Raw genomic sequence first — 60,948 nt, forward strand, 5'->3', positions numbered from 1 at the left:
TTCCCACTTGGCCAGATTAAGAAGGATTTATTCTTGTCTATAGATAATCTTTCACTTTCTAATCCTCAAATCAATGCTGATACTAAGACAATGTCAGAACAATTGAGTTCGTACAGAATAAGTGACAAGGTATATATTATACCTTCATAGTCATTAGCACAGCCAAGAGGCATCGACCATAGAGCGCTAGCTGGATGCAATGTCTTTAAATTAGCATTTAAAACATGCTTTATCGTCAGATCATGTTACATGCTCACCCTGGCTGCTAACCTTCAATTGAATAAGTCTGGAAAATTACATTCCAATCCACAGCCAATCAGCTGTCTTCTCAGAGAAAGCGTTGAGAAATAACTGTTTCAAAATGGCCAGAAAAAGAAGAATTTACTGCCAGTTGTAAACAAGGATTACCACTAAAGATATTTGCGGGTATGTTATTTTCATCTTCGTAAAGAAAGACTGAAGACATTCTTTTATTGGACAACGTTGCTTTCCATTTGTTGCCTGTTGGCTTTGGCAATAGTTCCACTAAACACTGCTAGTATATATATATATAGCATGTATTGCCACAGAGCAGTGATGTGTTGCTAATGTCGCGCCTTATACCAATAAAAAGCCTGAAAGCCTCTTTACCCTTTGGTTGACCTGGTGGTAACAAATCTGATTTGCCTGCATGACTGTAGCAGACAAAAGATTTTTTTCCACCTCGAGCCAAATGCTTTCTATGGGCTCTTTGCCACGTGGATGCATCCGACAGATGCTAGGGACTGAGGAAACATTCCATCTGGCAATCCAAGAACGTATCCTTTTTTTTTTTTTTAAAAAGCAGCATGAATGTCGTGAGTGATTTATCAAATTGTCGCTCCTTCACACTGATGTGGGAAGAGAAAAATGAGGACGGGGAGGATGTTGTCACACATTTCCTGCGCTGTTCATTTATTTTCGGTCCATCCCTGTGTTACTGCTGTGCAGCGATCTCACTGGGAACGCTAATAGATGGGTGACAATAACTGCCGAGCGTGCGCGCTCAGATTTTGTCTTTGAAATGCATCATGGCTTGCTGAGTCCACCAAGGAAAATGCGAGCAGCTGCTGCCACTGCAACGGGCAAAATAAGTGTGACACAGTGGGAGAACGGGGGGGGACGGGGGAGAATTAAGCTCAGAATCTCATCAGCGTCTCCGCCTTAATGTCGTGTTGTGCACTTCAAAAGCAAACACACACAAAACGTAGGGGACGCGGAAATGGCCAATTTATAAGCGGCGCATGATTGTGAAACAAACACGAGCACGCACTCCAAGGCAGAGGGGCCAGACTACACTAACTTTCCAAAGCAGCTTTTTTTTTTTTTTTTTTTTCTTTCCCAAATGTGGACACGGAAGAGAGCAGAAATAGAAATAGAAATAACACAAATGAATAATAAACACTCCTGATTAGCATCATCTGACCTTTAGCAGCCGAGGCTGCATCGAAGCGGAATTTGATATCAGGCTGAACTCCGAAATGGACATTTTCGGCACTGTTTTGGCCCAGGAGGCGCGCTTGTGTTCGGGGATGTGTGTGCGGCTGTGATACCGGTGTGAAGAAGAAGAAGCGGCGCGCTGGAAGGCAAAGGGCTTGTTGCTATTCCAACCACCATCCCTGTAATGGAAAGGGAAGGTCAGTGACAAGGAGGAGGGCGTGAGATGGTGAAGAAGACGGTGGAGAGGGTCCGGCCTCTTGGATTAGACCTCCCTGGGGAGAACACACTCCGTGGCCCCTCTGCATGACAGGCTGTCACATTATTGGATTGGGGAGGCTGCGTGCAACGACCCCCCCCGAGGCATTTGGCCGATGCTTTATGTGCGACCTGAGCAGGAGCTGGAAGACCACGGGCATGAGCTGGGCTGCTAATAAAGTCTCTTCAATCGATCGAGGGTTGAACATGGCTACATGTTTAGCCCAGAGGTTGATGGGAAATAATAGATTGGCCCACTGGGATTCAGTGTCATCCATGGTTTCTGTTGCTGGTTGCTGTTTTTCATGTTATTGTCATTCGTGGACGGCAGGCTAAAGCATTTGACGGAGGGCGGAAATTCATATCATGTAAATGAGTTGATCAGGACCAACAACTGGAATATTTCAATATTTTTTGCATTTGAGTGAATCCCTAACACCTCGGAATAACAATGAAATACTAAAACATACCTTAAAACAAAGTCTGGAGTTCCAGCTTTTGGATAACTGACAGCAACAAGTCTGATTGGTCCGTTTGAATGTGAGAGACAGTAGAGCTTGTTTTTCTTATGTGAGTGGCAGCTGTTCCACCCCTCCATCAATACACATGTGGACAGATATAAATGGTCCGTCCAATGTTGTAGATGTGAGAAATAAATTAATAATGTTGAGGAAAGAAATAAAGAAATGCAATAAAAAAAACAAAAAAAAAAACACTGAATATCCTATAGACTGATGTAATCCACTGGCCTTCTTACACAAACTAAACCATGGGAAAAGAGCTACATAGAAAAAAAACATACGCTTCTTGATTATGAGTGTAATAACAGAAAAAATATATATAGTTAACAACCAGCAGTTTAAATGGAATGGAAGGAAAGAACAAAAGCAGAGCAAGCGCATCCCCAGAACAATAAGCAAATCTTTACCTTGGGGAAGCCGGCTTGGCACTGTTATTGGAAACAAGCAACACATTACACACTCGCTGCACACTTGCACTTTTCATCACTGATGTTTTCCGAGGCGGCACTCTATTATTCCTGATCCGGCTCTCACCTCCGTGCAGTAGCCAGTGCGGGTGGCGTCTTTGAAGTGTGAACCACAGTTTGTCAGGAGCAGATGGGCTGACTAATGTAAGTAGTGAGTGGTGCTGCGCCTGTGTCTCGCTGCCAAATCGCGGCGAGAGGCGGCGGCAGCACGGCTCATTTGGGAGAGCTGCGGGGCCGCGGCAGGAAGCGGCGGCGGAGAGCCGCGGGAACGGAATTAAAAAATGTTTATCGCGGCAAACGAGGGCGGCACGCGTGGTTGTTTCCATCTTCTCGAATTGAATCAAATTAAAGTGTTATTACTAACTTATCTCTGGGCACTTTATATGTAGAGCAGGTCTAGACGGCGCCTCTTGCAAAACCAATTGTTTTTTGCTCCCCCCCGCCAGGAACACTAGCGTGACAGTTGCAGGGAAAACCTTGCGTACAGAAGGCAGAAACCTTGAGCGGATCCTATTGACTGGCAACCGTTCACTGGAACCAGAGACACATTTATGCTGACAAAAGCAGACTAGCTGTCAATAACATGACTGGGCAAAGCCATTGCCAATCAACATTCCATCCAATCAGGATGTTGATGTGAAGTTGCATGGATGCCACACCAACTAAATTAAACACTTCCCAGATTAGCCTAGATAAATTACAAGAGAATAGAACAGCCCTTTTCTGTTAGCTTGTGCTGAAAACACTGGGACGCATATGAAACCTATGCTGCCTAAAGTTATTTCATGGGTAGCTAGCTTGCAATTAGCCATCGGCTAGCAATCTTGTTGACGACAAGCTGGCTCAGGCAGACTATCGCATCGAATAATACACATTTTTAAGGTATTCTCCACGACCCTTACTGGAGAACGAACGTGCGTATTTGGAAATATCAAGTGAAGGACCGCAAGCATCTGTGCTTTTTGCTTATCTGCAATAACAGTTTCTGACCCCATGCTGCGCGCACACTATCGCTAGGCTTGGAATGTCAGGATACAATGAGGCCTACAGGACTCCCTTTCCAACAGCATTGGAGTGAGTTTTGTCTACCAAAAAAAAACAAAACAACAACCCCAGAAATGAAACAAAATCAACAAGCGTTGCAAAAAAAGTCTGCAATTTGTGGCACATTTTTGAAGCTGAAATTTGCAATTTCGTGCGACCGCCGGTCTCAGTGAAGGATAATCCGTTGGAGGGCGAGGAAGAGGGAACCAATCGATAGGCAGCGAGGTTATCAGTTCTGTCCAGCCGCCTCGACGAACTGCACTGTAAATACTACCAGGAGAAAACGGAGGCAGACAAAGAGTGGCAGCATTTCGATGGTATTTTGTCATGCCGCTGGTAACCATGGCAACAGCGGAGAGGGGGGATCCCACCGCCGTGGTGATGCAATGGGAATTTTCCTCTCGACTATTCCAGGCTGTGAAATTAACACCGAGATTAAATTTCACAGCCCGCTGCCCGCCGCGCAGCACTCTCCCGGCAGCCCAACCGCCGCGTGTAAACAAACACAGACGCGCACGGGAGGGGCGTGCAGGGCCGAATTCGAGGAACTCTACTTCTTTTTTTTTTTTTTTTTTTGTCGCCGAGGGAAAATGGAACCGGGAGAACACATGCACGCTCACGTGCGCGCAATGCAAATCGACTTCACCCACATTCTTCCCGCGCAAAACTGGCACGGCCACACGTGCGAAGGGAGGAAACCGGTAATCACGAGCACGCAGCCGCAGTTTGCCGCTGGGATGGGGTTGCGTGTGTGTGTGTGTGGGACGCTGCCATCCAATCAGCATGTCTGCAGGTAATTTCTTTTTCTGTGAGCGTGAGCACAATGGCAGGCGTGTCATCGGTGCTCCCGTTATTTCTCCCTAGCACCACTTCAGACATCAACTAGGTTGAGTGAAGGCTCCCTCAAGTTCCCAGAAAGGATCGCTCTGGTAGAACGAAGTCTGGACACGTCAGCCAATCACTTTTAGGCAGGACCATTTATTCAGCTGTTATGGTAGCAGGCAGGTGTGGCAAGGCGCAGAGGGCCATGTGCGCTTAACCATTCGGCCAAAAGGGATATCCCTTTGGCCATGCGCCCCTTTGGCCAAGTAGCCAGGGCGCATGATCAATTGGAGGCATAGTGACAGGACTGCCACTGTCACGCAGGGATGGAAGCAGCTCTGGAAAGTAAGTCTGAGGAACACGCAAAGGCTTCCCGTCACGCTGGAAACCTCGGTAAATACTCGAGACAAACCTTATTATTAATGCCATGTGCCATGCAAGTCTGTGGGGTCAAAAGTCAACTTTGTCCTGGAGACATGGGGCCACTTGCAGGTTCATCGGGACCCCTCAAGACACAGCCACGTCAAATTTGGGGCTTCTAAGCCCATGAGGAACCCCGAAACCCTAACCCTAATTCCAGCAGTAACCCTAACCCTAATTCCAGCCTTATCGCTAACCCTAATGCCACGCAAATCTATGGGGTCAAAGGTCAACTTTGTCCTAGAGACATGGGACCACTTGCAGGTTCATCGGGATCCCTCAAGACACAGCCACGTCAAATTTGGGGCTTCTAAGCCCATGAGGAACCCCGAAACCCTAACCCTAATTCCAGCCTTATCGCTAACCCTAATGCCATGCAAATCTATGGGGTCAAAGGTCAACTTTGTCCTAGAGACATGGGACCACTTGCAGGTTCATCGGGATCCCTCAAGACACAGCCACGTCAAATTTGGGTCTTCTAGCCCATGAGGAACCCCGAAACCCAAACCCTAATTCCAGCAGTAACCCTAACCCTAATGTCATGCAAGTCTATGGGGTCAAAAGTCAACTTTGTCCTGGAGACATGGGGCCACTTGCAGGTTCATCGGGATCCCTCAAGACACAGCCACGTCAAATTAGGGGTTTTTAGCCCCAAATTTGGGGGGCATGACAAATTTTCTTCCTCCAATGTGGGGCGTGACAGAGAAAGTTTAAGAACCACTGTATTTAGAGGGACATTTTTATACTTTTAGTTTAAAATATAAGATTTCAGCCACTGGAGAGTTACCACCATTCTAGTTGTCTGCATTTTGATTGACCGACTGGATAAAATAGCTTGGAAAGCAAATTTGAAAAGCAAGCCGACGAGTGTCCGTGTTTGCAGGAGTCATTTTTGAAGGCTGAGAGACAAAGGAAGGAAATTGGCCGCGGTTACCGTGTAAACGTGTTCTCATTGTTAGAGTGCAGTGGTGCTGTGCTGATAAACACTGTCAGAGTAAACTTTTCCATCCATCCACCCATCATTAATCCTTCCACCCATCCATCATGCTCTTGCACTGAGGGTCATGGGTCCTGTGGAGCCTATTCAATCTGTTGGCAGAGGATACACAACCAAGTGCCAGAGTAAAGTGACTTCATAATGAGCGAAATATTTATTTTGTTTGGAAGTAACTTTTGAAACAATTCAATGGTGTTTTCCATTACACTTTTGCGGTATACCTCTATATCGACACGTCTAAAAAAAAAAAAAAAAAACATGCCTTTTAGCGATATTTGAAAGGTTTTTCAAAGTTTAGCCGTATTAGTTACCAGTTTTTTATTGCGATATTTAGGTTTTGCGCAATTCTAGGGGTAATGGAAATGCAACTACTGAATCATTTAAGTCCTTTCTAAATAGATGAACTTAGTATTTGTATTGTCAAGTGGCAACACAAATTCTGTGCTATTACTGTACACAGTCATGATGATAAAAAAGTTAGACTGCATTTATACAATTTTTGACACATCATCCAATTGTTTAAAACATTCAATTAAAACATGTTTTCCCTTGTGAAATCAGATAAATGAATACAGAGATGCTACAAATGGGACTTTATAACATCAGCAGCTGGAGAAGCACACCTTATTGTTGTGTCTACAATCTTAATCCCAAGGAATGGAAATTACCAAAGTGATTGGGAAGAACAATATTGTGGATGAATGCACTCTCCTGACAGTCTCCTCATTTGCCATAAATGAACTGTCAATGGCTTTGCATACAGCACAACAACATGCGTTTTGGAGGAAACCAACAGAGAAAAAAAAAAAAGGTCAAGATTGCTCCAGGTTATAAATCACTGCGATGACATTACAGAGGCCTTTTTAATGAGCTGCAGCCACAGATGTCAGGCATGGGTGGAGCCCTCGCGCGGCAATCATTTAACCTGCGGTCGTAAAATCAGTGGCTCCTTGAAAACTTGCATCAGTCATTGCAAACAATATTTCACAACAATAAGGACGCTAAAATATTTACGATTGTCGCATCGACCGGAACCTTTGCCACTGTGTTGCCGCGCTTTAATTTATCACTTTCATTATTTCCAAGTGTATTCCCAGCCAGTCTTTTCCTTTTTTTTAATACCCGGAGTCAAATTGATGTCTTGTGTTGAGGGGAGGGGAGGGGTTGGCTGATGTTTGCCGGTGAAGACGCAAAACCAAACACGGACCGGGCGAGGACATGTTCACAGATTGATGGTCCGACGTGCTCTGCTGTTGCCGTGCAAGGTGGAAAAGCACGCAACAGCTCTTTGCAGCTGGTGCACTTGCAAGCTCGGCGAACGACGATCCTGTTCCACTAAGTGACAGACGGAACCGGGGGGAAATTGCTGTAATGTGCGATATTCCTGCAAAAAGAAATTGTCTCAGTCAAACAAAAAAACTTATTTTATTTTCCCCTCCAGAGGTGCCAAACCAGGCCCGCTGACGCCACACGCTGGCCCAGGCGCAAATATCGGCGTTTGCATTGAAATATTTACCGATAGCGGCGTGCGGCCCCGGACAGAGGTAATGATCCAGGTCAGTGGAGATGATGACAGCGCCTGGGAGCAGCTGCGGGACGACCAAGTTGACAAAAACACACAGTCGCAGACACGCTACGTGGCGTTGAGGCAAACAAAGCGTCAGAATGACAATTAGTTTGAGTTTCTATCTATAGAAAATAGGTGATGGCGTTTGAGAGAAGATTGAGAGAACCAAGCTGAAAGGGGAGCACGATCTGATTGGCGCTTGCCAGCGATGTTGCATAACGAGATCAACTGGGGGAAGCGTGTTGACGTCCTCCATTAACTCTCCGCTCTGCATTCTGAAGCGTTTTTTTTTGTTTGTTTTTTTTTTCAACCAGAACCCAGCCGTGACAATTTAATCCACAGCCCGTGACAATATTGACCTGCTTTAATTCTTTTTTTTTTTTACATTATTTATATGTTAATAGCAGCGGGAAACATCCACACACAAAGCGTCGGGAGGAAGAACTTCAAAGCGGCGAGTCCTCAATAGACGCACGGCGCCTCTGAAGCAGCGTCAGCGGCCCTCCGCGCTGAATCAAACGCGGATCTCTCTGGAAGCACTTGTTCTCTGGGGCGAGAGGTAATGACATGCACAACATGTGAATGCTTCCCCCCATTTTTTTTTCTAACTGTGTGATATATATAAGCGGCAACGTGGTATTGTGTCATTGTGTTTCAGACTACAGAGCAAAAAAAAATGCACAAATCCGGGGAGAGCTGGTCTGACGCCTGAACACCGGGGGGGGGCGATTCTCAGATGCGAGCAAAACCACTCAGAAATAATGGAACTTGCCTCAGGTTTTACACCTCACAGGAAGGAGAGCCTTAAAAGCTGCTTTCATACGTTAAAGCCCGGTTTAGGTTTCAGACTTTCTCCAATTGCAACTTGAGCTAAGGAGGCAATATCCGACATTTTCCAAAGCAGAAGGTTGGGAATAAAAGTGATATTTTTCAAGGTCCGTTTTAAATGATGTATTGTAAAATCTCACACTTTTTTATGTTGTTTTTGGACAGCAACATGTCGTTTGTTGATGAGGAACGCTGAACCAAAGCCACATTAGAAGAAGGGGACAACAATAGCATTAAAATACATCAAAATAGTATTTAAAAGACATATGGCAGCATAAAAATAAATCAAATCCCAAACGATTGTGATGACATTTTCTGTCATTAATGTGTAACTGCGACGCTGTGGTTGAGCTGCGCTATTAAAAGTTGTGAAATGAAATTTCAGTAGATGAATCTTTCACCTCAAACAGTAACTGTGGTATAAAAACAATTTCAGGTGAGTGCTAGCCTGCAGCCAAGTAGGAAATTCTTAAAACACACACACACACACAAACACACACACACACACGACTCTTATTAAACTAAACATCTGCTCCGAGACTTAAGCAAAGAAAAGTCCAGCGTCATTTGAATTTATTAGATCCAGTGAGCAAACAGTTGTAAACAGGATAAGAGACGATCGAGGTGTGCAGGACTAATTTGGAGAAAGCGTCGCTTGCAGAGCCGAGCGGTGAAATATCCGGTGCACACAAGGACGGCGCCGCAAAATGACACATGTTCACTAAACATCTGCTCCGGCTCTCGGCGTGTCACCTTTGATACGACTCACATTCGTTCTCTCGCCACCGCGTCTCTCTTAACACGTGAGTAAGAGGTATTGGACACAGTGGCTGCTCCTGCCACAGGAAGGGGGCTTCTCAGTCCTTGCTGCCTGCCTGTGCAATTGCCTTAGCTCAATGATTTATAAAAAAAAAAAAAAGAGAGAGAGACAGAGAGAGAGAGAGAGAGAGAGAGACAGAGAGAGAGAGAGAGAGAGCGAGAGAGAACAATCCAGGCGCAAATGGCACATACATAAAAATATAGTGACCTGTCACAAGGAGGCTAAACTGCCTCTGCTATCGTCTTCCTGTGATGGACAATGAGGTGCAGCGGAGGAGCTGCGGCGGAACGAGGTTCCCAAGATGAATCGGCTGAAAGGCCGGCAAATGGAAAAATGCTTGCAGGGCAAATGGAATCATGACTGTGTCGTGAAATGTGTTGTTGTTTTTTTTGTTTTGTTTGTTTTCTCCTGAGCTTTAATGCATGAAGCAGCTTCAAACGGAGCTCCGATATAAAGGAGGACAGCCATATGTTGACTTGATTTATGGCTCGGCTTTGTGTGCGATTTAATGGCTGGTCGGTCGAGACACCTGAACCAGCGCTCAAAGGCCACAAATCACAAACGTGTAGTTTTTACTGTGCAGTGTGTCCGTGTGACGCGACTATCGACTTGGCATGTCAGGCTGAATCTTTTTTTTTTTTGTTTTAATTTAAATTTCACATTCCGCCAGAGAGCCCACGGAAAGAAGAGGGAAAATTAAAAATAAGTGATCCGTCAGTCACATCTGTCAGTCACGTTCAAATAGACCCCAACGAGTTGTCAGTGAGCGATAGCTGGCTGAGGGAAAAAAGGATATCAAGCAAGTTAGTAAAAACATCCATCATGAAAAACTCCTCATATTCCTTTTTATAATATCCTGTTCTTGTGAAAATACCGTCCAGCACTGATACAGCGCCCTCGACTGCAGCAGTCGCACTAACCGTCAGCTATGTTCTCAGTCACTTCCTTCATTCCATCCTTGTCTTCTTCAGTGGTGTTTCAGGGCGTCTCAGTCTCTCTGGCTGTGCCTGAAATCACCCACTCGTTCCCTCCACCCATAGATGGCGTCATGTGTAGCCAACTATATAGAGCATTCATTAGCCAAATTTAAAAAAAGCAAAAAAAAAATGAATTAATAATCAAACATATAAATTGACTTACACACATATATGCATCTTCTTGAATAATACATATTAAACAAGCATCTTCCTACATTAATGAATAACGCTCGCCTTCTCTCCCAATAAGTCAGCTTGAGCGCGGTGCATTATGGGAAATATTGCCGGGTTAGTGACCATCAGCTGTACGCTACTTTTAGCGATGCATTGTGGGATATATTGAGTGCACTATATAGTGAGTGGTGGGCAGTTTCAGACACAGCCTCAGTCTGGCCCTGCTCTCATTACAGCTGAGAGAGTGTTGAACTTGAGCAAAACACAGTTCAACAGGGGCCGAAGCTTGAATGTGCTGTTTGATTGGACAGATCACAATGACAGAGTAAATGCAACTCCGTCTGGGATGGTGAAGTCAGCAAGAGGAGCACAAAGTCATCAGAGATGTGTTATGACAAGTAGGTCAGACAGACACAGATGACGGATAAAGAAACTAACAGACACTGAAAATGTTCTGCTGCCTGCTCTTCAACCTCCGTTAGCGTTAGGCTATAGCGTTAGGTCACAGTCATAAAGTAAGCAAATCAAAAATAAGAGACGCTCGCTTCATATGAGTGGATTCTGAGCCAGGCATGATTGTGTAACTGTTATATGACAAAGTCGGAATTTGCATCTTTTAAATTCACACCTATGTTGTGAGATCTTGAGGTTTCCCCTCAGCACGCTAAAGAAAAAGCACAGAAAACTTCCTGCACTATGTCTTTTGATTGCCATGATGGCTACTGGAGGAGCTGCAGAAGCTCCTTGCGAGACTAAACCGCCGCTTGCAGGCCAAGCGGAGTTTCTTTCTGTTGATTCTTCCGCTCATTCAAGATGTGAGCTCTTGGAGTAGACAGCAGCAGCGGCAGCAGCTCTGCTTTCATCAACTGCACTGGAACAGGATGATTGAACAGCAGAACAAACTGCACGTCTTTGTGAAACAAACTCACGTCAGAAACAACAAAAGCCGCCCTCCTCCTCCCCCCCCCCCCACACCGACAGCAGTTTGAGCGCCGCCACAACAATATTTTGATCAGCGGGGGGAGAGAGAGGGAGAGAGAGAGAGAGAGAGAGAGAGAGAGAGAGAGAGGGGGGCGGGGGGGAGGCCCGCGCGGCTGCTGGGAGACAATAAACACAAACTGACGGAGGAGGCGCGCGATCCATCAGCGTTTACATTCACAAGGCCTCCTACACACTCCATCCTACACTACATTACACTCTTCCGAGCCCCCCCCCCCCGCCCCCCCGCCCCGCGCTGCACGGGAGGCATGTTTCTGTCTATATATAGCCGCCATTACTATGCAACAAACACCTTGTGAGTGAGCATGAATAAAGCATTCATCCTAAAGTAGTTTAGTTTTCAATGCCACCGCCTTTTGACCGACCCTCAACAATCAGCGGCCGTGTGTCTGCATCAGTCATGTTGTTGTTGCTGCTGCTGCTGCTTTCCAGGCTTGGACTTGTCATGCTGATGAAGTCACTCATCGTGCACTCGCTCCGCGCCTTGGGAATTGTATTCCGGATGCGCCTCCTGCTCCTCCTCCTCCTCCTCCTCTTCCCCCTCCTCCTCCTCCCCCTGCTCCTGATGTCTGCTCTCCTTCCAGGGGTCTGAGCTTCCCCTACTGAAGAAAGCTTAATTAACCGATAGTTCAGTTTGGTTGCTGCTGCTGCTGCTGTTGCTGTTGTTGTTGTTGTTTTTGTCCCCCCCCCCCCCCCCCTCTTTCTTTCCAGCAGCCCTCTGCACATCTGTTCTTGTCGGTCGCGCCGAGTGAATTAAAAAAGAAAAAACAAACACACACGCGCACACATGCACACACCCCTGAGAGGATTAATCTGCTTGTTCTTCTAATGAGCAGTTGGACGGGCAGACCTGCCCTGTTGCTGCTCCTTTGGGGATACAGGCGTTAAGGCGGGGTGTGTTCCGCAGTGCACCTACACAGCCGAGGTGGTGCGATGCATGGAAAAAACGAAAACAAACAAAAAAACAACAACACACACATTTTCACACTCCATCTTAATTCTGCGCCTCAAGAAGCAGTCGCCTTAAATTGCTTTTTACTGTTTGACTTAATTATTTTTCATAAATCAAAACGTTCAGTTTGATAAATGGATCTAATCTGTAAAATTACAGTGATGCATCGTGGAAGTCAATAGATTACTGAGCTGCTCGAGCGCAGACGGAGAGATTTTTTTATGTCGTGACAATGCATCATAATGACAGCCAGTTTAATCCCTGGATGATGTATCACCAGCAGTTCACCGATGCTCCAGAAGAGGGCAGCAGACATAAGAGTAGAAAGCACCTTTAGGGTGATTCAAGTAAGATGTATTTGTTAATGGTTTTATAAACGGAGTCACAAGCCGGTGTTTGGGTTTAATTATGTGGAGGAGAACTATCTTGAGTAAATAACGAAGGATTTTTTTTTTCTTAAATGAGGCATTCAAAAAAATGTTGGAATAGAAAATAGTGAGGATAAGACAACACACCAAGCATCAAGAAGAAGAAGAAGAAGAAGAAGAAGAAGAAGAAGAAGAAGAAGAAGAAGAAGAAGAAGAAGAAAGAACTTTATTGATCACACGTGGGGGAAATTGCATAATTACAGCGGCAAACTGTGTGGTGCAAAAAGATTGAGAATTATATGAATTAAAGAAATAAGGAAATAAAAAAATAATAAAAATTGAATATTTGTATTCAGCGTCTTACGGACTTATCAACCACATGTTCAACTCCAGGTGGAATATCTTAAAGGGCTAGTTCACCCAAATTTGAAACTTTGTACCTTCTCTATCCTCTGCTACAGCAATGGAGGCTGTGTGTCTAAAACACTTTGTTGGCAAAATTAACTGCTGATAGAATTAATTTATATCAGATCATCACAGCAGCAGAATGGAGGCAGCGTATGGCATTAGAACATGGCCCTCACAGACTCCCACTGCACGAAACTGAAATATAATAATGTACTTTGCGTGTGAACTGTCCCTTTAAAAGGTGGCGCCGTGCTGTTGTGTGGCAATGATAATTTCTGCGTCTGGCAGTGACCACAAACGCAACATGCAGTCTGTCTCCTCTGCGTTATTCATGCTTGCAGATTACACCGTCAATGAACATACATGGATTCATGACGAGCGGGACGCCATCAATTCCACGCAGGGGGCTACAGAAAACGATTCCCCATAAATCAGTGCATCGACCTTTCAGATACATATTAGAATTCCAGCGGTGTTTGAGCACACACATACACAGACGCGTACACTTCGGGGAATATGTACGTGTAGATTGGACACACGTGGCGTCCAAACTGCCAGAAATTTGGGAGCAGTCTTGCAAATTAATTTTTATGGTAGAAAAAAAGGAGCCTGGTGGCGTTTAGCTGTGTGAGATCTGGGGCAGGTGATGACTGAAGAATGGCAGACACAAAGACAAGATTTAGACTGAATTTTGGTGTCTTGTCATCAGCGGATAAATGGATACCACAAGGGCAGATTTTGTTTAACCGGCTGCACATAAATATTACAGTTGAACAACAGTTATTAAATCTGACTGATATATATTTGGCGCAAGAAAACAAAAGAACGGTAATTTTTTACTTTAGGAAAGGAGCCATTTTGGGTTATGATTGGTCTGGTCTACTTCAGAGTGAAGTGCTCAGTGGACCAACAGACGGTTTCTGCAAGCTTAGCGTGATAGAACCCCAACAGAGCAGTGAAATATTGATGGTGGATATTAAAAATCAGCGCTTGAGACTCGTTATTAAAACCAGAACCAGGTTGAGCAATACAACAAAACACTATCAGGCTTTCGATGACATATTATTATGTTAATACTTAGAGTGGGTGAAGTTTAAAACTTGAACTTTGAACAATTCCGATAAAATTGAAGTAACGTGCTGCGAATGATTAAATTGAAGATTGAAAAACACAGTGAACCTACAGTGTTCTACACTTGCATTTGTGTTTCCTTCAGTGTAGCTTTGATGGGTAGAGGCAGCGTCAAAGGTTGGGGTTTGGGGGCGGAGGGTCACCTGATCCTTTGGGTGAGGGGCGGGGGCACAAAGTGCTTGGGGCTAATGGTATAATAGGCACCGACTCCGCCCGGGGGGGTCAGATCACCAAAACCCTTTGACAAAGAGCGCCGTCTCAGAAATATTTGGTTTCAAGTGCCGTCTTTGGTTGGAAATGACGACTCCTCGACAGGTCGTGCAGAGACAGACGGAGATTGTAGTTTCACGAGGGGCACAAACGTCATCCAGTGAGTGACGCTGAATGAGGCGGAGGATTTCCAACAACATGCTGGTTCAGACAAGCGTTCCATCTGGGTGACAGGCCAGAGCTCCCGGAGCAGTCTCGCGTGTGCGCGACAGCGGGCTCCTCTGTCAGACTGCGTTAGCCGCTGATTTAGTACCATCAGCTGCCTGTATTAAAATGTCCCGCAGTGGATACGGATGGAAGCAGAAGGCCGTCAGCACCCGAGGATCCGGGAACCTGGAGTCTGAAAGCTGACGGTTATCACAAAGTGACAAAAGCCATCGGGCACTCGGGTCACTGACCTCGGGAATGGCTACAAAGATGGAAAAAGAGTTCCTGGAGAGCCCGTGTATTTGTAATATATTGCATTATGAATCAAACTTAAGTCTCCCAGTGAGATATATTTGCAATAACAACCCACACGTTCCTTTCTGCACACGTGCGCTGTCCTGGTGAGGTCACAACTGGATGTTTCAGCAAGATAATTTCCCTCGTTAGACATCCAATGTTTCCAGAAATTCTGTAGCTGTGTTTCCATTAAACCCTAGAATTGTGCAAAACCTAAATATCGCAATAAAAAACTGCATGGAAACGGCTAAACTTCAACAAACCTATCAAATATCGCTACAAGGTTTTTACGCTCTCTTGAGGTGATTTTTCAGATGTGTTGATATAGAGGCAAATCGCAAAAGTGTATTGGAAACACTTTTTTCGCATTTACACGTTAATGGACGTGACGTACGAGAATTACGTCCCATCTCGTAATTTGAACAGAACTACGGTTTATGTGCCTTACACTATTCAATGGAAACACATGCAAATTGCAATTGTACGTTGTCGAAATTTTAGAAATATCGCTTTTATTTTTGCGAAAAACTATAATGGAAACTCAGCTAGTGTCTCTAGCCTGTCAACGAACTGCCCATCAATGAGGAAAGTCCAATCATTGCCTGCTTTTGCTTGCTTTGCTTTTTCTCAACTTACAGTTCTTGCAACGCACAGTTCTTTGTGACATCACAAAGGGCGCAGATGCCTGTCCCAAAGAAGTGTCAGCGCACTCAGGCAGCTGCTTTGTTTTTCTCCTTTCTAAACAAGAGTAAAGTACGATTAAGCGACAGTTTTAACAAGAGACTAAAACTTGGTGTTTTTGTGGGAGGCTGCTGTCCAACAAGCTGATGGAGGCTTAAATGTATTACAGCAGAATCAATTAATAGTATTAACACTGAATCAGTAACATTTCTGTTTTAAAATCATATTTTACACCAGTAAACATCAAAGTAGGACAGAACAAGTGGACTTCTCCTAAAACTGAAAACTCCTTTCTTAATATTGATGAATGGAATAACACATTCAAGAAATGAGAGCTTAACTGAGTTGCAATGTGCAGCGATTGGTTTGACCACAAAACAATGCAAAGAGCCTGGACTCAATACGAGGCCTGTTCAGAAAAGTCAATAAAATGAAAATGCCAAACGGCATAAACAAAGGCAAAATTCAACAACATCCATTCAGCAAAGTCTTAGTAGTTCAACCCTTTGTAATGGTTGTGGGTGTGTGTCTCACATTCTTCTTTCTTTTTCCTTTTTCTTTTTTTTTCTTTTGGACACATGGGCTAAAGGACTGCGGGGCGGGATGTTTGAGGAAGTCCTTTCTGACACTTCCGAGAAAAGAAAAGGGCAAATTCTTTGACAGGTGACGCATCTGACTTCATTTGTTTTCGCAAAATGCAGTTGGAGCAAATCGGCACAGCTAGTGAGACACTCCTACTGCGCGGCGAAAGATTAGCTCTGAGCAGACGGAGGCGTAATGCTCTGGGGGGAAAAAAAAAGACAAAAGAAAAAGAAAAAAAAATCCGACATCGTCCATCCTTCACAGGTTGAAACCAAATCCACGGGGGAAAACCGTTTTCTCTTAAATCACCGGCTCATTCCTACGACAACCGGTGGGCTCATCTGTCAGCGGCCGGTCCCACTGTGCGCTCACGCAAGCGCGCATGCACACGCTCGCCATGCGTAAACAAACACTAAACCAGAGAGAGAGGATCCCTCCATCATCAGCATCACAGCTGTAAACACAGATGTGGCGAGCAGGAAGTACAATACAGTAGGAACTCACCAAAACCATTTACAGGTTTACACGGCTGCTGCGGCCACAGGGGGAAAAAAAAACAAAAAACCATTAGAGTTGAAACTTTTTTGTGATGTTTGACCTACAAAACAATTAACCTGCCTCCTTTCCAGCCACAACACAGTCATTGTCCTGCAGAAGAGAGGGAGAGTTTCTTTCTTCTTTTTCTTCATGAAAAGCCATCTGGTTGGAGGCCTCGGGCGACTCTCAGGTCACAGGTCACAGGGCGCACGCTCAGTCGGTGGTCCCGTCTCAGATTCTGATCACTTTGTTCACGATGACACTTTTAGCATTTCAGTTGGAGAGGAGTGAAGGTCGACGGCCGTGGGCTGAGATCAGGATTATCTTAATTCAAATTAGATGCAACCATCTGAGGTGACACATCTGAACTAAAAGGGGTGAGTGGGGGAGGGGGTGGTGAGGCGAGGTGACTGTACTCAAATGAAATGACTTTTTTAAATTTTTACTTTATTACTGGAGTTTTGGGAGACAAAATAAAATGGGGGGGGCGGGACTACTGGAACTACAGAGCAAAGCTCCATCTAATCGGCTGTGATGCAGGCCGGGCTCTGCAGGGGCGTTTGCAACCTCCGCCATCTTGCGTAACGCGCGTCACAGACGTCGCCGCGGGGGGAAAACGCAGAAGTCGGACGCTCGGCGGCGTCGCTGCGATAATCGGATCTGCATGTCTGGTGGAAGGAAGACTAAGCCCCCCAACTTCCTGCTCGTTTCCATGAAGTCAGCTGTCTTTTCAAAACGCCGGGGCCAGGGCTGATGTGGCTGATGAAGGCCAGATGTGGATCAACGCGGTGCAAGAGAAGAAAAAGAAAAAAAAAGAAAAAGGAGCTTTCCTCACACAAAAGGAGAGTTCCAGCGCTGCTTCGCTCGAGAGTCAGACTCATCTGTGGTGGGTGAAATATATGGCTCACGGCTCTGGTCGTCTCCGGGGGGATTTGTTCCTAAAGTCAATGCCACAGATTCTTTTCTCTTTTTTTTTTTGTTCTAAAACCTGCTTTTATGACTTTACCAAGAAGACTCGTCACAACCGGTCACTGCAGCTCTATATTTTACAGCCGGCTTGGACGCTGCGCCGCTCTCGAGGAGCTAGATGTAAATATTTTCCTCTTCTCCGCTCCTACCGCAAAGAGCCTTCCAACCACCAATTACGGCCGAGGACAATTCGAATGCTGCCTCGTTTTTTTTTTTTTCAAAACCTTATTTTTCACAAGACTGAAAAGGAAGACATCTTTTTCACTTGGGTCACACGGAGCCCCTGGTCTCCCTGCTGGAGCTACTGAGGAAGCCTCCCAGCCTCTCTCTGCTCTCTGGGCTTTAACCGAATATCTTAGACGGCCAATCGGAGTCCAGTTCAGTGCGGCTTTCATCCCGAACGCACGCTCAAGCGACGCTTATCTAAATTCGAGTAATGACACAGAACTTTCATTCCGGCCCGACCTTCAATAAACAGCACATTTACTGGAATAGGTGAAGCCCAATAAAAATGGTAACATGTTGCGTTTCTTACGATCCAGGCCAGGCTGCCTGCTACTGCCAATTTAGGAACGTCAAAAATCTGTTCGCGCTTACTCGAGTCGCTACAGAAACAACAGAAAGGTCTTTTTCCCGTTAAAAGTTTTTCCTCTACACTCGGGATCAACCAAACAATGGTGCTTTGAGAGTGCGTGAGCGAAGCTGAACTCTATAAACACCGAGGGATTTCTGAGCACTGAGTTACCTTTTAATTCAATTCAACTGCTTCTTTAAAACGACTTTTACCCAACGTTCCAAAGCTCCACAAAGTGCCGAAACAGGAAACAGCGAGTGAGGCAGTCTGACAGGAGCGTCTACATTGTTACGACGCCTGGCAGCGCAGTAAGATGTTGATGATAAAAGGAACGAAACCTTTAATTTATAACAGAAAATAAACGTTTGGCACCCTCATACCCTGTGATTTCGTGTTGGAAGTCATTCGTCTTGCCAAGCTGCAATATCAAGCGTTTTCAGTTGGTTGTTGTCACGGCATTGCGTAACTAATCTGGCCTTTGTATCCAGCCAGTGCAAAGGCAGCGGCAGTAGCCGCCGTCAGCTTGATGGTTTTCCAGTCTGGTGGCTTACTGCCATCAAACAGCACCAAAGTGTTTTTTTTAAAGTGGCTTTGGTAAGAGTTTATATTTACAGTTTATAGCTATATATAGTAATAGTTTTTCCACAAGGCAGTACATTAAATGTTGCGTCTCCAGCAGGGAGCTCCATGCTACTGCTACCTGATTGGTTAGCTTTAACGCTCTCAGATGGCTCGTCCAATTACCTTTAATTCCCCCCCCCCCCGAGCCCACTACACTTATTACTTTTGTTTCCTTTGGAAATGGGGCTTCCGTCTCCAAACATTTGCCGCAGTCTCTTTCCCACATGGATAGGTGAGACAAATTCAACGGATTCGGGAAGCGCTCCATCTGGCGAGTCGGGCGAGTCTCCCTGGCCGCGCTTTGAAATTCCAGCCGTGCCGTTCACAAGTTCAGAGAGTCAGAGTGTAATCTTCATCTCATATTGGGTGCAGATTTGGCTCCCATGTGTTTTCTTTGCTCTCCAGATGTGTGAGGCTGGCTGGTGGAGACAGAAACGCACACACACACACACACACACACACACACACACACACACACACACAGAAATCAGTCTCTTTTGACTTTCACCCATTACCTAATATACATATTTAAAAAAAAATAACAGAACACCCAGCGGTGTTGTGAATTGATTATGGAGAAAAAGGCCTGCTTGCAACCACATGCTTCTCTCTCCACACCTGGATTAGTTTATGTTGTCTGAAATCCATTAGCAACACACGGCCTCAGTGCCGTCACTGCACTCCGAAACTTTACACCTTCTGGGATCGCCTGCTGTCAGCAATTACATAAGGATTAAAAAGAAATGTTTGCAAGCTTTGTCAATTTTACATCTGATGGAAATCATTTAAAAAAAAATCTCAAGTTTCTTGTAGGTGCGGTGTCCTCCGTCTTTCTTAAAATAAATTCCAGCACGAGGGTTCAAAAGTTCAGCATTAACTGGAATATCTGTGTTGTAAAACTCCTGGAGACGACGGGCTCAAAGGGAGAGATCTCATAAACATGCATCTACCCGACACAACTGCTGCTGCTGCTGCAGAGTCAAATCTTTCAGTTGGCATTTATGAGAAGTTGACAAAAGACCCTGTTCTTTGATATATTCTATTTCAGCTCAGCGTTCTACATCACAAACCGTGTTTTCCAAAATAAAGGCCAGCTAGAGGAGTTGCCAAAACTGAGCAGTCAGAATTTTAGCAAAGCCTTGCTTATCCATAATACCTACAGTACCTCTAAAAGCAGCCAGAGCTCTGTAACAAATGTGTAAATACAAGATGTTAAAAGTAAAGAGTTAAGTAGTATGATGTATGCTGAAAAGTATGTAGAGAGGGAATAAACTCTGTGGAATAAAGCCTCAATAAAGCCGAAACACTGAAGAAATTGCACTTTGCATGTGCATAAAAGGCTCATCGGCTCATTTGTAAGATACCAAAGATGCAGTTCCAGCAGTGAGTAAATGTACTTCTCATGATGATGATGATGATGTTTAGAGTCTTCTGGACACTTGACAGCACTCGAGCAGTATAGAGAAATTGTCTTTATTGTTGTTGTTTTTGTTTTGTTTTTCTGTAGTGATCGGCTTCCTGTGTACCTCCTGTATCACTGGATGGAATTCTTCAGAAGTCCAAATTACATTTTATTGTCACTGCACAGATACAGTTACATAGCACATTATTCTGTGAAACTCCAGAATGGTTACAAGGGTTGGAAAATGTCACCAAAACATCATTCGGCAAAGTCATCATTAAACTAAATCAGAAGATGGTTTAATGTCTTTTAAAACTAATGCAACCGTGCAGATTAATAATGAGCTGTTTTTCAAATAAATATTAGAATTGTTTATAATAGCGACCGCACTGTCCGAATTGCTTCTGCTCCATGTGCGAACCAGGAGAGGCACTAGGACCTGTAGCCCCCCCCTCTCCCCCAATCAGAGGGAGCCTGCAGCCTCTGGGACTCTTCTCACTCACTTTGAGAAGTTTTCAAACAAGTGCAAGACTCACTAAAAGGACTGTTGTGGATAAGCTGCAGTAAATCAGGTCTTCCGTTCCCAGGCATCTGCATCTTTCGGACCCAAAACTGGAGTATTTTTCATTGATTCCCTGGAGGCTGACGTCAGTGAGCCGCTGCAGAGGTAGAGGACTCTTTCCAGCGTCACTTACTTTGCATGAATCCGCGCCTCGTGCCGAGGAAACATGCTTCTGCAAAACCGCATGAAAGCAAACTCATAGGTAGCAACTCCTGCAGACGTGGGACATTGAGACGGCTTGCCAAAGATGAGTTATAAACCAAGCACATATGTGCAAATTCAACGCAAAAAAAAATAAAATAAAGAGCTGAACTTTTACTAACAGACACTTTGATACTTTAAATACTTTCCGGCTCCACAATTGAACAACAGAAGATTACCTGGTGGCGTCAGAATGTCATGCTCCGGAAGGCTGATGTGGCTTCAGGGCTAAAGATCAGATCCGACAGAGAGCTCATCATCCCCTCTCCCATCAAAAACTGCTGAAGCTTGGCCCCGGGGGCTCATCGGGTTACAATAGCGCCGATCAAACCTGCACTTGTCTCCTTGGGCTAGGCGAACGTTCTCAAAGCATTCCTGCGCCGCTTTCCCTGCATTCGCGCGTGTACGGTATGTCGAAATGGAAACACGGAGCTAGCTGCAGGGCAGTTATCACGAAGGACGAGGGCCACAGAGGTAAAAAAAATTTATTGCATTCTTGACATAATAGCAGGTGATTATACTGGAGAAGACTTGCAAGGCTGTTTTGATTAAGTTGTTGCGAATCTGGCGATATCGCCGCCTTTCAATGGGATTTGTGTTGGACCTGCCTCTGCATATTTTTTTATAAAAAAAACAGAAACAAACAAATGTTGGAAAAAAAAAAAAAAAAACCTCAGCACCACTCTTCCAGCTTACAGAGTGAACGTGTGCAGCTGTGCTACAGAGACGGGGCAGCTTCAACCATGTGCCTGTTTTCAATTGGGATGGACAATAAAATATGGACAGGCAGGACTTTCTCTAGCGCACTCATGTTACAGCGTCGAAGGCAGTGACGGAGTCGGAGAGAGGAAATCAGACGGGGCTCGATCAAAAAAGGGCCGATTGGATGTAATTTGGCCGATTTGAGCCTGTCCACACCAAACGCAGTTCAATCAGACGCTCCCAGAGATGAGCTGTTGCAGACATCAGCAGGTTTTAATAAAGTGCTGAATCCACCGCTCTGCTCCGAGTTGATTGGCCCTGTGGTTCGTCTTCACGTCCTGCCCTCATGTCAAGAGCTATCTTTATGAATGACAGCACCGTCTATGAAAGGCCGGCAAATTCGTGGCTGCGCTGAGAGCTGTTGCGTTCGCCATTGCAATCAAAGTGTTCAGGGACGTTCACTCGCTCCACGCAGGCAAAGACAAGTGCTGTCCCCAAGGGATGGTTGAAAGACGAAGTAAATATTACGCAGAGTCATGACAAAATTTAGATAATTGGCCAGTAATGAGCTGTTGTTACGATAGATAATGTTGATGATTTGAAGACAAAATGATTCACCGACTTATTCGGAATGGCACCACAATTGCAGCTTATTCTTCTGGTGTTATGCCATAAAGTCAGGAACAAATGCCCCGGTGTAGAAAGCCAAATATAGGAATAGAGAAACTGCACTGTAACGCTGCAAACATTGCAAGTTTAAGATGTAGAAGTGACATCGAGTGCATCGAGTTCGTTGTTGGCAAAGGTTAAAACGGGCCGGTGAAACACCGCAAGCCAATTTCTAAGCAGATGCACGCTACACATGTAACTAATGTAACCCTTAAGGATAGCATAATAGATCATAATCAGCCCAGAGATGAAGTGATTTTATCCCAAATTTCAGAATTTGAAAAACTACCCCATTACTTCATTCATCGCAGTTGTGACAGGTCGTACAGATGAGAGATTTTTTTCTTCTGCATAATTCACTCATCATCCAGCACTTCTGGTATGCGCAGCTACTTTGATGCATCACTTTTTTCGTTTTTTGCATTTCTTTTTTTTTTACAACATTCCTCATCTGCAAAATCTGTGTTACAGGTGAATGAACAGCGCCTGACACATTAGCCTTAGACTCCATGACTGCTCACATACCCTGCATAGTACACTGTACCTCTGCAAGGGCTGACAGTAATAAAACAGGCCTATCCAGGCGTGAAACCTTAATTCTTTGTTTACTTTTTCTTTTTCTTTTTTTGGCCAACAGGCCAAGAACAACGACATTGTTTTTGTGTCTGTTCGCCTGATAGAAATTTTAAAGAGGCTATTTCTGTTCGCCCTTGGATCCTCGACAAGCGCCAAAGACACCGTGACACTGGCTTCATGACATTTTCAGTGTTTGCATCATAAAGAGCGCAAGAGCAACGCCAGAGCTCAGATAGAATCCAATGGCGTTACCTCATGGCTGTCATTCTTTTATACATTTTACATCAAGACAGTTGTTGTAGAGTAATGCTGCCTTTTCAAAGTTTCAGCATCTGGCGTTCTTGATGTTTGTGTAGTCAGCCACAACAATTTGTTTTTTTCATGTAATTCTGCCTTTTTCCAGAAAAAAAAAAGCGCACTGATCTTAGACAGAAGTAGCTCCCCAGAGCAATGTGATAAGAAGTCAAGCAGTGGATGTGGTGAGCATCCATAAACACATTGACATTAATTTTAAGTGTTTTTTTTTTTTTTTTTTTACCATGTTTAGGTTCCGTGTGACTCTATAATAGTTCTATAGTGCCTCTAATGGTTCTATAATACACATTCAAAGAAGCTTTGGATTTTCATGCCTTTACTGGCACCACACTTGATACGCTAACCTTCGTATGTAATTGCATTGAATCTATACTCATATGCAGACATGTCCCATCACCTCATGTAGCCTGGGGCCCAGTCTAAGAATTGCGGTACCCAGTGCGAAACAATGAAATCACACTACTGTCGTGAAATATGCTGTTGAGCATTTCAAACGTTGGTCGCTTGTTTTCATGGTCGTCAAAGAGATGCTCCGACTTCTGTTTTCACACTGCGGACATCAACAGTTAAAAAAGTCAAAAGTTGTGCGACTGAGGACTGTGCATTGGAATGACATACAAAAGCTTTCCCGCTGTGGGGATAAGCGGCTAAGAGACAACAAGCCCGTGCCTGCGATGGAGCTGAATTGCTTCTCTCTCCATTGAAGTGCCGAGCAGGAGTGCGGCTCATCACCATCGGGAGAGGGTGAGTTACAATGAGGCCACGCAAACGCTTAGTGAACCGTGACTCATTCTCATCCAGCGGCTCAACAACCCTCCCTCCTTCCTGTCTACAACTTCTGTTGCCTCATTTAGCCTCACAATAACACCAACTCAGATGAAATGTTGAAGGAAATTTATAGTTCCGATCTATAGACACCGGGAAATGGATATGGAAATGGTAATGGGTAGGCGAAAGATCAGTGCTTGGCGCATATGCCCTCTGGGTCCATCCTTATTGTTTCAAATTTAGTGAAGTTTTGGTTTGAGCAGTGAAAAACTCAGGATCTTCCTTTGATTCGAGGCGCTAACGATTCCCAGACGACCCAACGTAAACCCGATAGAGCAGCGCAAACAACCCGTGTTGATTAAAACAGACAACATCAAACGTAGCGCCGCTGACGCATTTTGACGCACACGCCCATGCGTCTGTGGTGCCACTTTATTTACCTGCCACGACGGCTGGGGCGCATTTATTTGGAGGGGGTGGAACCATAATGTGGGGATGCAGAAAATTGCAGCGAGGAAACAACAGCCTGATTATGAGGCCCTCGAGGTGTCGGCGGGCATGCAATGGGCCTTTTCATTGGTCGTAAAGGTGTGGATATATCACAGGCTCAGTGGAGCGAGGCGCTAAACAATCAATTTGGAGAGAGCCTTGCCACGAACTGTCAAAGCAAAGATGGAAACAAAAGCCAAACGGAAAGGGTCCTTCTTTCGCAAAGTTGCAAAACAATAACAATAATTTGGACGGAGCTTAGACTGGATCTGAAAGGCCAGGCCAGTACTCGGTAGAGCTGATATGCTTTTACATAATCCGGCCATGACCCTTCATGGCCACTGGCGTGTCTTTGAACAGAATTTGGTATGCTCGGTTAAAAAAAGGTTACCCCATAGCTAAAAGGCACATCTCAAAGACCAACACACATATGACACTGGTGACATTTTTGGATCTGTGCATCCATGATGTAGTTGCGTCCATCACAATCCATCTCATGGACGTTTATTGCAGCTATGCAAGGGTTGTGTCATCCAAGTGTCCATAGGGAGGTGGCAGGCCAATTTGTCTCAAGCTGATGCATTAGTGCCGCATTTTGGGGGTAAAATACCCTCTGTGGACAAGGATCACATCCACTGGAGTGCATGAGATGAGTGGGAACATGAAACAGCTGTCTGTTTATACACGCCCCGAAGCTGCTGAGTGGAGGCTGCCACATAGCAAAGAGGGCTGCTTTTGCAAAGATGGTTCAAACCCTACAGTACATTAAACAACGAAAGATGATTGGAGGATTTCAATCTGTAGTGCTCACTGTGCCAAAAGTCATCTATTGGCTGGGATTCTTTCCATCAGTCAACTTCAGCAATAAAGTTTCAGAAATTCCCTTTAAACCCAAGTCAAAGGTCTGATTCCCAGTCTCTCCATGATGAGTTTCTATGTTCTCCCTATGTCTGTGTTGGTTCTTCAGCTTCCTCCCCCAGTCCAAAGACGAGCACATGAATCAAATTAGGAACTCTTAATTGGCCAGAGTTGTGAATATGAGTGTAGATGGTTGTTTGTCTCTGTGTAGCCCTGTGATGAACTGGTGACCTGTAACCTCACCTTCGCCCCCAGCGACCCTGAGTGCAGGAGGAGTCCTGAAATTGATTTCATGTATGAGTCAAGTGGACAACTGGAGTCACATTTACATCTGCACAGACATAGTTGGACTGTGAGCAATGCAGCTGTGACGGCTTTCAGAAACATCTTGAGCTCTTGATTTGATTTGATTTGATTTATTTATTTCAAACATAAAACTAAAAATAAAAGGGATACAAAACCCAAAACATACGAAAGAAAACTTAAAAAGAAAAAAATAGGATGAGTAATCAAACAACAGTGAAATACACATCAAAATAATAATTAGTCATGCTCGAAAAGGGGTAGGAAGAAGTAAAACTCTTGAAGATGCTTTTCACTGACACCTATTCTGAGGTCCAGTGTGTCAGTTCAGGGGAATACGTATGAGAGGTTGGACCAAATGATTTTCGTTTAGGAAAGAGAAAGGTGTGGGAAGGCAAAGCAATATATTGTCCAAGCATTGAAAAACATGTGATCGGACGTCTGCCTTCGTAAAGTCCTCCAGCAAGTCAACTCGTTGCTGTCCTGCGAATGGGAAGTTCAATTGTAAAGCCATCAGAGGAGACAGTAAGCTGTTGATGTTTGTTTTACCCGCTCGTACTACCAGTCATTGCCTTGTGGTGGAAGCCGCCTCGTTTGGTTGCGCTGCGCACACAGGCCCGGGGTCAGCTGCGTTTCCTCAGCTGTCGGCCTGTCGTCAAAGTGTCCTCGTAAAAACTGCCATTTATTATCCTCGTGTGATCATGACTGTCGCAGTTATGGCCTGACGTGTTCCCGGGAAGTTTAGCAGCTTGGGCGCGTTCTGCCTCTCGCTGTTTTCACTTACCGCCAATGTTGGGATGATATACAGTTGCTTTCGAAGGCTTCATATCTGAAGTTGCATTCACAAATACGCTTTGTTCAAACTGCTTGCAGGACATCTTTGAATGTTCTAACTTCGATCTAAGGCGATGACTCCCTTCCTTTTCCTCAAGGACACTAGAAGCTGAGATCCTTCCTGCTTGATTTGGTAGTGATCCAGCTTGACCTGGTTTGGTTTTAGAGCTTCACTGCCAAAAAGGCAATTATTCGATATCCCTTTTTCTCAGCCAAAGGTAATATTTCTGTTCAAGAAAAAAAAAGAAACAATTTATCACAGAGATAAGTATAATGGATCGCAGGGGAATAGGGGATATTTTTGTGCGTCAGTTTCTTACTATCATTTTTAAAATGTTTCCTTGACAAGCTGCCGAAAGACAAAATTATTCTTTTATTTTTTACTACTGTTGGACAAGCCGAGGCAAGAATATTTTCCAGGACCTGAAAAGTACAGTACATTTCAAATGTACAGGGTTGCACATGAGTGGAATACAGTACAGTGCTCATTTTCTCGTGTTTGTGTTGAAACAAACAGGCCAAGCCTGTGCGAACACATCTGCTAGTGCACATGAAGTAACTGCAGGTTTTTGAAATGTTTTCCAACACGTGTCCCACGTGACATCATTTGATTGTATCCATACATGAAAAAAAAAGGGAATTCTGAAAAAGCCTTTATTCTTTGACATTAGAGTTGATTGAAAACAGTTTTCCGCCCGCAGTTATCACACAAATCTCATTGTAATGTTTCATTGTCCGAACCCCGTTGCCGGCCGTCACCTGCTGCTGCCGTCGCTGCTGGGTGTTGGCGGCGAGGGCGTGCACCGCTCGCTGTCAGATAAATACACACTGGAGCCAGGTTTTTATTGAAAAAAGAACGAACCTCGTCCGTGGAGCAGCACAAAAGGGATTTCAGTCAACTATTCGTGCTGGACCTCCATCAATACGCATTTCTGCTGGTACCACACTCCTCTTTTATTGACAGTCAAACCGAATCAGGCTGCTGCACATAAACTGTTGTGCGCTTTCCCAATAGCAACACGTTCTCACCGTCTCTTTGTGAGCCTCTGAAGAGTTTTGTTTGCAGAACGGTTTCATAGCAACCGAAATTATGCCCTGAAAAATCACCGTTCAGGGCGTCGGAGATTTCTCCACACTATCATTTCTGCACCTTCCCCCTTGTCCTTACGCGCCTTTTATGAAATAACAGCGGAATTGTGTGCATGGTTCAGTGAAGTTCCCAATGCTTCAATTAGGACTCCAGATGCAGGCGAGAACCATTGCAGACGTTTATGTGCTTTGGCAGTAGATTCGATCTAATTAGAGTGGAGAGCAGCGATATGACAGAGTCTGGCAATTCATTCCAAATGAATTAAAAAGGGGGTTAAAAGCGTTATGAGTTTACCATTTTCTCCAGAAATTATAGTTTATAACTGCAGTCTAAGCTTCAGTGGTGTAGAAATCTGAGATTTTAGAATGGACTGAAATGCACAGTGTCTGTTTCAGATCCAAGCATGTGGACAAATTATTTTTATGAATAAGAAGCAAAACTACTGTAGCTGATGGTTTCATTTGGGCTTGTATAATCACATCAAACTCACAATCTACTATTTTCTGCACGGTTGCACCTCATTTGGAACCATTTTAATCCCAGAAGCACAAGAAGAATGTCTGCATTTTATCTCAGATTGTTTGTTGTGGTGAGGGATGTTTGAGAAAGGTTTCAAAGCTCCCAGACCCCAGAACTGTCCAGTCTGTTCATGCTCTGGTTACAGACCCCATACTGTAAACTGCATGTGCTGAAACACCTCCGGGTGACTGGAGGCAGCGACAGAATGAAACGCGTCGGCTCGAAGGGAGATTTTTGCTCTTCTTTTTTCAATTTACATTTTTATTGGTTTTAGTACGTTTGCGAAAAGACGTTTGCATCCAGGAAGATTAAAGCGCTCCTAATACCAACGTCGAATTGGAAAAGAGGAAAGAACAACTCATAAACACCTCTCTCCAATTTAAGTTGATCCTGCTTCACTCTCTGAGTGTTCAGGGACTACATTAACCTTAAGGAGGAGCTTTGCTGTGTTTGGCTTATTAGACTTCAGCAAATACATTTTAAGGCAAAAGTGGGGTCACGACATCTGCAGTAGAAAGTGCCGTCGTTGTGTGTTGTCCTCATCTTTCCTGTTTATCGGCCGGGCCAGACTCACACTCATGTGAATCTCCTCCTCTTCCCGGCCTTTGGGGCCGCTGGGTCCCTCCCTCTCCCCTTCACAATGTCAAACAAGCGGCGTAAAGTGCTATTAGCTCGCTGAACTGGTGACCAACAATCAGAGTACATGGTACGAAACAAAAATACCATTCTCTCTTGCGATACTATGTGCTGACTTTGTCACCTGGCATTGTACATAAAACAATGACAGCCCTGTTATACAGTTTGTATCCTTGTGTGCTGATTGGATGTTCAGTGCCGGCTACAAAAAGAGGCTGCTGAGGCCCTGCAGGGAGTCCGTTTGTTGCAGTGCACATGTGCAAAAACTACAACATCTAGCTGTAAAATTGTATCGTATAAATCAGCAAGTGCATAGACAGCCATAAAAACATAATCAAGTTTGTCCTGCAGGGAGGATGTCATCTTATCAAACGCAGTCAGCTGCGACGTTTCCCCCGGTCCATCCTTCATCCTGGGGTCTCCCCCTCCCCCGCACCCACCACCAGTAAAAAGTACCTGCTTAACCGTGTTTAAGGCCAAGGCAATTCATCCTTTCCCACACTGAGACAAGTCAGTGTCCCAGAATAGATGGTTCTGGAGAATCCTGGAAGTAATTATTCAGAACCTCATAGATCACCTGCAGCATGTCATTCCAGGGTCTGCGCCGAACAGTTCCAGTGGAGACTGAAGATAGAAACACCTGCTAAGAGTTGTTTAGTTTTACCGCCTGCTTAGAATTGTTCTTTCTTTTTTTATGACCAAACAGTTAATCAGCTCCCTTCTAGTGTCTGACACAAACGTTCTCCGTGTGAAATAATGGTTCAAAAATAAATCATTTTAAAGTGAATGAAGATAAAAACTGATAGTACAAAGACAAAAATAATCATCGTGCTTTAGATGCTAGACTCAACAAACAGTGATGAATTGTTTACAGCTGCACTGGCCAGTACATTTGGTGCACATCGTGCCAACAAAAAGAAACAAGTCCAGATTCATCTCTTTTCATCAGTGCTGTCAGACCGCGCTGACGACCTGCGCTGCAAAGGTCCTGCAGTCGCCGCCGCCCATCTTGTCACATAGTGGCTAAAAGGAAACTGTGCACGGCCTCCGGGTGGGTCGAGTTCCCAGAAGTCACGTCCCCGTCGCACTCCAGCGTCCAGCAGCCTCCAGGTGGCCGCTAGCCGCTGTGGTCCACCTGCTTTCACGGCTCAACGGGTCAGGCGAGGCGAGGGTGCGTGCTCACGTCGTCCCACGCACTCGTAGCTTGAATGAATGTTGTTATTCTCCTCCGGCCGCATACTGCTGACTGCACACGCTCCCTAACCGCTGGCTGCAGTGTTGGCTGGGAGGCCAAGAGTCTCATCCCCCTGGAATAACACACATTTGTTTTTCGTTAGTGCGACTCCAGCGCTCGCTCGTGGCACCCGAGACGCACAAGACGCTAATGACGGCGCCGGGCAGTTTGGAATTGAAAGCGGTCAAGGAGAAATATTCCAGATGATTTTTGATTAATATTCACATTTTGACATTGTTACAAAAGCGGGATTACACTTGTCACACAGGGCTGATTTAAGAACTTGTTTATGTTTTAATAGGATTGTGAGCGTGTCTGAATTGTTCACTGTGCTGTTGTATTTCAGCTGACCGCTGGCAAAGCCCTCTTTATTTACGATTCCATCTCATGGTTGTTGTAGTAGTAGAAGATGTAGTTGTAGTGAGTTGTAGTCAGGACACTTTTCAGAGTTTTTATTCTTTATTTTAAATCCCACACTGCAGTGGCGCAGCTTTTCATGATAACAGTAATCATCCTGAACACTTATTCATAAAACATCACACTTAGCCCTCTTTTTACACCCACCCACCCACCTGTCCATTTTCGAGCAGTCCCAGCAGTCTTGGGGTGAAGGCGGGGTTGCACCCTGGGCAAGTCACCAGTTTAACGCAGGCCGATGACAGAGTTTGTAATCGTTGCATCCTGCAGAAAGAAAATGCACAATTCAAAAGCAGCAGTAAAAACAACAGTACGATGCGGGTTGAAGAACCCAGACAGTAAGAAATCTGGGCAGCCAATGTGTTAAGAAGCCAGCGTGGTCACAGTTTTAAAGCCCTTGAGAGGCGAAGACCACCACGGTGGAGGCTCAGTAACGAACACTTCCCGTGCCAGTGCAGAACCTTTCCAGGAGTCATTTAGATTTATAGCCCATTTAACTTTGCTTATACACATCTTGCATTCCTTTCACTTTGCAAGCGTGCCACAACCTTCTGACTCCTTTTCTTTTGAACATGCCACTCTTTACATCTAACCTAGCAGGGAGAAAAAAGATCAAAGTTTTGGGGTCAAGTTGGGTTTTCTTTTTCTCCTTTTCCCCTCCTGTGCTTTGAAGGGTTTGGCCGTGTGGTTGCCAGGTGAGTGGAGAGTGACATGCTTCACAGTGCAGCTTACACATGGAGACATGATGATGAAGGAAATGACAAAACACAATTAGGGCTTCTACTTTACTCTGATGAATTAGCTTGCACTTGAATTGAGCCTGTGCTTCATCATAGCACAAAAATGAATCACTGCACTCTGTCAGAAATCAAGCCCCAGGGAATTATTATTATTATTAAATTTAATTATTTGAAATAAAGAATCGTTTGCTGGACGGAAACTGTTCTGTAACGCAGGTGTTTGTGTGTCTCTAATGTACCCAATTCCTGACTAATCTGTTCTCTGCTTATAATTGGAAGACTTCGGAAAAACAATTAAAACCGTTACTTTATAAAGTAATTATGATCTAACTACCAGTTTGGCCACATTAATCTAGTTACATTACTCCAGTACTCAAAAAGTACTTTAATTACAGTAGTGGATTACTTTGTAATAGAATACTCGCCAACACTGTTCAAAGGACACTGGTGACATTTTCTAATCCACACAACCAATCTGGAGTTTCACAGATGGAAAGAGTTTCACCCAATGTCAATACAGTGGAAACCTGAGGTGGCTGCAAGATGTCATCCCAAGGACTCAGCAGGTTCATTTATCTGGAAACATCAGTGTTAACACCATGTTTACAGATAAAATATCCACTGTAGCCTCCTGGCCAGAAGCTTGGTCCACGTTACCTCCTGCAACTGTGACAAGTTCCAGCAGCATGTAAACGAACTTCTGAACGTTTACATGAACTCACGTGCACGACGCAAAGAGTTTGGGATGTTGGGCTTTAATAGAATTTTTTATAAAGCAACCAAAATGCAGTGTGATCTTTAGAGTTGAACTTAATTGTAATTTCTCTAAACCTTTGAATGCACTGGTCCAACTGCTCGTTGTAGGAGTGCTTATTGTGCAACATCTCTAACAAGATGATTAATCACAATTGTTTGAGAAATGAACATGTCTCAGCGAAGATGGCACTCTTGTGACTTTCAAGCCATAATCACTTCTTACATTCTCCATAGATTTCATCCAAAAGCCAGACATTCTCAACGATTTGTGGATAATGCATTTTAACTAAAAATCGTTATGTACGCTATGTTCTTCTTCTATTTTATATTTTACATTTGACAAGACTGCCACTTTTTTTTCGTGGAATGCTTTTTATCCGTGAAACTCTAAATGTCACCAGTGCTTCCATTAGCTCACTGCTGAGTGGCTAATAAGCACACTTTCAATTTAGGTTGAAATATGCCTTCAAAGCAGCTCTAGGTAACTTTCAGTGGAAATGGCGAAGTGACGAAGTAACCACGCTGCAGCGCTAGTTTGTTGATGTGGGAAAATCCAAATAGTCGCCTCGCTTGAGCGCTCGTATGTGTTCAGGAAAAACACCAATATGAAAAGCCAAACAGACATTGACACTAACGTCGTAGCAAACGTTCAACACTTTTTATTACTTCGTCTTTCATCGAGGTTAATTATTGGGTTCCATGAATAAATGTGTGACGTTGCCGTAAAGTGGTTCGTCCGGCATGTCTTGTCGCGCTTGAAAGTTACGCAGTGCAGCTACAGCCGGCACAACCTCCCTCTCGCTGCCGAGGCGGCACCATTGCTCCTATTAATTGGTTATGTACCGCTTTACTGGGTTTGAAATCATCATTTTATGGTCGAAAAGTTACCTAGAGCTGCTTTAAAGAATAAAGGCAGTGTACTTTCAATTTAGGTTGAAATATCCCTTTAAAGAATACAGGCAGTGCTGATATTCTAAACTTGGTCAGCCTACATTATGCAGGTCCACTTCCTTTGCTCTGGTATGTTCAGCATGTTGGGGCTCTGGTTAGCGGGAATTGCGTATTAACTTTCTCTTCCTTTCGGGGTCTGGCAGGTGAACGTGTTTACAGTGGGTTTTAAGAGACACTGTCTCTGCTTGTCTCTCAGCAGGGTTACTGAGCTCAGGCGGACTAGGGCAGAGGTGCGCTGGATGGAGGCCACAGCTGGGCCTGATGGAAGGAGCCCAGGACACGGCAGGTTCTAGTCTCACCCTCTAGGAGCCACCAGGAGGTGCTACAGTTCACAAGGAGAAACTGTAAAAGGTATGAAAGGTGTGAACGCAGAGGGAACTACAAAACCTAAACATGCAATTAGACTTTATTTTCCCAAAATTAGACCAACTACAAAAACCTGCATGAGTTGATGATTTGAATTTAAAAAAGAAATTAAAAAAAATAGTAATATTGAATTTTCCCAGAATGAGGAGGCTGCTAAAAGGCATTAGCCAGTAACATTCCTTTGAGGCACTTTGAAGTCACAAGCAAACATTAGTCTTTATTACTTGAATTACTTAAATGTTTATAAAATAAAATAAAAAACATAACTTTCAGTTAATGGTTGATTAGGATTCTATAATTAGCAAGTAGCTTAATTATTTCAAAACATTTTGAGATGTAGAAGATGAATCAAAACTGATGTTTTATTCCACCGTTAACATGTTTAAAGGCTGACAAAAGCAAGATGGTGAGGGTGGTCCGATCGGGCTTGGGGTGTTGTCACTAACCAGTGAGAGGTCTTGTGCCCTTTGTGACATCAGCGACCCCTAAAGTTCCAGAAGTGTGAGCACATAAATCTAGTGCGGAGCTTGGAAAATAGTAAAGGATGGTTTTTCCCTTTTCAGGGGAGCCCATTGACGGGATGACTGGGGTTTAAATGTTAAGTCATGTTGTGAAGTGACCCAGAGAACTAAATGTTGATCAGCTCGTGGAACACAGGTGGGGAACAGATGAAGACAAAGACTGGCACCCAGGTTAACCACCTGGGTGCCAGTCTTCGTCGTCATCTGTCAGTGCAGGTGAAACAACTCAAGACAATCAGCAGGAGGGGCACCACTGAGACAGAAAATGTGACATAAGAGACAACACAGTCAGTTAATACAACTAATTCACAGAGGAAATATTAAAAACAAAAACAAAAGATTCACGTCGCAAGTCTGACCCAGAGAGGCATCTCTTTTTCTTTCTTAATAAATAACTCTGCTGAGACAAAGAAGGGCCTGTGCCTATTATCTCTGCTTCCTGAGAACCCAGAGGCATAATAAAAACACTTATTTTTTTATCATATCCAGATGTTGCCCGGCACAAACAACAACACAGTAACACAGACTGGAGGAGCCCAGCGCTTAATGAAGCAATCACTGCATGCAGATTTTTTTTTTTTTTTTGTCAGGACATTATTGAGTCATTATCTTTTCATTTATCGTGCCAACATTTGTCATGTCTTACATTTCCCGCCGTTTCCCCCTGAGGCAAAAAGCGGCACACCGCGTAGCAGCTGCACAAACCTCAGGTGTAAACAGAGCGGCGACTGCTTTGGCACAGCGCAAGGCTGTCGCTTCCTGCGAGGGATGTTGTTGCGTCTCGTAGCGACACGCGAGGAGGCAGGATAACGGTGCCAGCAGCATCTACCTACTGTCCTATTGATTGGACCCTTGTTTACATCTACATTGTACTACCCAGAAAATTAGAATATCCCGAAAAGGTTGTTGTATTTCTGCAATTCAACTCAAAAGGTGAATTTGACATATTATATAAACGAATAATATGCAAGTCAATATATTTCAATTTTTTATTTTCTTTGGATTTTGCTGATCAGGTCTTGCAGCTTAAAAAAAAACCCTCAAATTTGATAAGAATTTTCTCAGTTTGTGGGTTTGTGGTTTTAATAAGCTGAAAATCTTAATCAACAAAGTTATAACAAGGAACTGCTTGAGATGTCAATTTGCGTGTAATGGCTCAATAAAAATTTGTTGGTTTCATCTTTTATGTTAAATTGCCAAAATAGAACAACTTTTACTTGATATTCTAATTTTTTGGGTAGTACCTGTATTTCAGAGGCGAAAATAAGCTCTCTATCTACTCTCTATTCTACCTAAGGGGAAAACACGCTCAAGAACTTGAAGAGTTTGCCAAATTAACCCCTTTATTGATTTGGAATGATTATATTTTGGGTATGCATTAAGTTGTCATTAAACTGATTCATTATTTAAGATTAAGCTTCAATTTACCTCCTGTGGATTTAACCACTGCTGGGTCATATCACACCAATCTATTTTCTGACTGCGAGAGCTAAGACCAGATGACACTGCCGGTCGAATGTTGACCATTTGTGTTTTTCTCACTGGAAGCTGAAGCTTGGAGAGCGTGTGCAAACTAAAACAAACCTTAAACTGCTTCCTGCTTGTTTGTTCAACTGGAAAGAAAATCAAGGACCAAGCCCTATTCCCAGTCAGGCTGATCTACCGAGGACAAATCAGGTCAAAGTCATCGAAGAAGTAGACATAGCTGACTCAGATATAGTTACCCACAGAATGTGGCCAGCCAGCATTAAGTTATTTACTGTGAAATTAAGCAGTCACACAACAACTGGCGGCGAACAGTGAGTGTGTGCATGGACTCCATTCTGCAAAACTTCACTGGAATCGTTCGCCTTCCTTTGAAATGCTTTCCGTCATTTAATCTTTAGCTCGACACAGATATCATCTGTTCTTTCATTGGTGTACTCACGATTTGATCCCTGCCGTGCCTGAGCATGTTTGATCCCCCCCCCCCGACAGCCCTGCTCTTGTGCACCCAAGCCGGGCTGAGGGAGGATCAGTTAAAGCAGGGCCGTGGTACGTGTCAGGAGCGACTGCATAAAATCTATAATGGATGCTATTGATGGAATTGAGATGGAACTACTGACTGGAGATAAATAAATACATGGTCCTTAATGCCTTCTCCTGCTTCATGCATGCAAGACACTGCATCTCTGCCGCCCTCGGGTATCATTCTTCCTCAGTTTCCATCCACGCCCAGCTTCCAATGGGAATTTATGGGACTGGATTTAAGTACATTCCATCCTTCATGGTAAACTTCATACAGATGATGAGTGATAATTCCAAAGAGGCTACATAGGCATCAAGAGGAGCAACACCAATGTGTCACCCTGCTGTGTAAAACGAGCAGACGATGTTTCCTTCACCGTGAAAAAAAAAAAAAAAAAAAAAGGCAAATGACGAAAAATATCAGATTAACGCAACCTCTGGTTTGGAGCCAGTGGCAGGCAACCCTACTTATTGAAATGGAAGATTAAAAGGATATTTCTCTTTTGCTTCTTGTGACTATACAGCAGTGTAGTTATTGGGGCCATTGTATAATCCATGTAACAGTTCTGGAGTTTCATGGATGACAGAACTCAATGACAGACATTCTCCTTGAAGTCAGCATGTCTCAGCATTTGATGGAATTTCTTCCGTCTTTAAAACTCTGGAATGGTTATGTGGATTACAAACTGTTGCCAGTGTCCCCATTGACCCAGTGGGGACTAGTAAGGTGTGTGAACTGTCAATGATAAAATCACTGAGGAAAATGCACTGAAAGTTTAATGTGCTGCTCGACAACCCCCAGGTTGTGTGCCCATGAGGTCGTCCATGCTGGTCCTGTTCCTCCTCTTCAGTGCCCAGGCTGTGGCCGCCATCGGAGGAGCAGCACAGCACCAGTGTCCCGGCAGCGAGCCCAGCGCCATCCCCACAGTCGACCCCAAGCTCCTCACCAAACGCCGCTACCGCTCAGCCAGGGTGGTCTTCAGCAGCCGGCCCCCGGATGTGCAGCCGGCAGACTCACAGGGTACCACCGGCAGGAGGACCCGCAGGCGCGCCGGGCAGCCTCAGCACCGTGGAGTTTACTCAGTGTGCGAGAGCGTCAGCGCCTGGGTCGGCAACAAGACCAAAGCCACGGACATCACAGGCCGAGAGGTGACAGTGCTGCCAAACGTGAACATCAACAATGTCACCAAGAAGCAGTACTTCTTCGAGACCACCTGCAACAGCGGGAACTCGGGCAGCTCCGGCTGCCTGGGGATCGACGCGCGGCACTGGAACTCCCACTGCACCAACTCGCACACTTTTGTGCGCGCGCTGACCACGTTCGAGAACCTGGTGGCGTGGAGGCTCATACGCATCAACGTGGCCTGCGTGTGCGTGTTGAGCCGCAAGTCGTGGCGGCAGTGACGAGGTCGCCGTCACGCAAACACCCACGCAACAGTAGAAACACAGGCACACCTTGTTTCCAAAGACTTTCTCACATTCTGCACAAAGTAAATTATTATTATACAGGAATACAAAGTGTCAGGACTGCATGTACGCTCACAAGTTCTGGGTCAAATAATATCTGACGTTTGTTGTATTGAACGGTGTGGAAGAGCTTAATGTTAATGTTGTATCAATGGCTGAATTCAATTTCACTTTTTTCCAAGACCACTTGATTCAACCCGCTTTGTAAACCTGAGGGCAAGGTCTCGGTGCCAAGGAAGGAACTCCATCTGAAGGACCTTTCACAATCTTTCACATTCAAAATTATGTTGTTATAACCCAATTGGGATGTCCATAAAAGGATAAAAAAGGTAAGTACCAGAGCAACTGTGGATAACAACACATCAAAGGGAACATGCCATTCTATGAGGTGGAATACAGCTACAGTTGCCTTACATCTTTAGTAAAACAGGACAAAAAGGTAAATGATGATTGGACAAGTCTATCTGTCTTGTCTTAGTTGACCAATTTAGTTTGATAGTTTTAACATAGCTGTGTCACTTTGGGGCCTTCTATGGGTTTGACGTTAGCGCTGTGGCTAGCTGCTATGAACTACAGTCTTTCACAAAATTCTTGCCAGTAGCTTGTAAAGCTAAAAACAAGTCATCCATGGAGAAAATTCTTAAGTACCATTTTTTGTTGTTTTGCTTTGTTTTTTGTCCTTATGTTAATGTGAAAAATGCATCCGGCTGTGATAAAACTTCTGCGTCATGATCGAATCATTTAGCAACAGTTAGCCTCACGCTCACTTCCTGTGTTTTTTCTTTATCTTATTCTGGGCGGTTAGTAGCAGCTCCTTTATTACATCATAATTTAAAGAGGGTTGGGAAAGGAATCTACTGCGACTTTCAGATAGACTGAACATTTTTTCTGTTGGAGGCTAGCAAGATGAAATGAACAAGATTTCAGAGACTCCACTTGAATTTATGAGCACATGTTCGTCCAAATCTTGTCTCATTTCATCTCAGAGAAGACAAAAAGAAGAGGGTTAGACTACCAGGTGTCGTTTGTGGACCTGCAACAAGATTTGTTGAAGCAGTTTTACTTTCATCAAGAGGGCATTGGGAAATTATTTTTAATTTTATGCGGCAGCAGATTTAATTCGACCTACAGGTGGCTCTCACTGGACTTAGGAGACAAGTTTTCAATGTGTTATAAATGTGCTCTCACCCCTCACTCTGTACTAGGGTAGAGGCGTAGCAACAGGCCCCTCAATGTCTTTGCAACAAATTTCTGCCAAATGTGCCCAGAGCATGTGAAAATCATTGCGTGTGGACTGAAGCAAGTCAACAAAAATCTTGGATACTTAATTTGATCCAGAACTTATATGGGGGGAAACGTATTGTTGAATTTTTGTTGTTAATATTACTATTTATTAAACAATAAACATACACTGTGTTGTTTGTTTCTCGGAAAAAATGACACACACACACACAAAACATGTATTTATTTTGTCTGGATGGAAAATGAATAGAAAGCCAATATGTCTCCACTTTACCACTCTGCCGTTGGAGAATTAGCCCTGGCTTTTGAACTGTTCTATTAGAGTCGCGAGACCTAGCTATTAAAATCAAAAGTGTGCGCGTGCGAGTGGTAGTGGTTGTTATTGCTGCCTGTTCCTCTCAAGTCAGGCTGGCACAAAACGAGATTCAACACTGCCCTCCAGTGGTTAAATTTAGAGGTTGGAAGAGCCGACAATTATGACGTCAGCATCAGAGGCAAAAACATTATAATTTCTAAAAAAAAATATTCACAACTCTAACAGATGACATTGGTTTGAGAGAACCATTAACACTTAACTTCCACGGAACATGCCTAACAATTCATACATACATTTAAAGGTAATAGTTTACATTGGTGATAAATACGAGCCTAAATGGGAAATTATTTCCGTTTAGGTTATTAATTAATTAAGTTATTGTTACAAGTGGCTGTTAATTTGATAATGTACAACATTATTCCTTCACACAAAATGTGGAAAGGTTACAGACATTTGTCCTCCTAGTATGTTATTTTTTATTTGTCCACTAGGGCGAGACATTTGCCTAAGAGCAGTGGTGAAACGGCCCCTGCCGTGCACGGCACAGGCCTCTAAAGTTGAACTTGTTTAGACATTTCTCCTGTATGTATCCTACGTCCTGGATCGTAGGTATGACTCACAGTTGCGCCATACGGAGGTTCAGGTTGCATTAGTATACATGTCAAGCCCATCATGAAGGTTGTGAGCGGGCGGCTGTGGCGGGATAATGGGATTTCGCCTCCAATGCACCCCGAGGATAAGGTTTCAATTTGGGTGCTCTGGCACAGAGATAATTACACTTGTGAATTTCCTAAGCAGATCAGATGACTAAAGCTGTATTAGGTTGGTGATGACGTAAGTACACCCACTATAGAGTTATAGAGTTAACTATTAATATTTTGTTATTCAAAAGACATCTATCTATCAATCTGTCTTGTCTGTCTGTCTATCTATCTCATTTGAATTTAATCATCTGATAAGCAGGAGAGGTAGGCAGCGATGTGGCGTGTCCCATGATCCAGACAAACGGTGTCGCTGTTTCCACTCCCACCGACGGCGAACAAAGGCCGCACAAAAAAACATGAGAAGCTCGACTGTCAGAGTGGTTGGACCCCAGCTGACCTCCCCCGGCCTGCCGAGAGGACACAGAGGAGCTTTGAGTGACGCCTGTATGCGGCGCTCATTCATGGGAATTGGCCAACATTCAGCGTGCGCGGCACTACTGCGCCACTGTGTATGCGGGCGTGTTTACAATACACGGACCGTGTATGTAGTGGAAAGTAGACGCACAAAATGTGTGGTGTCCACACAGGAGAAAGCTTAAATTAGCCAGCGTTTCTCTTCCAACACAGGGTTGGAAAATCATTCCCAGAAGAGGTGTTTTCTGGTTGAACATCCAAGAAGGTCATTGTGATATACAATATTGCACATTTTTCTAAAGTTCAATACTCCTCCTCCCTCAGTCTATTACAGGAAAAAGTCTTTAAAAGTGTATATACATGTTAAGAAATGTTTTAAAGAATTTATTTTGTAATCTAATTTTACACCACTAATTATCAGGTACGGAAAATCTGTTTCCTTGTCGCGTGGCGCGAGGTGTTGATTTGCTGGCGTGTGACCTTTTTGCCGTGTGCCCACGTGAGACTGTGTGGCAGTTCTGTTAATACACGCTGTCAGCTCTTCACTGGCTTCAAAAAATTATCTCAAAACTGCCATCTCGATGTTGAAAAAGCACATAATTTTGCTTTAAAAGATCCCACCTCCCATCCTCGATGTCTTTGAAATAGCTGTGGCCAGTGAGTCATCAGTAATCTCATGTGTTCATGAACCCGGGATTGGACAATGTGAAGTGACCTGGATGATGCTGATGCCGCTGATGAAGGTGATGATGGGGAGGCTGATGCTGGGTGACGTGCCCGACAAACATCGAACTTACACCACAGTTGTTCCTGGGAGGAAACCAAAAGTGTCTTATCACATATGTAGTTAATCAAGATGATGTGTAAAATCTGAATGATTAAAGGTCAGACCCATTTAGGAGGAGCTGCATACACTATTCATCTTATTGGACTTATCAGAAAAACAGATGATGTCCAGATGTCCAGAACTAGCAGTTTTATCGCAGAGTAAAAAGTCACATCACACGCTATCTCTGCGTGTGTGCAGTCATGTTTGTGTATGTGGGTTCCTCTCCATCCCACCCACTGGGAACCACTGCGCCCCCCACCACCACCACTGCTGCTGACACCACGTCAATAAACGACCAAAACAGCGATGGACACTGCTGGATGCCAAGTCCGATGCAGCCTTCTGAAACGGCCGCTCAATGACAAAAATGGCAGGAAAACAAAACAATACATTTGAAAATACCAAGAATGACACACACGCAATGGCGTGTAGAAATGGTAATGCTCCCGTTGAATCAATGTTGCACAGGGGGAGGTTGTTGTTGGCTACACAGAAAACCTGCAGGCAGGCGGTTTGTTTTGGTGTGCGTGCAGCGCACAGTTACAACATGTAGCAGTGACATTGTGTGTGTACATCCCTGTAAAGCAGGCATGGACAAACTATGGCCCGTGGGCCCTATGCAGCCTGTCAAACTTGAAGAAATTATATCAATGTCAATAAGTCATAAAAATAGCTGGTTCATCCTTTTTGTCAGTGTTTTAAGAGACACTTCAATAAGGAGCTAAATACTGTGGAACTCCAAAGACATATTTAGTTGTTGCACTTTTGTTCATTATCAATTGACATTAAAGAACATGTTTTCTATGTACCCAATGATATATTTTTTCCCCTATGAGGTGAGTCACTAAAACACTCCATCCATCTGCTCCTGCTCCGGCCCCTCTGTCAAATTGAAGAACCCATTGTGGCCCCCCTTTCAAAGAGATGGCCCATCCCTGCTGTAAAGGCTTTAAAAATTATTTGAACGAAAAATAATTGTCTAAAGCAATAATTTGCACCGATAATGTTCAGCTTTGTGTTAAAAAAAAAAAAAAAAGATAATTTTTGGATTCTCAAAAAAGAAATCTGCCCTACTTTTTCCCACTGTTTGTGGTCAGTGGATCACAGCATATCGCATTACAGTGTTGCAGGTGAATACAAGTTCCCACGTTGACATAACAAATAAAGATATCAGAGACTTGGCAAAGGTTAAAAATCCAGAAAGAGAAAATTAGACTATACTTGTGCCTCCAAGTCATAAATAAATAAATAAATAAATAATTGGAGTGTTGACATGGTTACCCATGCAGGAGCTTTGAGGGGGCTTGGGTTGTCTTCAGCACGCGCCATCCATCATATTTAGACACGAGCAGCGGCAGCAGCAGGGAACTGCAAACAGATGGCCACTCTCTCCACCAGCCACCCACGCTGACTCGTCAGGTCTGCAGCGCCTTCTTTCCTTCACCGGAGCAATGGGTGCTTGTCGTGGTTAACTCATATGTAAAATCCCATGTATGCAGCCGAGCCCATTTCTAACAGTGCTGCTGGGTGTAGAGTCCTCTCCCCCACCCTGTGAGACACCCCCACCACCGCCACCACCAATACACAGGGGGACGGGTACCTCGGCGCGACGTGCACGCGACATGACAGGGGCGGTGCAAAAGCGGGCGGCGTGCAGCGGCTTTGTGCGCATGTTTGGATGTAGCGGGGCAGCACAATACATGCACAATACATGGTGCGCGTCCACCAGCGGCAAGGATTGAGAGGATAATAATAACAATAACAATACAGTGATAACAGCGAGGCGGCAGGTATTCAAAGCGGTTCGGATCGTGGGCAGCGGCTGACCAGAGGGCATCATGAGTAAAGTGCAAGGCGGGATGAAATGCGTGAAATATTTGCTCTTCTTCTTCAATTTCATCTTTTGGGTGAGTGGTGTGTTTTGAAAGGAGCATAAACGCCTTTTTTTTTCCTTTTTTTTTTATGACATGATGGTTATGTATGCAGAGAAATAATCACTTCATTTCTTAATAATTCGGGGGCTGCGTACGCTATTTTGTTTGTTTTAGGTTCATTTTTTTAATTATTTTTTTTAGTTATGCCTCGTTTTATTGCTTAACCAAGAAGTGACTTCTTCAAGATTCCACACTAATGCTCCAAACCACTCCTGCATCATGTTCTATAATTCGAGTGTCCTCCAGTCGTAGAAAACAAGCATTTTCTTCTCGAAGCTGAGAGTTCAGTTGTGTGGCTCTGATAAGTGATGTGGGTGATCAGAGCCGCCCCCCCCCCCAGCAGAGCCGCTGTCCACATCCTCTGCTTCCCTTTGGCTCTGAGCTGGGAGTCTCCATGCAGCAGGTCAAGCTGAAGTCAGGCACTGTTGTTTACTCTTGACACATACTTGGTCTCATCTGTGTTAGTTTGCTACACCGCCATCAGCTCATGGCTGCTGTGTGTCCACATATCGAACCTGTTGTCGGATGTTGTGTCAGGTTTCACTGTCGTTTAGAAATAAGTTTGTGGTTTTTCATTTTCATACAACTAAGACCTTTGATTTTGCAAGGGCATTTTTTTTTTGTTTTGCAAACATGGAATAGAAAATTGTATAAATTGAACATATTCTGAATTCCCCTTGAATCTAGGAGTGAGTCAGTTGAGTATCCCTGAGTGTACTGCTATTATAGGCCTATACACTTGGGATCTGTTTGTTGAGGCTGACGACATTTTCCTCTGAACAATGAACTCTGGTCGGCTGCTGCTTTTTAAAATGTAACTGCACTGACTGAGAAAAGACTCAAAAAGTCGACTTTGCTCTGCCACCAGAATTGAAAGCTGCAGCGAGAACACCTGTGCACACTTCCCTCTTTTTCAGAATTTGTTTTTTTGCCCAAAAGCGTCTATTTCTGCAACTATTGACGACTTGACTCGGAAAGAGCCAATGACAGGAAAGTTTTTGGCAAATCATCTTGGTGATTTGGCTCATGTTTATCTGGCCTAAAGGGAAAAGAAAACGAGAATACAACCACATCAAGTAAGAAAGGGCTGTATGAGTCGTGATCTGGCTTTGCAAAACGCGACGCCATCACCAGCGGACACTCTCATGCGTCTCATGGCCAAATGATGGAGTATACATTGATTTAAGAGGCTAAATGAACTTGTGTACTCTGTAAGGCGATGGCTCGGGTCAGCCCGCACACTGGCCTCTTTGTTCGGGAGCTTCGCCGCTGAAAGCGGAGCCGTCGTGGTTGGAGCCAAAAGGGGGCGTACAGTACGCTGTCATTTTCGGGGCCCGAGGAGGCAGACGGGCTGCCAGCGCTGGTGTGACTTACATCACCAAGGCATTGTGAGGCTGGCACAGCCTGAGCGTGAGGTGCACCATGGGAACACCAGCGCATGGTGTGAGGATCCATCAGTATTTTTTCCTCCGATTCACGTGGAAGGCCGAGATGTTGGTGCAAAGCCATTTCGGTGTCGCGTCATTTGAGGAGACTTTCATTCGTCCCCCACTGCAGCGGATTAATTGTGGCCAGAACGGAGGAGAGGTCCTTTATGGGGCTTCGGTGATTCATGCCATCAATAACTGAGCTGGCTTCACACCCCTCGTAACTTGGTTGGGAGGGATGAGCAACTGCTTTCGGTTTGGAGTCCATTCAAGACACTCAGCACTTAAGGCGACGGAATTACATAGTAGCGTTTTCCATTTTATTGCGATATAACTTAGGCTGTAAAAATGCACTTGCGCAGGTGGAAAACAAGGCTTACCTCACCGTTTTGCAGGTGACATTTTGGCCTTGGTCGTGAGTCAAACACGGACATCTAATAAGATTATTGGCCGCATTCTGGAGCCCACGTTTTAAGAGATGTAGCATTATCCAATTGATCTTTAAATCCTTTCTTTGATTATTCTCTTAAAGGGCCAACAAGGTTGAAGTCAAATTCTGCTATTATTCAAGGTTTAGGCTTTAAGGTAACTGTTTACAAGTTTGTTTCATGCAAAATGTCAGAGGTCAACTTTATTACGGTTGCTTAATTTCTCATCACAGTTCCTCTTAATTTTATAGTATCATAGTATATCATAGTGTCATAGTATCAGGTACGCTATTCAATATTAATAAATACTACAAGAGTTAAACACCAGTAGACAGACAAATGACAACTGAAACAAAACTTTTTTCTTTTATTTTGACAGTTTGTGCCGCTGACACTGAAGGCCCTCTTTTTAAGCCTCAAGACATTTCAATCTGTCACTCAGGAGGTGATGCATTAGCATTCCTGGCACAAGTTTGATTGGAATGCACACACAAACACACACACACTCACACAAACACACACACACACACACACACACACACACACACACACACACACACGCACACGCACACACACGCACACGCACACACAAAAGAAAAGAAACGGGCGAGAACCAGGCATCTCTTCACAGTATGACAAAGACGGTGCCACCACAGGCTGAATATTAATCAGCTTGTAAGAGTGAAGTGGAAAAATGTGTTTGTGAAAAAAGTGGTTTGTGAACAGTGTTTTTTTCTGATTTATTTGATAACAAGAAGATGGTAATTGATGGTATAATGTCCTGTTTCTCAGCTATCAGGCCTGCTGGTGCTGGCCGTGGGTCTGTGGCTCAGGTTTGACCCAGAGACAGTGGAGCTCCTGACTGGTGATCGCGCCCCAGGGACCTTCTTCATAGGTACGTGCAGCTTCCACTTCACAGCCTGATACATATTGATGAACGATAACAAAACAAACTGTCTGGAATAAATCAACTGGAATTCAAAATCCCTATTAAAAGAATTAAATAAATGTAAACATTTCTGTAAAAAATACAATACATTTCTCTTGATAGTTTAAAAAAAAGTAGCTGTGCCAGCGCAGTGCTGCGTTGCATCATCAGAGCTCACTTGGAAATGAAGACAGACAAGACGGTTCAGAGAACAGAGCTTCAAATCCCACATCTTTCTGTAGGCAGACGGGCAATAAAACTCAATTACTATTTGTTAAAAAATATTTTTTTACCCTGTAATTTATTAAATTGTTCTACTCAATATCATATATGCTTCAGTAACTCTGCTTAAACCGCTTAAATCTCACAATGCAAAACAAGTGCATCTTGATTTAAAAATGTATTTTGTAAAAAAAACAAAAACAATAACCAAAATCATCCAGTTACGCACAGTAGTCTGAGAACTGAGAACTGAGAACTTCCTGGGGGGTTTCCAATTAAGTGCAGGTGTAACTAGCCACTGATAAAAGTCGCTCTGAATGCTTCAGTGGAAATCACATTTCTAATTGTGTGGAATGAATGTCTCCTTTGATTTTTTTTTTGTGTGTGTGTGTTTGTGTGTGTGGATGTGTGTATTGTGTGTCGTATTGGGCTCCCCACTGATAGGAAGTGAAAGACGATATGCTGAATGCTTCGCGAGATGCGCCACCAGTGAGGGTGATCCAAGTTTCGGCTAATGGGTAAAAGTGCTTGTGTCTGCAAACATTGATTTGAAACTCGTTCCCCAGGTTTTTAATCAACCTTTAATAAGAATTCAGCAGTCGCAGCAAAACTCAAAGTGTGCGACTAAAATGCAAAGTAGGTCAGGAAAAAAACAGCACTCAGTGTGGAGAAGTGTGGCGGTGCGTGCACAATAGCCCCTCTCTCTCTTGTCTGCCTTACAAGCAGGAGGTTATAATGAAGCCTATTCTTGTGACTGCCGTTTAGATCATGACCTAAATTGGTGACTTCACTTCATCAGCTCTCTGCCGCAAATTTCATGGAAGTGCCGTCTCCCCCAGGGACAGGAGGAGCAGGCCGGGTGTGGCAGGTGGCACCAGGTCGATCCTGTCCCTTCGCAGGCAATCGCACTAGTTCGGCTAGTGAGGATGTTCTGTATGGACAGAAAGACGGAGGGCGGACTATACATTTGGGGCATGTACGAATGTATAGGGCAAAGGAAAACACAAAATCACGTAATTATCCTGAAAAGATTTTTTAAAAAATAGTTGCTTAGAGGAGTAAGACTACTTTATTTGTTGGGTTTTGTGTAATGATGGAAATTATCAAGCTTTACATTTACAGCTTAAGGTTGCATATGCAAACAGTATGATGATATTTCATAGGAGAAATGCAATGTTTTTAGTTAGATGTTCTTAAAACCCTCTCCTCCACGATTGTTAACCAACAGTAAGAACAATTTCTTATTTTTCTTTTCTTCTGCTGCAAAGAGATCCACTGCTTTATTGTGATTGTTACCATTTATGGAGATGGTTATCAAGAAATGCCAGGGAATCGCTCTGGTCCCTGGATACTGTCCACATCTTCAGAGATGATCTCACAATTCTTGCTCTAGGGTGGATGGATGGTGGAAAGGATTAGGCGGGAAGAGGGGAGGAAGTTGTGGGGAGGGGGCCAAAGCGAGACCATGTCCAAAGGCTTTTAACCCTCTGGCGGACCATGGTCACTGGAGTAGACAGCCATTTAAAAAATATTCTTCTCCTAAATGCAGTATTTTTCTGGTGGCCTGCATATCAGCCTCAGGAGTATCAGACCCAGACTTTCCACGATTCACTCATCAGAGGGTCACAGGCTCATTTCAAGCACAAACTGCAAACCTAACAGATTAATCCTGATTAACTGCAATTTCTCAGTTAATTTCTAAAGAGCCTCAGGTGACTCGTGGCCCCACGAAGAAGAAGCCTCAGCGAAGACGTCCCCAGTGCCTTCTATACTAAATTCACCACACGTACTACGACTGTAACGCCTTTTGAAGCAGTTTCACTCCCTGATGGTTCGTCCTGTGCCAGTTAACCTCCACTATTGCATCGCAAGCGTTGATATCGTAACAGAATCCGTGAGAAACCTGTGTCACAGAGACGCCCAGAACAGGCAGGAAGTTGGCGGTTTTCTGCAGGATGTTGGTATTACCTCAGAGAGGAACAGTTCAGTGTGCATATTAAAACATTTAAATAAGTGATGGGAAACAGCACCGACCAAGATCACTTTGTTTATACAGTGAAAGGTGTCTTGGCCCGTGATACTTTCCATCGCAAAATCTCTTTGTTTCGGCTTCCAGGGGCGCGTTCAAAGAAAAAAAAAATGAGGCTTCTTTTGTTCGACTGGAGGGGGGAAAAAAACACACCAGCTTGCAACAACTACCGCCCCATGTGGGTTAATTAAATTGCTGCCCCGGCTGCTGTCGGTGTCACTGATTAGACCCCTGACGTGGACCTCTGAGAGCGTCCCGGTGTACGGTTACGGCGCTCGGGGGCCGTAGTTAGGGCCCGGGAGCAGGAAGGGTGACGACACGCCGGCCGCCTCGGCGGCAGTTGCTGCGGTGGGCGGGATGCAGTCTACTTCCAGCGCAGACACGAAACCTCGGAAATTTGATTAACGGGACAGATGGCGTCTGTTTGACTGAGTTACCGCACTGGCATACGTCTGAAGTCTGGCTAAATGCAAATAGCGCAGATGAATTACAAAAAGAAATCCAGTCAGTCTTCTCTGGCTACGAGTTGATGAAGCTGCGCCCAGCATCTTCAGACAGACAGACAGACAGATGGCCGCCGAAGATATTTATTTTTCAGCAGTGTCTGGACTTTCTCTGAAGACGTTGTTGCTCAGTCCCCGACCGTTTCCCGTTGTAAGTCTCCCAAGTGGAGCGAAAGCAGAGCGTATGTTGTGTTTAAAGTGCTACGAGGACAAAGGGAGACGCGCCAACAGCTTGTGTCACAGTTTTAACTTTGAGTTCCATTAATCTCGACGGAAGGATTTTAAAACTCACGAAGCGGCTAAAAAGGAAACGGAGGCTGTTAATCAGACTACGCCGTGGGAGGTGATTTAAATGTTTTTAAGATCCTCACAGAGTTTCCACCTACACCTGCGGCCGTTATTTAAACCCGTCACAGTTACGTTTCGACTCTGCAAAGCGGAGAAAAGTTGTTAGTTTATACTGCCACCCAGCGGCAGAATTGTAAACTGCATCGACACAGCAAGGTGTTTTGCATTTTTAGGGTAAGGCATTGCTAAGCATGCATATTAGTCTCTCTCTCTCTCTCTCTCTCTCTCTCTATCTCTCTCTCTCTCTCTCTCTCTCTCTCTCTCTCTCTCTCTCTCTCTCTCTCCCTCTACACACACACACACACACACACACACAGAGCACCAAATAAAACACACATAACAATATTTCCTTGTTTTTCTCCTAGCTGTGTACATCCTACTCGGGGCCGGGGCCTTGATGATGGTCGTCGGATTCTTTGGTTGTTTTGGGGCCGTGCGTGAGTCTCAGTGTCTTCTTGCATCGGTAGGTTCTATCAAGCAATAACGCAACAAAGTTAGATTGTGTGCATGGTGGCCTTTGAAATAGTTTTTTGAGCTTCCAGCAAAACAAATTATGAACAGCCCTGACTCTAGATAAAGGCAAAAGACAAGTTGAGCATAATAATGATGTATCTGGAATAACAGATCTCTCCTCTGCCCCGCAGTTCTTTGCATGCCTTTTGATAATATTTGGAGCTGAGATTGCTGCTGGTGTGTTTGGATTCCTTAACAAGGAGCAGGTATGGCACTGAAAGGATAATGGTAACGCAATGTTCCATCAATCTCTACATTTTAATTCCATTTTTTCCCCTTTTTTCTATTTTACCAACAATAGATTGTGGAAGAAGTCCAGAAGTTTTACAGCACCTCCATCACCGATGTCTCCGGCTCCAACGGCACAGCAATCGCATTAATTTACCACAAAGTTGTGAGTAGGGTGCAGATGGGCCGTCAGCTTTGTGTGATGGTGTAAAAGCGACAATAGCTGATGTTTTCTTTTTCTGTTTGTTTGTTTTTTCTCTCAAAATGTTAACACTGACAGCTGAACTGTTGTGGCGGCTCAGCATCAGAAGAATCTACTGCACTTTGTGCAGACACTGCTGAGGATACACCGGTGAGCCCTCACAAATGTTACTAGCAAGCAGGGGGTCAAGAGCACCTAAACTGAGTCAAGACTGATATGAACTGAGACAAAGGCTGCGTTCAGACAGGTTGCCAAATTCACATTTTCATGAAAGACACAAATGCATACAGTAAAACAGTAATAGTAATATTTAAAAAAAAAAAATAGCATCATCGCATCGCAAATTTAACGACAATATTTTTATATTTTAAGGTATAAGCCAGGAAGCTAAGAGAAACATTATAATGTTTCATACACAAAATGTTCCCAGCCACATCCAGATATCACCATGGTGATGATACTCATGACAGGCCTGGACTAGAGTTGAGTTCTCTTGGTCTAGTGCCATGCAAGTCTTTGGGGTCAAAAGTCAACTTTGTCCAAGAGACCTGGGGCCAGAGAAAGTTTGAGAACCACTGGTCTAGTACCAGCAGTCGTTGCATTTTATAACCACACAGTGGCAGCATAGTTCAGTTTTCAGGATCACAACTTTTTTTTAATTGCATGAACAGCAGCGGTTTTTAATGGTGTGAACGCTTTCTAGGACTGTCTCAATGCAATAACAAACTTCTTCAACGAGAAGCTCCACATCGTCGGATACGTCGGGATCGGAGTGGCGGGAGTTATGGTGAGTTCTTGTTTCCCTAACAAACTTCTTTAAACCGAAATGTCACATTCAAACAATATAAATCCAACTATATAAACAATATGACGTGGGTGACAATGCGTGTTGATTTTCAGATCATAGGGATGATCTTCAGCATGGTGCTGTGTTGCGCCATCAGGAACAACAGGGAGGTTATATAAACTGGTGTGTTGGCTCTCCTCCACCTTCCCACCGAGCGGCCGGCCCACTAAACTGTTCCACCCCCCGACCTCCCCCTTCCAATATTTGTCTGCGTAGAAAATTACCTTCCAACGTCCTTCGCCTCCACCCTCAGCGCCACGCAGGTGACGTTCCCTTCCTCTCATGGCTGGCGCCCCCTGGAGGCAACGGTGCTCTACTGCAGTCTCACCCGCCCCCGGCGCATGAAGACTTTTTCCTCGACATGGGAATGTTCGTGACTGAGGAGTATTGCTGTAAATACAGACACCAGTTTTGTTTTTTGTTTTTTTTGTTTTATTGTTGTTGTTTTTTTACAAGCACGTCGTTAACAGGATTTATTTCGCCTCTTGTAGCCCTTCCGTTGTAATTGACAGGCCTTATGTGTGGCGGTACTTAAATGTTTGGAGGACTAGTTTGCCTTTTATTGAAGTGAATTTCAATGTGCCTATGTGCTAGTTTAATAACACGCACGCATGGATACACACACACACACACACACACACACACACACACACACACACACATACACTGCTGTGCTATTCACATTTTTTTCCTTTTCAGTATGTATATAATGTGTTTGTTTTTTCTCAACCAAAAACCTCCCGTGTCTTTACTGTAAAGCACAACACAGTGGAGTCGACTCAAAGGCTTATGGGAAAGGTGAAACCGCCACCTTGCGAGTTTCTAAATCTATCAGCAAAAAGGCGGCAAGATGACACCTTTACCCGAGCTCCTCTGGTGCATGCGTTGATGGTAACAGTGAGCTAGTTTCTCTTTGCATTTGCCGTGTTTTTCTTGTGGATGTACATTTTGGTGGCGTGCCAATGAGATGTTAAGTGTAGAGTAATAACGATTCATGTGAGAATTAACCGCAATAAAGAAAGAAAACACCAGGTGCGCCGTCTTGTCTTTTTTTTTTTTTTGTCTACGCAGTTTTGGTTTCTTTTCCATGTAAGTCGATCTGTTTCCTGTAAAGTGTGGGCAGACAAAGCAGTTGCGGTCGGTGAGGTTGCCAAAGGCCACCGCTCGCTGGCTAGAGGGCAGGAAACGGCAGACATTTTGTAAGGCACCGCGCCGCCTGTGACACACTTTCTTTGCAAATTCAGCCGACAGCGGTTTGTGCAATGCACTCACCAGGAACAGAGGGAATTAGACACTTGAGTGCATATCTGTACACAACTGTTTTTCCTCAATTGAAGCAAAAATAAAAGTAGGATAATTGCACACTACTGCTGGCTAGCACTGCTGACTTCAATCACCACTGTTGAATTGATCATTTAAATTCATACTTATGCAGCGTTCGTATGAAATAGTAATTGATGAATGGCGACAACAAAAGAGAGTGAACTGCAATTTTAATGTAGAAAATGCAATCCAAAAAACAAACATACAGACAAAGACATGGTACGTACAAACAAAAACAAGGTAACAGTCGTGATTTACAAACTTGCGTCACAGTAACAATGATTTCTTTGTGTGCAGAGCCTTGTTTCGAGAGTGATGACACTCTGTCAGGTTAAGGCATAAAAACTACGAGGCGGAGTTCTACACAATGTTATAATATATATAAATATATAAGGAATAAGCCAGTAGAACTGCGCACAAACACACCTAGTGTGCATGAATGAATCAAGTTTTTGCAGTAATCAACATTGATCACAGGTCACTGAATGCATGGTTTGACAAGTACATGGTCCCATGTTAGTAGGAAAGGTTCCGACTAGTTCTAACAAGTCTAGACTGTTAAAACATCAAGTATAAATGTTAAAGAACACTTTGCAACAAGTCAGGTGCTCAGCGTCTGTTCCCATCTGAGCAATTAGTCAGAACTTGATGCAAAAGAAGGAAATAAGTGGAATACTGCAAACTACTGCAAAATAGCACATGCTTATAAAAAAAATAAACAATGATGCATGGAAAAAAAAAAAAAAAAAAAAAGTAGATTTGTATCTTAAATGGAGTGAGCTCCCCTCCCTCACAGAGGGAAAGATAACAGGACTGTTTTGACAGGACAGAGTCTGAACTCCCGCTCCACCAGTCTGTTAAGGCTAACAGCTTTGAGTGCAATCCGTTAGTTCACCGAATAAAAATCACATTAGTGCAACACCGCTGTCGGAGCACGGAGAAGATGAAATTCTTCACAACTTCAGGCATTTCAGGGCACACGTTGCCAAATCTTGTAAACTGCTGGTATGTAGCTGCCAATGGTTCCGTTGCCTGGGGAAGCCGCAATGCATAGCAGGCTGGAACCGGCTGGTGAGCTCACGCTGACAGGAGGCTGAGCGGCGAGTTGTCCACGATGTATTCGCCGATGCCGACAAAGTACATGACCTGCGCGATGCCGAACAGGGGAGCGATGACGAGGGCCCGGCAGCCCGCGCCCTTCAGGAAGGCGGACGGTCCCTCCTTCCGCATGATTTTGCTGCCAAGCGAAGGAATCGATTATTTACACAGCATGAAGGAAGTGAGAGACATGATGAACTTGTTGGGACAAGAGAACAAAATACCGACCTCACACAATCCACAACCCCATTGTAAGTCTCCTCGTTTGATCCTTTGTTCAGCGACTGCAGTCTCGTCTTCACCACTAGAAAAATAATTTGTGGAGGAAAAAAAAAGTCAGTTAACATCCTAAGAGAAGGGACATTGTTGGTCTAAAAAAAAAAAAAAAAAACCCTCTGAAATCCATTTCATTCTTTCCATTTTTATGTACTTTGACCGTCCCTGTTTAACAACAACAGACGGTTCCCTCGTGATTCAGGTCTTTGAATACTCACCGTCACAGGGGTTGACAGCCACGGCAGCCGACGATCCCGCCGCACAGCCGGAGAGGAACGCCCAGTAGAAGGGTGACGAGCCTTCAGGGTTGGGCTTGCCAAGATTGTTGAGGTGGGCAAACAGCGGGAAGTAAACAACAGAGAAGGGAACGTCCCTGGAAGAAATTTGAACAGGACAAATGAATATTGCTCGTGGCAAACGTGTGAAGGGATTGTAGTAAAAAAAAAAAAAAGGAAAAAGAAGGAAAAAAAAGATGGACAAGGCTCTCTTGAGTTTTACCTCATCAGCGTCGCCCCCAGGCCTTTGTAGAGCCCCTGGATGCCCTGCGTTTGGAGAAGCTCCTTGGCGATCTGAGTGGCCGACACGGCTCGCGGTGCCGACACGGCGGTGCCGGAGATGTAGGTGCGGCTGGGCATGGTGTTGGTGGCCACCAGCTTCGCCGGAGACATCATGACTGGTTTTTGCTGCTGGGCCGCTGGAGGGAGAAGAGTGTATTAGAGTGCTGTAGGCCGTCTGGTGGTTTGAGTGCGTTAAAGATACGTTTGCCTTTCCACTCACCAAGTCTGCCAGCATCTTGAAGCTGTATCTTGAGCATCTCCATAGGCGTGGTGATAACAACCTGGCACATGCCAGCACCGCAACCCGCCAGCATCTCTTTGAACACGGTCAGACCCTTACTGCAGGCAGACAGGAGACATATTGTAAATCACTACTGACAGGGATCATTACACCCTTTTTTTTTTTTCAAACAGCTCTTTGCCAGATTAATGTTCCTCACCCATCCTTGGCAAGTTTATGCCTGAAGAAGTCGTTAGCAGCCAACTTGATCGCCTTCTCAGGGGTGACCAGGGTCAAGTTAACAGCAGCACCTGATGACAAAAAGTAACTATGTGAGCACAAAAATCACAATCAGATTTTGAGTCATTGTGCAATCAAGAGCATTGCTTATGACTATCATTACGACATCAGAAAAACATTATGCCCTTTCTATATGTTAAACACACAGACAAGTCAATATTCTCAGTTTAAAGTAACTTAGGTCATGACAAGTAAGAGGAGAAGTCGGAAACTTTTTCAGAGGAAAAAATGAGAAACAAAGTGAACACAAGACAAGAGAAGGCAATGGACATTAAGAAGATACAGAGTCTTGGGATTTTTTATTTTATTTTAAAGGGACCACTTTGTGTGGGGAAATCTCTTAAGAAGGAGAAATGGATTTACTCATAATCTCCCAATCAGAAGGTTAATGACAGAAAGACAGGAAATGAAAGGGTGGTAGTGAAAGGCCTGGAAAAAGATCCTCCATTGTCGGTGTGTGCAGACTTCAGGCAAACTGATAATCTCATCATTTTAGAGTCCGAAGACAAAAGTTCACCTCGGACTCATTTTCAAGATTTTTGCCCAGAGTCTGCAGGGACACCATGGAGATGAAGGGGGAGGTTTACAAAGATATGACAGTGAAGAGACAGCCAAGTAGTTAATAACAGGTAGTCGAGTAACAGGACAAATAGATGGCAAAACAAAACATGTGCCTATAGTTTTAAGTAGAGCAATATTGTAAGAACCATTTTAACGATTTGCCTCCAGCGTGGCTGCGCCTTATCGGCTAGCCTTCAATATCCCAGGGGGACCCACGTCTGCAATATGAAAAACACAGATGCAAACAAACAGCATTCCTCACACAAGCAGAGACCCAGAATAAAGGCCTCGATTTTTCTTTTTCTCACATTTAACCATGTCCACAAGATTTCACTTGCAAATTACGAAGAGCTAAACATACGCACATGCAATGTTCAATTCGCTGCATGAATCTTACTGAAATACCAGAGATTAAAGCTATAGGTACAGCTTGGCATCCTGTCAATCCCTACTTTTTGACAACTCATTCCACATTTTACTTGTGAATGTGCACCTTAATATAATTTTAAAAGTCTTGGCAGGATGCAGCCAAATAGGATTACGTTCTACCTTACCATGGAGAGATTTTACCCACTTCTACATATTCTACTTGGCTAGCAATTTAAATTTAAACATGCGTAAATCTTACCTCTGTACATTCCAAAGTAGCCCTCCGATCGAACTGTTTTCACAAGGCAGTCCATCCTGCAACAGAGAGGAAGCGTTTACACACCAAACACAGATAGAAATGTGGAAGTCTCTCAGTTAAGATCTAATTTTGAAAAATAAAACAAGAAAAAATAGGTCGCTCGATGACAATTGGTCACGAGAGTGGAAGTGAGGAAAAGGAAGCAGGTGTTCACAGGCATGCGGGCCGACTCACTAGAGTGGCATGGCATTGGTCTATTAGATCTGTTGTTTAAGTCCAGACATCCATCTCAATCCCCTGCATGAGTCACAGGGGGATTAGGCGAGAAAAGTAGGCAGACACGAGGCTCCACAAAGAGCGCAGCCACCCGTGCGTACAGTGGCGCTCCACAGTAACTGACCAACTAAAAATACTCACATGTTCTTGTAGACCTGCTGACCGTGTCTCTGATTCTGCAACCTGGTCTTTGCCAGGTCGATGGGAAAGACGCAGGTCACCCCAACGATGCCAGCAATGCCTCCATTAATGAGCTTGGCTGGTAGACTGAAAATAAACAACGAAAAGAAGAGTACATTCACATGTTCGCACTCAATACAGCCGCTTTCAATGCATCTATAATGACATTGATCGGATAAAAAGGTGAAAAGCGGTCCCAGAAACTGGATCCAACGATAACAGGAAACATAAATAAATAAATAAACTACCCATCTTAGTCTATAAGCCATTATTTAAAGAAATCAATACCAGTATTGTACATTGAGAAAATTACAAAGCAAAAAAAAGCCCTGGACTTCAGTGTGTATTATTTAATTGTTTGTAAATAATTGAATGAGGGGGGGGGGGGGGGTGTACAAGTCAAGAGTTAATGAATGACACACGATACCTGATCTGCTGCTGAGACATGATTCTTAGAGCAAGCGAAGACAGAGGTTCAAACTGGAACGAGTGATAGAGGATCCGAGTGTTTCTGGCGTCAAATCAATGAACGGAGTCCCTGAGGGGAGAAAACAGAGCGGAAGTACTTAGAGTAGTAGTCGGATGTACACTCTTTATCCTGCTCTCAGTAACAAGCTTATCCAAACACCACTCATGATCACGGGACTGTGATGCAGAGGGTATGGCCCCGCGTCTGAGTAGTACGACCCGTGGGAGGAGCTTGACCACATTCCGGAACACCATATATGGCAAGACAGCCTTCATACATTTTTGACTCACCACCAAAAAAAAGGAAATATAGAATTTAAGCCGACTTTCTTATTAGCGTGAGAAGCAACAGCATTACATAGACACACATTAATGGCAAAGTGCACTGGAGGAACGTTTAACCAAAGACAATTATGGCATATTGTCTTTACAATAATTAAAACATGATTTAAAGCCAATTCCAGTTAGATATTATTGTGCAACAACACCACTGGAATAACTTGACAAGAGACTGTGAATTAAAACACGTTATTAGCTGTCACTTATCTACGTTTGCAGACATCTGGTTCATTAACTCAGAACAATGGCGTCTGGATCAAGCAAACCCACGAGAAAATATGAGTTTGCCGTAACTGCACTCAATAACGTATTCAAAAGCATAAAAAGAAAATAAGACGGTACTTACAAAAAAGATGTCTGGTAGTTCTTCTTGAAATTCGCTTGACGTGAACGTTTGTCTGCTTTGTCCGTTATGCCGGTCGACAGGGCTGCGCTCAATAGCTTTTGAAGGCAGTCACTGGAAATTTCCATTGAGCAGTAACCGGAAAGGGGACGCGCCTGCTGTCAACCAATCACCGACGTGCTTTTTGTGTATTTGGCGCCTATTGGCTACACGTAGCGCCCCTTGCTTTCATTGGAAGGAAGGCTTATCCATCGTGTCAGAAAGATTACAAAGGGCGTTCCTCGACGGCAGCCGTTTTACCAAAATTCTTTGAATTTTTATCGCTCAAAGTTAGACGCTTTACACAATCACTTCAAGCCAGACATTACAAGAGCGACGTTAGCGTTACTTAAGAAAAGGAGGCAGGATGACACGTGTTCTTAAAGGGTCTTGGGGTTACTTTCTCCTTGGTGACCAGGTCTCGTCATGGTATTTAGAAACCTTCCGTAACCGTGCCATGCAAGTTAGAGCTATACTATACTATACTATACTATACATTACTTTATAATATAATAGTGTAACAGACACATACATGCCGAAATGTCAACAACAACAACAACAATAATAGTAAAGCTGCATTCATGTATTTAACTACAGAGCTGGTGCCATCAACAGACTATATTTTAATAGTTTAAATTGCTAAACTTGGAGACTAATCAGAGGTGGGGAGGAATCAAAGCACTGACACCTTGCAGCCCCTTTTCCTCATAACAGCAGGAAAGATCTTGGTCCCGCTGTGTTGCACCCATCAGTGACTCTTGCCACAGTTTTGTCTGGCACCTAAAGTTGAGTCCAGTTAAAATTTTTGCTCACCATTTCAAGTCATGCTGATGCTGCCGATCACATGTCTCAGCGATCTGACACCACTGCTACACGGTGAACTACACGACTCACTGTCACATAGTAGCCCCTGTTATTTATACATGACACCAAAGTGGGGAAACACTAACTCAAGCAAAAATATAAATGCCATGCTATGCCTGTATATATTCTACTACATGTTATGATGTAACAGAAGTATGTATTTGTAGAATTAGAAGAACAATATTATAACGCGTCAGTCTTTTCTGTCAGCATCAAAAAATGAGACGTCCAAACTGTTGTGACAGAGATCAGAAATAACGTAATGTTATTGATATTGGTGTGTCATTGACAGACAGACAGACAGACAGACAGACAGACAGAGAGTGTGCGTGTGAGAGAGAGAGAGGAGAGTGTGTTTGTGTGCATGTGTGTGTGTTTATTTCCATCAAATTGGGATCAGATCCAAAGTGCTCGATTTACAACTGACACGTGAGTACTTTCCAGAGATTGGGAGGCCTGCTTGTGATGACTCACAGCACGTGGTCATTCTAAAGGCTCAGAGCTACGACGAAACAATTTAGGTCAGTGGATTAGACGTAGAGAGGTAGTACTTTATTATTTGTTTCTTATTTTAGAATAGTACATTTCACTTCAGAAACGCTTGTTTTCAGTTTCTGTGTGTAATTAGGCTCCCTTTGCCAAATGAAATACTCTTATAGTCAATACTATTGTATTGGCCCACACCCCTGCAGGGTTTTAATCATTACAACAACAGTTAGGTGGAGTAGGACTGTAAAACTGCCCCCAAAAGCCATGTAGTCATCAAAAAAAAAAGGTCTGTAGTAGCGTCTTTCCATTGTTTATCACTTTATAGTCACCCAGGCCTGGCAGATAGCGACTGATTTGGAAGATACTATACACAATGCTCAAAGAACATCAAAAGCTGCATGTGAGATAAAGAGAAAGACATGCTAAGATACATGTGTCACCCTGGATAGCACCAGGGAATCTGCGTGCTTGTCCGGGTTTGTCTCCTATATTGTGACTGTGAAGTGGACCATCCCATTCCGCACAATCTATATCTATAGCTACATTCAGAACATTCAATACAGTTGCTTCAAAAACGTAATGAAAAAACAAGTTTGATCCATTGAGGGTTTTGGATGTTTGAAACATTGACCAAACTTAACAGGGTATGTATGCCCCACTCTGAATGAAATCAGAGTGCAGCAGTCTAACAACAGCTTCTGTGAGGACTGCATACTTTTCCAAATACGTGGAAATCTGCACACCAGCCCGTGTTTATGTAAGCACATTCCATTCTCCCTTAGATCCCTGATAGCTTTGTGAGCTTCTGCAGACTGATGACCCACTCTTGAGACATCCGTGAGAAACGGCCCCAACTGTTGGTGTTCCACTGTGATTGCTTGTAAGAAGCAGGTCATGACAAATTGTTGGTGAATACTATCTAATTTGAATATTCAGATAATGAATACTTCTGAGCTAGTAATCCAAACAGGATGAGTTCAGGCATTGAGTTATGTAAGATTGTTTTTTCATATGGAAAGGTCACAGGTGAGTTACACAGAATAGGCTCTGACTGCAGGCGATCACTACATCCCGTTTCAATGGAACATTTTTAGGCTGATCAAAAGTTGTCTGTTCAGTTGGGATTTGTCCGTGTCAAGTCATGTCCAATCGATGACAAGTAAGGGATTAAAGCCTGCCCAAAGCTGTTCAGACATGGCATGGCGGTAAGTGTTATGCAACTGGGAGTCTTCTATATGAAATTTATACAGGTGTGCAGCGCTTACAACAGTCCTGTCATGTCTTATTAAGGTCAGTGGATTGGTCCCTGTAGTGCTAAGAGATTGTACATAGTGTCTAAGATAGGTAGTACATTATTGTTTTTTGATGGTTGAAAGATATCTAGTCAACCAGTTTTCAGAAAGATGAATCACAAAAGTGTAAAGGACTGACTCAAATCAGATCAGTGTTGCTTTTGCAAACTAAATCTCAACAATTCCAAACACTGAGGCCAGTCTGAGCCAGCCAACAATGGGTGCAATATTTTTTTCACATTTTTTCTAGTTGAATAAACACAACACAAACAACACTGTGAGTCTAAATAAAAGACTGACCAGGATGTGCCCCACATAGCTGGTTCTCACGAGACTGCTGATGCAGTCAAATTCCACTTCATCCATTGCTTCATCTATATGGGATTCAGGGGTTTCCAAACGGCTGCACATGATGTAACATCAGCTGGGCAAGTCATACATTTTGCTATAATAGGGGGTTCAGATCAGGTTGGCTACTCATGTTACCTCACTACATACATGTAGACTGCAGTTATGGCGCTTTTAAATTTAAAGTCAGTCGACTCTCCTAGTGGTTATGTGGACGGGAATCAAACTGGCCTTTTCCGAATTGTATGGTAACCTTGCAAGGCAGCTGGATCCCAGGATTTCAAGCGCAATATTCAATGAACATGTGAACTATTTCATCTCCTCAGTCTGGCTAATGAAGTCCATCAGATATATAATTATGTAAAGAAAAAAAAAAAAAAAAAAAAAAAAGGAGCAGCAGAAAGAGACAAAGAAGTCAGTGATGCAACATGGATGTAACACTCATGTAACACATTTTGCCGGCTGTCAGGTGGTTATGGAGTGGGGGTCGGATTGTCACGTGCTGCACAAGCTCCCTTAAGGTTACAGCTGTTCAACATGCAACCTATTTCGTTTTAACCCATACATTCCTCCACACTGGATCCTCATAAGTTTGTTAAGCAGAGCAAATAATATTCCTCTCACCGATTTTGTGGTTTGACAAAACCATGTAGTAGTGAACATAATCATGTTGTTCTCAATGGAGAAACTCTGTCAAGTCAAAACAATGTTTTCCTTTCAAGACGCCTGTTTTCATTTGTATTTCATATTTTACTCTTCCATGGTCAAAATAAAGAATAAAGAATAAAGATATAGCCTGATTTCACAAAGAAACTACTTGATTCTCAAATGTCTTTAAATACAATGACTGTCAGGCCAGCGACACAACATCCAGTAATCCCAGTGGCTGCGTCACAGACATCCACATGATGGATCCCACATTCTCCTGCTTTAGCTGCAGAGCTATTATTAGGCTCCAGCTGTC

The 60,948-nt window shown here is 44.0% G+C and overlaps 3 protein-coding genes across 5 annotated transcripts; 2 read left to right on the forward strand and 1 right to left on the reverse strand.

Moving 5' to 3' along the window:
• The first annotated feature begins 33,119 nt into the window (after positions 1–33,119).
• LOC142887368 (nerve growth factor-like) lies at positions 33,120–38,657 on the forward strand. The gene is made up of 2 exons (XM_076024978.1): positions 33,120–33,259; positions 36,605–38,657. The coding sequence occupies exon 2, from the start codon at positions 36,616–36,618 to the stop codon at positions 37,204–37,206; it is 591 nt and encodes a 196-aa protein (XP_075881093.1). The 5' UTR covers positions 33,120–33,259; positions 36,605–36,615; the 3' UTR covers positions 37,207–38,657.
• Positions 38,658–42,365: 3,708 nt separating this feature from the next.
• Positions 42,366–51,418, forward strand: LOC142887371 (tetraspanin-2-like). 2 transcript variants are annotated; one of them, XM_076024981.1, is made up of 8 exons: positions 42,366–42,681; positions 45,356–45,458; positions 48,959–49,056; positions 49,238–49,312; positions 49,408–49,500; positions 49,615–49,686; positions 50,240–50,323; positions 50,437–51,418. In XM_076024981.1, exons 1-8 carry the CDS (start codon positions 42,613–42,615, stop codon positions 50,500–50,502), a joined length of 660 nt encoding a protein of 219 aa, XP_075881096.1. In that variant the 5' UTR covers positions 42,366–42,612; the 3' UTR covers positions 50,503–51,418. The 2 variants fall into 2 exon arrangements, with proteins under 2 accessions (XP_075881096.1, XP_075881097.1); XM_076024982.1 differs by lacking the exon at positions 42,366–42,681 and adding an exon at positions 43,088–43,111.
• A 441-nt stretch (positions 51,419–51,859) lies between these two features.
• On the reverse strand, positions 51,860–57,074 carry slc25a55a (solute carrier family 25 member 55a). 2 transcript variants are annotated; one of them, XM_076024979.1, is made up of 10 exons: positions 56,947–57,074; positions 56,230–56,340; positions 55,764–55,889; positions 55,347–55,402; positions 54,078–54,168; positions 53,858–53,976; positions 53,579–53,774; positions 53,299–53,453; positions 53,033–53,108; positions 51,860–52,943 (listed from the first exon to the last, which is right to left on the reverse strand). In XM_076024979.1, exons 2-10 carry the CDS (start codon positions 56,247–56,249, stop codon positions 52,784–52,786), a joined length of 999 nt encoding a protein of 332 aa, XP_075881094.1. In that variant the 5' UTR covers positions 56,250–56,340; positions 56,947–57,074; the 3' UTR covers positions 51,860–52,783. The 2 variants fall into 2 exon arrangements, with proteins under 2 accessions (XP_075881094.1, XP_075881095.1); XM_076024980.1 differs by having other exon boundaries at positions 56,956–57,064.
• Between the last annotated feature and the right edge of the window lie 3,874 nt (positions 57,075–60,948).

The sequence above is a fragment of the Nelusetta ayraudi genome, unplaced genomic scaffold, assembly GCF_046127955.1.
Source record: "Nelusetta ayraudi isolate G7.1 ecotype Tasmania unplaced genomic scaffold, CSIRO-AGI_Nayr_v1 ptg000017l, whole genome shotgun sequence".
Classification (NCBI taxonomy): Eukaryota; Metazoa; Chordata; class Actinopteri; order Tetraodontiformes; family Monacanthidae; genus Nelusetta; species Nelusetta ayraudi.

Bases quoted from the DNA above. Each gene is read 5' to 3' on its own strand.
- LOC142887368 (XM_076024978.1), top strand. From the start codon at position 36,616: ATGAGGTCGTCCATGCTGGTCCTGTTCCTCCTCTTCAGTGCCCAGGCT.
- LOC142887371 (XM_076024981.1), top strand. From the start codon at position 42,613: ATGAGTAAAGTGCAAGGCGGGATGAAATGCGTGAAATATTTGCTCTTC. The intron at 49,313-49,407 runs GTATGGCACTGA...TACCAACAATAG, and splicing joins GATTCCTTAACAAGGAGCAG to ATTGTGGAAGAAGTCCAGAA. The intron at 49,501-49,614 runs GTGAGTAGGGTG...TAACACTGACAG, and splicing joins CATTAATTTACCACAAAGTT to CTGAACTGTTGTGGCGGCTC.
- slc25a55a (XM_076024979.1), bottom strand. From the start codon at position 56,249: ATGTCTCAGCAGCAGATCAG. The intron at 54,169-55,346 runs GTAAGATTTACG...TTTTGTCATCAG, and splicing joins CTACTTTGGAATGTACAGAG to GTGCTGCTGTTAACTTGACC. The intron at 53,109-53,298 runs GTGAGTATTCAA...TTATTTTTCTAG, and splicing joins GGCTGTCAACCCCTGTGACG to TGGTGAAGACGAGACTGCAG.